The sequence below is a fragment of the Marmota flaviventris genome, chromosome 14 (genome assembly GCF_047511675.1).
Source record: "Marmota flaviventris isolate mMarFla1 chromosome 14, mMarFla1.hap1, whole genome shotgun sequence".
In the NCBI taxonomy this organism is placed as follows: Eukaryota; Metazoa; Chordata; class Mammalia; order Rodentia; family Sciuridae; genus Marmota; species Marmota flaviventris.
In genome coordinates this window covers 86,865,902-86,919,445 of record NC_092511.1, presented here as the reverse complement: position 1 = coordinate 86,919,445, position 53,544 = coordinate 86,865,902, and the positions used below count along the sequence as shown (strand labels likewise).

Below are 53,544 nucleotides of genomic sequence, written 5' to 3'. Positions count from 1 at the left end.
TAGAGGTGAATGAGAACACAGATACAATGTATCAAAATCTCTGGGACACTATAAAGGCAGTACTAAGAGGAAAGTTCATTGCATGGAGTTTGTTCCCTAAAAAAAGAAAAAGTTAACAAATAAATGACTTAACATTACACCTCAAAGCCCTAGAAAAAGAACAAATCAACAGCAAAAGCAGTAAAGACAGGAAATAATTAAAATTAGAGCTGAAATCAATGAAATCAAAACAAAAGAAACAATTGACAAAACAAAAAGTTGGTTCTTTGAAAAAAATTAATAAAATTGACAAACCCTTAGCCATGCTAAGGAAGATAAGGAGAGAGAAAACTCAAATTACTAACATACATGATGAAAAAGGAAATATCACAACAGACACTACAGAAATACAAAAGATAATTAGAAATTATTTTGAAAACTTGTACTCCAATAAAATAAAAAATATCAAAGTCATTGACAAAATTCTAGAGTCATATTATTTGCCCAAATTTAATCAGGATGATATACATAATTTAAACAGATCAATTTCAAGCAATGAAATAGAAGATGCCATCAGAAGCCTATCAACCAAGAAAAGCCCAGGACCAGATGAATTCACAGCCAAGTTCTACAAGATCATTAAAGAACTAACAACAATACTCTTCAATTTATTTCAGGAAGTAGAAAAAGAGGAAGCACTTCCAAACTCATTCTATGAGGCCAATATCACCCTGATTCCAAAACCAGGCAAAGACACATCAAAAAAAGAAAATTTCAGACCAATATCCCTAATGAACATAGATGCAAAAATTCTCAATAAAATTCTGGCAAATTGAACATAAAAACATATCAAAAAAGACAGTACACCAGATCAAGTGGGGTTTATTCCAGGGATGCAAGCTTGATTCAACATAAGAAAATCAATAAATGTAATTTATCACATCAATAGACTTAAAGATAAGAACCATATGATCATCTCAATAGATGCAGAAAAAGCATTTGACAAAATACAGCACCCTTTCATGTTCAAAAAACTAGAGAAACTAGGGATAACAGGAACATATCTTAACATTGTAAAAGCTATCCATTCTAAGCCCAAGGCCAACATCATTCTAAATGTAGAAAAATTGAAGGCATTCCCTCTAAAAACTGCAACAAGACAGGGATGGCCTCTTTCACCATTTCTACTTAACATAGTTCTTGAAACACTGGCCAGAGCAATTAGACAGATGAAAGAAATTAAAGGGACACTAATAGGAAAAGAAGGACTCAAATTAACACTATTTGCCAATGATATGATTCTATACCTAGAAGACCCAAAGGATTTCACCAGAAAACTTCTAGAACTAGTAAATGAATTCAGAAAAGTAGCAGGATACAAAGTCAAAACCCATAAATCAAAGGCATATCTGTATATCAGTGACAAATCCTCTGAAATGGAAATGAGGAAAAATACCCCATTTGCAATAACCTCAAAAAAAAAAAAGTACTTGGGAATCAACCTAACGAAAGAGGTGAAAGACCTCTACAATGAAAACTACAAAATGTTAAAGAAAGAAATTAAAGAAGACCTTAAAAGATGGAAAGATCTCCCTTGTTCTTGGATAGGCAGAATTAATATTGTCAAAATGACCATACAACCAAAAGCATTACACAGATTTAATGAAATTCCAAACAATATCCCAATGACATTCCTCATAGAAGTAGAAAAAACAGTAATGAAATTCATTTGGAAAAATAAGAGACACAGAATAGCTAAAGCAATCCTTAGCAAGAAGAGTGAAGCAGGTGGCATCTCTATACCAGAACTTAAACTACACTACAGAGCAATAGTAACAAAAACAGCATGGTATTGGCACCAAAACAGATTGGTAGACCAATGGTACAGAATAGAGGACACAGAAGGCTGGGGTTGTAGCTCAGTGGTAGAGCACTCGCCTTGCACCTGCGAGACCCTGGGTTCGGTCCGCAACACCACATAAAAATATACGAATAAAATAAAGGTATTGTGTTCAACTACAACTAAAAAATAAATATTAAAAAAAGAATAGAGGACACAGAGACTAACCCACATAATTAAAGCTATCTTATATTAGACAAAGGTGCCAAAAACATACATTGGAGAAAAGATAACTTCTTCAACAAATGGTGCTGGGAAAACTGGAAATCCATATGCAACAAAATGAAATTAGACCCCTATCTCTAACTATGCACAAAATTCAAATCAAAGTGGATCAAAGACTTAGGAATAAAACCAGAGGTACCTTATGCCTAATAGAAGAAAAAGTAGGCCCAAATCTCCACCATAATGGATTAGGCCCCTACTTCCTTAATGAGAGTCCTATAGCACAAGAATTAAAATCAAGAATTAATAAGTAGGATGGATTCAAATTAAAAAGCTTCTCAGCACAAGAAACAATCAGTGAAGTGAATAGAGAGCCTACAACTTGGGAGCAAATTTTTACCACTTACACATTAGATAGAGCACTAATCTGTAGGGTATATAAAGAACTCAAAAAGCTAAGCACCAAAAAACAAATAAATCAATAAATGGGCCAAGGAACTGAACAGACACTTATCAGATGGTGATATACAATCAATCGATAAATATATAAAAAAAATGTTCAACATCTCTAGCAATTACAGAAATGCAAATCAAAACTACTCTAAGATTTCATCTCACTCCAGTCAGAATGGCAGCTATCAAGAATATAAACAACAATAAATGTCGACGAGGATGTGAAGAAAAAGGCACATTCATACATTGCTGGTAGAACTGCAAAATGGTGCAGCCAATATGGAAAGCAGTATAGAGATTTTTTTAGAAAACTGAGAATGGAACCACCATTTGACCCAGCTATTCCTCTCCTTGGTCTATAACCAAAGGGCTTAAAAATAGCTTACTACAGGGACACGGCCACATCAATGTTTATAGCAGCTCAATTCACAATAGCTAAACTGTGGAACCACCTAGATGCCCTTCAATAGATGAATGGACAAAGAAAATGTGGTATATATACACAATGGAAAATTATACATCAATAAAAGAGAATAAAATCATGGTATTTGCAGGTAAATGGATGGAGTTGGAGAATATAATGCTATGTGAAGTTAGCCAATCCCCCAAAAACCAAATGCTAAATATTTTCTCTGATACAAGGAGGCTGATTCATAATGGGTTTGGGAGGGGGAGCATGGGAGGATTAGATGAACTCTAGATGGGGCAGAGGTGTGGGAGGAAAGGGAGGGGGCATGGAGGTAGAAAAGACAGTGGAATGAGATGGACATCATTACCCTAAGTACATGTATGAATACATGAATTGGTGTGAATATACTTTGTAAACAACCAGAGATATGAAAAATTGTGCTCTGTATATGTACTATGAATTGTAATGCATTCTGCTGTCATAAATAACAAATTAGAATAAAAAATTAAAAAATAAATAAAAAATAAAACCTAAATAGAATACTGCCCACTTGGGCTGGGGTTGTGGCTCAGTGGTAGAGCACTCACCTACCATGTGTGTGGCACTGGTTTTGATTCTCAGCACTGCATATAAATAAACAAAATATTCATCAACAACTAATTAAAAAAAAACAAAAAGAATATTGCCCACTTTACTTCCCATTGGCCATTTTAAAGTTTGAACCTGTGGTGAGAGTTGTCATGGTGATATCCTTAGTGGTGGGAGTTGTCTTGGTGATGGGATTTATTTTGTAAATGGGGACAGGACTCCTGTCCTTGTCTTGTCCTCCAGCAGCTTATTTTTATTTTTTAGTTGCAGACGGACAGAATGCCTTTATTTGTTTATTTTTATATGGTGCTGAGGATCAAAACCAGTGCCTCACGCATGCTAGGCAAGTGCTCTGCCACTGAGTTACAGCCCCAGCCCTCCACCAGCTTCTTTTTAATACCCTGTCTCCACCATCTTGGTATCCCTGAATTCCTATCTACCAGACTTACAAGAAAAGGGATTAAGGTATTTTCCCAAGACCTCCCATCTAATAAGTGATGGAGCTGATACTAGAACGTGAACAGTCAGACTCTGTCCTGTATTTGATCAGATAATTGGTAGGACAATTTTTAACGCGGAAATTCCAGGACTCGCTGATTTATCATTTCCAACAGCCAGGCACTAAATCTCTCACCTGCATGGCTGCACAAATTCAATGTCATAGGGGCCTAACTTACTTTTTTTTTCTTTAAATTCATCTTTTATTTCTTCAATATTTTCTTGCTTATATCTTTTTTCTCACATTTTTATTGGTACATTTTAGTTGTACATAATGGTGGTATTTGTTATTACATATTCATACATGCACACAATATAACTATAATTTGGCCAATATCACTCCCCTACACTTCCCCCATTTCTCCCCTAGCCCTAACTTAATTTTGTCATTGCCTAGTACCTGTCAATTCCTCCAAAATACTCACCTCCTGTCCCAGTGGAAAGTATACCTGGGCAAAAGAAACACAATGTGAGGCATATTTAATTTGAAATTTTCTATGAGCCATGTTGAAAAGGTGAGATGCATTTTAATATGATACTTTATTTGGCCAATGGTTCCAAAATATTATTTCAGTATGTAATGAATATAGAAGTTAAGATATTTTACAATCTTCTTTTCCATACTAAGTTTGTGTATCTTAGACTTACAGCACATCTCAGTCTAAATTAGCCACATTTCAAGTGTTCAACAGCTAGTGCTACCATATTAGGACAGTTCTAGATGATGACTATTCACATGAGTCTTTGATACCCTAAGGCATAGGGTTTTGTTGTTTTTTTTTTTCATATTTACATAGGGGATTTGAAATTGTACAGGTCATCCAGCTCCAGGCTCTCTGGAAATGTTTGTGAGTGCTTAAAGCCTTAGACCTCAATTCAAACTCTACTCTGCTCTTCACCAGCTATTTGACTTTAAGCACCTAACAACCTCTCTGGGCCTTTATTTCATTATCTACAAAAAAGAGAATGCTGTTATCTATTTTTGGTGTTTTGTGAGAGCAAAATTCAATGTTCCATACGGAGCACCTCTCATGTGCCTGTCACTATATCATTCAACATATGGTAACTCTGCATTACCATTATTGCTTCTGCTAAGCTGTTCAGTTATGCTGGACTCTCTGTGAAAGGGTCAGGCCACAGAGAGCCATCACTTGGAGAGGAGAAGAGGAAGTGCCTTCCGTACTCCTGTGTACCAGCAGTCCCCTGACCACAGGGTTGAAAATGGCCAAAACTCATGAATAAATGTGGCCTTATTTGGAAATAGAGTCTCTGCAGGTGGCATAAAACTGAGGTCATATTGGATTAGGGTGAGTCATAGTTGTAATGATTGGCATCCTTAAAGGAAGGCCACATAAATACACAGGGGACATACAGAGAAGGCCATGTTAGGGTAGATGTGGCTACAAGCCAATGAATCTAGGAAGAGGCAAAGAAGGTTTCTTCCCCAGAGCCTTTAGGATGATGGTCCTGCTGACCACATGATTAGAGGTCCTGCCTCTAAAACTGTGAGAGGACACCTTTCTATTGTTTTAAACCACTCAGTTTGAGGTCATTTGTTTGGTAGCCTTAGGAAACTAATACACTGCTGTATCTCAGCTCTCTTTTTTGGATGGATGAACAGACTGTTCATCCGTTTTCTGTCTTAGATATCTTTGGAACTCCAGGACTTGGCAGAGGACTTGGCACATCTCAGGTGCTCTTAAATGTTTGTGGACTGGGAAAGATGGGAGAAAGCCCATGGGGAAAACCAAACCTAGTATCTTGGTCCATGTTGTGCTACTATAACAGAATACCATGGACTGGGTAATTTAATGTCCATCTTTATCCCTTTTGATTAACTTTGGCTTGAAGTCTATTTGATATGAGTATGGAAACCCCTGCTTGCTTCCGCAGTCCATATGAGTGGTATGATTTTTCCTAACCTTTCACTTTCAATCTGTGTATGTCTTTTCTTATCAGATGAGTCTCCTGGAGGCAGCATATTGTTGGGTCTTTTTTTTTAAATCCAATCTGCTAGCCTATGTCTTTTGATTGGTGAGTTTAAGCCATTAACATTTGGGGTTACTATTGAGACATGGTTTGTATTTCCAGCCATTTTTGTTTATTCTTGGTGTTTAACTTGACTTGGTTTTCCTCTTTGATTAGTTTTTCCTTTAGTGTACTACCTCTCTCTGCTGATTTTCATTGTTGTTTTTCATTTCCTCTTCATAAAATATTTTGCCAAGGATGTTTTGTAGTGATGGTTTTCTAGCTATAAATTCTTTTAACTTTTGTTTATTGTGGAAGGTTTTAATTTCATCTTCAAATCTTAAGCTTAATTTTTCTGGATACAAGATTCTTGGTTGGCACCCATTATCTTTCAGAGCTTGATATATGTTGTTCCAGGATCTTCTAGCTTTCAGGGTCTGTGTTGAAAAATCTGCGGTTGTCCTAATTGGTTTTCCTCTATATGTAATCTGATTCCTTTCTCTTATAGCTTTTAAAATTCTCTCCTTATTCGGTATGTTGGGCATTTTCATTATAATGTGCCTTGGTGTGGATCTGTTGTGATTTTGTACATTCAGTGTCCTGTAGGCTTCTTGAATTTGGATTTCCAATTCAGTCTTCATGTTTGGAAAGTTTTCTGATATTATTTTATTGATAGATTATTCATTCCTTTGGTTTGGACCTCTATGCCTTCCTCTATCCCCATAAGTCTTAAATTTGGTCTTTTTACGCTATCCATATTTCTTAAATGTTCTGCTTGTGGTTTCTTATCATTTTTGCTGTGTGATCTATGTTCTTTTCAAGATGATATATTTTATCTTCTTTGCCTGATGTCCTATCTTCTAAGTAGTCTACTCTGTTGGTAATGCTTTCATTTGAGTTTTTAATTTGGTTTATTATTTCTTTTATTTCTAGAATTTCTGCTTTTTTTTTAGAATCTCTATCTCCATATTGAGGTGATCTTTTGCTTCTTAGATTTGTTTATATAGCTCATTGTCGAAGTGATCTTTCACTACCTGCATTTGTTCTTTTATATCTTCTTTGAGATCACAGAACATTTTAACCATGTATATTCTAAAATCTTTCTCTGTCATTTTTTCTGCTGTAGCTGCCAATTCTTCTAATGATATGTTTTCTTGATTTGTTTGGGGCACTTTCTTCCCTTGTCTTTTCATGTTGCTCATGTGTCTTCCTTTCCAGCTCTGTGGATCTGGTGTGTTATTGTTTTTTACCCTACAGATTTATAGTGTTCTTGTAGGGTTCTAAGATCCCTCCTTCGTGGGGAAGGACAATGTTAACAATATCAATAATATATCACTTATGAACAAATTGTTGTTATTAAGACATTTACAGTTTAGTCTCAATGTCCAGAAATATTGAATTCAATCATTATTTAAAATATAACCAGTAGTTTCGTAAAAAGATTTACATTTTCTGGCGGTGTACAATGAACTGGGGGTCGGGTGTACGATGATATGCTGAGAGGGACAGATGTGAGGGTATAGAGTTAATATATCTTAGGAAATGTGAAGGAAAAATCTAATGAAGAGGGTTAGTAGCAGGGGAATAGACAGGAAATAATTTAGGGTAGACAAGTACATGGAAAGACAGTAGAGTACATAAAACAAACACACATATGTATGTAGAAAAATACAGGATGTAAAAATAGTAAAATTTGGAGAGTGAAAGAAGAAAGAGGAAAAAAAGGGAAAGAAAGAGAAGAAAAAGAAAAAAGGGCTTATGCAGCTTCTCTATATTATATTATTCAGGTGACTCAGTCCTCATGCAAAGTTCTTGGTTTCACATATGTTGTGGATGTGAAGGCCAGAGGATAGAAGGGTAGAAGAGAAAGAAGAAGAAGAAGAAAATACTCTTAGAGATCCATTTCTTTCCTGCTTCTCTTCTCATCCAGTAGGTGGGGTTGTCTGTTTTATGCTGGTGTTTCTGCCCTCAGGATGGTGTAGGTAACCAGGGTGAGAAGACTGGGCCTGGTGTAGAGCATCTGGTAGTGGGGAGTGCCGCCCACCAGTCTCAGAGGGAAGTTGCACCTCAAGGGTCTCTTTTTGTGACCACTCATCTGACTTGAGCCCCTGGTATCGTCTCCCTTTCTTGCCTGGAGATTTCCCAGATCCTGGTCTCTCTATTATGCTCTAGACTTTAGTCCCCCGCCTTTCTTACTTATCAGATCCCAACTTCGACCTCTTACCCCCAGGCTCACACCAGGTGGGTGGTCACAATGCAGTCCTGTCCAACTGAGAGCTGTTTTTGTGCAGGTGGTCACTGTGCCGAGTTATCGCTGCTGCTGGTGGGGGAGTTGGAAACCAAGTACCTGCTCAGATGGAGATCATATCTGAGAGCCACGCCCACCAAAAATGGCAAGAAAAGTTTTCCAAGATGGCTTTCCAAGATGGTCTGCTTCCAGTGCCAGGGTGTCTGGTGAGGTGGGGGGAGCAGGGCGACAGCCTTGTGCTGTGGGTAGGTAACAGCCAAGTGATTTGCGTGGGAGCAGAGCGCAGCCTGGAGTTGTGCAGAGGTACTGATAGGTGATTTTGCTAAGCTGTGGGTGAGGTAGAACTGCGGGCTTTGGGTCCAGAGTCTGGAGACTTACTTGAGCGCAGAGACTCTGATTTCTGTGCAGGTGGTCGCAGCGCTGGTGATTTCTGTGAAAATTGGCCATATAGGGGTCCTCTCATACTCTCTGAGATGTTGTATTCCGTCTAGGTGAGGTCTTGTGGAGAAGCTGCCTGTCTGCTTTCCTGGTTCCATGCCACACAGCAGCCAGAAACAGGACCTCCTCTATTCTACCATCTTTGATCTCTGGACTGGGTAATTTAAACTAATTAGAAATTTATTGGCTAACAGTTGTGGAGACAAAAAAGCGCAACCAAGATTCAGCATCTGGCAAAGGCCTTTTTGTTGAATCATGACAGAAGCCAAGAAGATGAGAAAGGGCAAGAGGGGACCAAGCTGAGCCCTTGTTGGGGTACCAGTACCACCCATGAGATTGTGGCCCTCAAGACCTAATCATCTCTTAAGGGCCCAACTTTTTTTTTTAAGGGCCCTGCACATATGAGCACAAGCTTTGCCCCTGAGCTACACCCTCAGCCTTCTACCTCCTAATAATGCTCCCCTGGCAATTAAATTCCAGCATGAATTTGGAGGAGATAAACATTCAAACCATAGCACCAACTGTGATAGACATAGAAGGATGTCATTCCATCCCTGATGCTTCTCACAGAAAGCAATTTCTATGGGCCAGCGGCAATGGGCAAGTTAGGAGAATTCCGTGGGTGATTGTGCTGGAGAGTAGCCCATGAAACTCTGATTGGGGTCTGAATGTTAGACACAGAGGGAAAGACAGAGGCAGAAAGAACCACAGAGAGAGAGAGAGAGACAGCAGTAGGCAGAAGCCATGAGGCTAGAGGAGCCATGAGAGGGGGAATGGACAGGAGAGGAGAAAGCAAGCAGAAAAGCCAGCGGCTGTTAGAAATGGAAGGTTTCAATACAGAGAAGGAGGCCTCCTGAGTCCCAGGGAAGACAGAAGGTCTCCAAGGAACATTCCAGTTCTTCCTGCCACTGCCCAGCATCTGTGGAGGTGGCTTCCTGTGCTTTCTCATTTCCTTTAGGACTCTTTACAAGAAATCACCAAACCTGAGGTAGCCTGGGCATTTCCCCAACTGCAGGCCTAAATGTATTTAAATTTAATTAGACTACTTCTAGGCAGTTTTATTTTTACTTTATAGACAAGAAAACGGCAAGTCATATTAGCGCATATTATTGTTTGGTTTTGATATGGGGGATTGAGCCCAGGGGTACTTAACCACTTAGCCCCCCTGCCTTTAAAAAATTTGAGATAGGGTCTCGGTAAGTTACTTAAGGCTTCACTAAGTTACTGAGGTTGGCCTCAAACTTGTGATCCTCCTGCCTCAGCCTCCTAAGCCTCTGGGATTGCACGCATGCACCACCGTGCCTAGCTACATTAGTGGGTTTAAACTTGTGTTTCTCTCTCTTTCTCTCTCATTGTTTTACCCTCTCCCTTAGGTTAGCTAAAAGCGTAGACAGGACAGAGAACATGGCAACAGGAGGGATACATTTTGATGGAGCAAGGTACTTGTTGATGTGAGAAATTATCAGAGGACTGCTAGTGTGTGAGTGGAGGCCTCAGGGCAAGTGTCTCCCAGGCATTGGAGCAAGACTGCTCAGCTGCACTTAGGGATGAATGAAACATCATGGACTGCAAACCACCTGCCACAGAGGTCAAGGATGAAGTCAGAGTAACAACAGCCTTTTACAAATGCTCTGCTCTTTTCAACCTTGTATTGTCTCCCTGCTCATCCTAGAAAGGAGGGTGACAGAAGCAACTCTTAGGGTTCTGTTTACCTGACACTCTGTAACCAGTGTTGCTCATCAGGCTCTAAGACACTTAAAACTGTTTTCCCTTCTGTGATATTTCAAATCAGATGTCCCAGGCAGCTTCACCACATAAGGAGGCAGCAGATGCTCTGAGACCGCATAAGCTCTGAGTTCTTCCCAGATGAATTGAATTGCGTGATTCCAGAGTCCTGCATGTCTGTGGTTTGAGGTACATCAATTATCAAGAGATAAGTCACATGTCCATGAGCCAAGTGGGAAACACATGACAGAGGTAGTCTTTCATCTGAGGAGGATGGCAAGGCTTCCCTGCGAGACTGACGGAAGGTCCCCCTCTCCACAGGACAACCAACCCACTAAGTAAGGATGGTGGAAACAAGCTGAGAGAAATCTTGAAAAACAGGCTTCCCAAGGGCGGGAGCAGCCTGCCCAGGGGTTTCTCTTCAACACATACAAACTTAGAGACCTGATTTCTTCCCAGAATGTGGAAGCAGAATTAAATGAGTGCTATCAAAAATGATTGTCATTTTTGTAAGTTGATTTCTCATTTTCTTTTTCCCTCTAAACTCTTACAGCAGAAAAGAATGGAATCACAGCCCCTTTTTGTTTTCTTGCCAAGAAATTATGCTCTTAGGACAGGATTCAATTCAGGTTAATCAAGCTTTATTTTACTTATCTTTATGTGGTGCTGAGGATTGAACCCAGGGCCTCGCATGTGCTAGGCGAGTGCTCTACTGCTGAGCCACAACCCCAGCCCCCCCCACTTGAAATCATCTTTAAATTCCTTGTAATATCTGACACATGTCACCCTATGTGAGTAGTTGGGATGCAGCTCAAGGTGTGTCTGTCATTCCCGTGACTCTGCTGAGGCAGGAGGGTGGCAAGTTTGAGGTCAGTTTCAGCAACTTAGTGAGACACTGTCTAAAAATAAATTTTAAAAGGGGTTGGGGATATATCTCTGTTGTAGAGCCCCCTGGGTTCAATCCCCAGCAACCCCCTACCCCCAAAAAAGTTGTTATGCTGTTATCATTTAGGGAATTTAAAAAAGGTCTGTACACGTTCAGTACAGATGCAACACTTGTGGGTCTAACTACAGGACCATGTTATTTAGCCCATTAGAGCCAACATCTTATCATTTCAGTATACAATAAATATTAAAACATTGTTATTGAAATTTTTCACCTTCCTTTTCTTTCATACCGTCTTCAAAGTCTATTGGACATTTTAGACCTAGCAGCATCTCTCAGAATTACCATGTTTAAGGATATTGTTGGGCAGATAAGGCTGGTGCCCACTGCACAGGACAGCATAGCTCCAAACACTCAGTGTGTGTCAGGAGGCTTGTGCAACAATGTCCAAAATAGCATTATCCATAGAAGCAAAATTTACAACAGTCCAAATGTCCATCATCAGGAGAATTAATAAACCGTGTCACATATAAAATGGAATTCCAGACAGCGGTGAAAACAAACACAGTACAGCTGTTTCTCAAAAACAATATTAGAAGGAAGAAACAACTTATGAAATAAACATATGGAAAATGATTTCATTTATGTAGAGTTCAAAAATAGGCTCAACCAAATGATTTCCAATCTATGTATATATACATGACTGGGAAAGTAAGAAGCCCAAAGATTGGTTAACTACTACAGTCCAGTCTAGGGCCCCCTGGTGGTGGTGGAGAGGAAGAACTCAGGGAATTTCTCTGATGGCAGTTAAGGTCTGTTTCCTAACCTGAGAGATGGGCAGAGAGGTGTTGGTTTTATTATTCTTTAAGAATTTATATTTAAATATGAACAGTGCACATTAAAATGTGTTTATCAGGCCTCTTGTGGAAAAATTGGTAAAGCAAAGGAATATTAAATGCATATGTATTCATATGTAGAAAATATCTCTGTAAAAAAATCGTATTCAAAAGAATTGATAAAATTGATTGCCTCTGAGGAGAGGAGCCAAGCATCTAGAGAACAGGAATGTTCGAACAATACTCATGAATATATTTCCTAATGAGTCAATTTCTGTGATATCATTGTTTGGACCCCATCCCTGGCCCAGAGTTGAGGGCCCAGGCAATCAATATATAAAGTCGGCTAGGGGTGTAGCTCAGTGGTTGAGCACTTGCCTAGCATGTACAAGGCCCTGGGTGTGATCCATATAACAGCAAATAATTAATTAGTTAATTAATTAAGACTTCCAGGGGCTGCACTTTGGGAACCACCACTATAGCCTCATTTCTTCACAAATACTCATTATATCCTTATTATATGCAGATCACTCTTCTTCCATCATAAAAAATAAGTAAAATAAATAAGGAAATTGTGGCAGCTAAGAGGTTTTAGAAATTCTCTTCTGAATGCTTCTGTTGGAAATGAAGAACACTCATCAACTCAAATTGTTCTGAGGACTAAGAAATAACCCATAGCAACATGGATGAACCTTAAAAACATTATTGCTTAGAGACAGAAGTTAGTCACAAAAGATTTCTTATTGTGTGGTTTTTACTAAAATTCTGGAATAGGCAAATCCATGGAGACAGAAAGTAGATCAGTACTTGCTAGAGACTGGGGAGTAATATTGAAGAAATGGTAATGTGTACTGGATTTCTTTTGGGGGGTGTTGAAAATGTTCCAAAATTAGATGTGGGTAGTGGTTGCACAACTCTGAATATATTAAAAACCCACCAAATCATACACTTTAAGTGGGTAAATTGTATGGTTTTTAAAAGATGGCTCAATAAAGAGGTGAAAAAAAAAGAAGAAAATAACAACAGGTGCAACAGTACAAATTGGAGCCCCATAGCCTGCTGTTATTATTTTTGTTAGTAGTAACAGTAGGATCTCTATGACATCATTATTATCCATAATTATTCTGATGTAATTACTTTTCAAGCCCACCTCCCAAAGTAAGTAATATAGATAGCCACACCATTGTATATCCATCGCCAGTGCACGTCTTATTTGGTGACATCGACAGTCTTGTATCAAAAGGTCAGGTCAGTGTTTTCTCTCCTCAAACTTGGCTGCACGTCTGTAACTTCTTCAACCAATAGAAAGCAGCAGAAATGACACTGAATATCTTCCAAGGCTGGATCATGAAAGGTAATGCAGCTTCTTCTGCACTTATCTCTTGAGATACTTCCTTTGGAACTCAGCCACCATGTTGTGAGGAATCTCAGGCCGCATGTCGGCATTTCAGTAAACAGCCCTAGCTGAGTCCTCAGGCTGGAGCCAACAGCCTGCATCAGCTACCAGATTTATGAGTGACCTCTGCATCCAGCCTCAAGTCATCCAGCTGAGGCCGTAGACATCCCGAAACAGAGACAAGACATCTCTGTGCTACAGACAGAGTGAGAAAGTAGTAGTATGGTGAATTTGTTTTATTGCTATAGACAATTAATATATGTCCATTTTTAACCATATGTTCATGGCAGGGATTGTAACTTAGTTACATTTGCATTTCCATCACCAGGCCTTAATGTCTGACTCAATAACAAAATGAATAAGTGATTTAGCGCCACCCACCCCCCTTCTTCCCAGCTGCCATGAGCTGAGCAGCTTTGCCCTACCACATGCTTTTGCCATGATGTTCTGCCTCACTTCAGTCCAAAGCAATGGAACCAGAGGACTGGGACCTCGAAATCTTTCTATGCTGGTCTCCATTGTGAGGATGGCACTGTACACCAGATAGGTGTTCATGCCCAGCACATCATGGTGATAGTTCACTACTTTGAAATTGTACAATGACCAATATATAACCAGGATCAAGAGGTTCCTTGGGGAAGATCCACCCTATGAAGTTGGAGTGAGACTTCATAAGATGTCATAAGAAACTCTACTGGATGTTAACACAACCCACCCTGTAAATGCAAAGACTAAAATTCATGAGTAGAACAGGAACATCATTTTGACTCATAGGTTGAGTACTTTTAATTTTTTAAAAAAGGCTTTTGTACGCAGCCTGGTAACATGTCTCACCTTTGGCCTTGGCTAGGGCTCACCCCCTTCAACAAAGCCCCAAAGAGGAGTCACTATACTTACCTTGAAAAGGCTATTGAAATCCATAACTGACTTCCTTACCAGTGTGTTTTCGAGAGGGGAAAAGGTGTGATTCATGCAGTCCAGGGAGAGAAACAAAGAATGTCCACGTGCTTCACTTTATTCACTCAAATCACTCAATACAATTTCACTCTATAGGGTCTTAATTAAGAAAACAACAATCCTTCATGCTAGGCACTGCAATAGACATAATTAATTCAGAGAAAACAATTCTAGATTCATTCTAAGCACTGCAAACACACTTAATCATGACAGGCTAATGACAGACATTCCCTCTGTATGCTAAGTTCAAAGGTCAGATCTCAAGCCTTAGGCTTTAAGTCCAACAGATGCACATTCACTTAGACCACAGTGATCAGGTCAGGAACCAAGGCAAGTTTCTCCTGGGGTGGAGTTGATGACCAGTTGAGGACAAGGTTGTAGGGAGAAGTTGCGACCAGGGTCAAGATGTGGCTGTAGAGTTTGAGAGCGGTGAGGAAAATGCTGAGGATCAGGCAATGATGAAAAGTGTTTGGGATGTCAGTCCAGGTCCTCATCAGGCTCTCAGCATGAGGGCATCATTGTCAGGTGGCTGAATGTCTGTTCATTTGTTCTATTATTTATACCAAATTTGGGGGTTTTAACCCCCCTTTCAATCCTCATCAGCTGCCAGCGGATCTCTCAGTGACATCATTTAGCCTGGGGTTAAAACATCTGGTCTGGTGGTCCCCACCCTGATCTTTTTGCCTTTAACTCTTATCAGGCCAGGACCACCAAAAGTTTATCAGGGTGGAGAGAAGTGACTTGTTTGTGCCTGAGGGCCATACTGGAGGGCTCCTCTAGGCATGCCTGGTGAGATTAAAAGTTTCAAACTTGAGTTTTTAAAATGAAGTTGCTTAGGCTCAGGCCTAAGGCCATCCTCACATGTGTTCAAGGTGGGACAGTGCGTGGGTATGTGCCCCTTTTTAATAGTGGAAGAACTTTGGTACACGTATACTCTAGCCAATCTCCAGCAAGAGGACTTGCTGCTGATGTTAATTTTGAGGCTGTTCAGTTTGGCTTCTCTCTATCTATTAACTGCCCATTTTGAGCAAAATGAAAGTGCTTTTATAAAGCTTGGAGGGAAAAAAGCTCTTGTATAGTAATCTTTTTTCTATTTTAACATTGTGGTCATTTGTAATTTGATATCAATATTTTCTTAACCTTCCTAACTGTTTCATTATTACCCCATGAAAGCTTTTCTTAATGTCACATTGAGTACATTTTAATTGCCTTCTATTTTTGAAACCCAACGTAATTAGTTGGGATCTATTGTTCTTGCTACTGTATGGCATGTAATCTGCCTGGATTTATTTCAACTCTTGACCAAAGTTTCATAAGAAACAGTACAAGATTTGGGGCAGAGAGTGGGAAGGGAGGATATTTTATGGAGAGCTACTTTCTAAAGACTTATCTGTAAGCTTGAACTAAGGAGTATAGCTTTAACTATCTGGACTCTAACAGTTTTGCTTTAAAACTGTTGAAGTGTTTCTTAGCAATGAAAAAGAAGATCTTGCTAAAATTAAAATAAGGAACATTTGACTTTTAAAAAATTCATTTCTTATGTGGACCTATTCTAAAAAAACTGTGGCGATGCTTCTTGAGACAGCAGGTGGTTAAGTAGCCTTCTGATGTAATACTTCAAAATAAGATGTCAAGTCAAATAGTGTGAAGCCCTTAACTGGATTTGTGATTTTGAACTATGATCCTCTCTGAGAATAAATGATTTATTTGCATATCTCTTTTTCAAACACTGAAGATTCTAGAGCAATCTTTAATGGGCACATGAATTGCCTGAGGATGGTGTCAAAATGCAGCTGTGATCCAGGAGGGCTAGGCTGGGGTCCAAGATCCTGTATTTGGTTGGGTGATACTGGTGCTCAGGTGTGCAGTGGATTACGTGTTGACAGTCAGATCTATGCCTTGCTGTTGCTTTGTAAGACACCTTCATTTTAAACCCCTCTGGTATTCCACTTCTATCCACACGGGCACAATCATTTGTACTGTGATCCCTACCAAATAAGAAAGCATGTCTATAAAGTGTCACGTAGTTGTGCTAGAAAGCATGTAGGTCATGAGCAGCAGCTGGGCAGGAAGAAGAAGGTGGTATCAAGGGGGAAATATATGCTGATGGAGAAGCAGAGACATAGGACAAAGAGCCCTGGCACCCTTGATGTCTCCCTGATAAGCCCTGCCTGACTTACCCCTCACCAGATGGTCAGCATTGATCAAGGACTTTGCTCTTATTAGTTCTTGGCTCCCATTGGCGTGTGAGGGGAGAACAAGATGCCATCTTCTGCTTTTCAGATCAGAGACAGTCAAACTCATTCCCATGGGATTGTTATTATTTTTCAGTGCTGGGGATGAAATCCAGGACCTCGCGCATGCGAAGCAAGTGTTCTGCCACTGACTACACTCCCAGCACCCATCTTTTGTTCTCAGAGGTTTGCTTTGTTTCCAACATAAAAGACATCCCATTATTTGTGTGCCTGTAAATATATTCTGGGTTCTTTTCAACAGGAAGAACAAATCCTTCTTTTGAGTTAACCAGAGCTTTTAGGCTTTGGGGAGAAACAACACAAGATGGTGCATGATTATGTTCTCAGATGCAGAGGTGAAGGCATCCCTGATGACAGTGTCTCTGCTGTTTTCTGGGACAATGGCAATTCAGGGAGGAACAAGCATGGTTCTTTGCTGGGCTCATCAGATGGGCACATTTGGGCCCAGTGTGTCCAGCACAGGGCTAGGGAGCCTCTAACAGTCTGAGGAACTGTGATGCTCAGTTTTCCTTGTTGAGGATCTCACACTCTGGAGGGCCCAGATTCTTAAAGACCTTTTACTCATGTAGCCACACAAAAGTCTCTCTCTGCTCATCACATGATGGAAGTCAATTGGTTCCAAGGTGAAGTGGTCATAGAGAATGAACTTTATTGTAGTCAGCCAACTAATCAGAGTATCCTCATCCTAAAAAGTCATCTGTACCGGGAAGCTGACTGAGGAGTGGTTTATGTAGAGATGGGTGATTGCAGGGTAGTTGCTTTCTCTCGGTAGAGGTTTGTGACCAAGTGACACACATTGGATCTGAATCTCCTAGTCACTACTCGTTTCCAGTTCTGAAATCTCAAGAACAGAGATCATCATTTCCTCAGTCTATTATTGTCAGTGATTAGCTTGTCTAAGCGCAGCTCCTGACACGATACACACTGGACAGGTTAAAGGGGTAGCTGCCCCAAGGCCCTCTTGCTGGTCAACAAACTCATGGTAATGAAAGAAAACATTTTACCTGATTATTGTGAAACACAAGGGCCATGTGAAGTTAGGTAGGAACCTGGAGTCAGTGCTTGGCTTTACCCAGGATGTTAAGAGCACCCTGACTTGTCGAGCACTTGCTTAGTATGCAGGAGATTCTGGGTTCAATCCCCAATACTGAAAAAAAAATCCCTCTTTCATTTCCCTAGCACAAGAAATATAAATATATTATTGGGACACAGGAATTTTCTATTAGGTCTGTGCTAGAAACCCTAGACTCAGGCCATAAACTGAGGTATACCTCTGGAATTCGGGTTACTTTGATCTGGCCCTGTTTTCAGTTACATGAGGCTGATGTCAGACAGCCTGGGGAAGGGATTAGAAAGGGCTGCAGGTGGTAAATGGATGGCGTTGGAGAAGATAATGCTAAGTGAAGTTAGCCAATCCCCCCAAAACAAATACCAAATGTTTTCTCTGATATAAGGAGGCTGACTCATAGTAGGGTAGGGAGGGGGAGCATGGGAGGAATAGAAGAACTCTAGATAGGGCAGAGGGGTGGGAGGGGAAGGGAGGGGGCAGGGGGTTAGCAAGGATGGTGGAATGTGATAGACATCATTATCCAAAGTACATGTATGAAGACAGGAATTGGTGTGAACATACTTTATATACAAACAGATATGAAAAATTGTGCTGTATATGTGTAATGCGTTCTGCTGCCTTTATTTTTTAAAAAAATCAATAAAAAATAAAAGAAAAAGAAAAAAAGAGAAAGGGCTGCAGGGGAGGCAGACAAGAGGAGGAAATGGGATGGAGGCTGGATGGGCTGACTCAGAGAGTAGAGGGGTCCCTTGACCCCATCTAGCCAGTTAAGCCCAAAGGGTGAGGAATCAGGATTTTGAATAATCCTGAAAAGCAGAAGGAGGCTGTGGAGCAGCTCTCCAGGTAGCTGTATAAAACCACCACATCTACATTCTATTTGTCTCAGGTGATCCTGGAGAATTTGTATGACAATAATTCTCCAACTTGGCTACACATTAGAATTCCCCGGGAATGATCCCTGGGATTGAAAAAAGCCCCTGTACCTAGGCCAGACCTCAGACTCTAGACTCTCTGGGGGTGGGCTTCCAGCAGTTTTAAAGCTCTCCAGGTGGTCCAATGTGCAGCCTCTGGTGCAAGGGAATTCAAGGATATTTTTAACATGAAAAGGGAACAGCATCCACTCTGGTTTTGTTTGCTTGTGTTGTGTTCAGATCTGGAATGTCCTCTCCAAAAGCTTGTCTGTTGAAAGCATGGTCCCCAGTGCAGCACGGTTCAGAGGTGGGGCTTTTAGGCAATGATTGGATCATGAAGGCTCGGACATAATCGGTGGATTAATCCACTGATAGCTGAATGGACTACTAGGAGGCAGGACCTAGTGGAGGAAGGACCCTACTGGGGGCGTGTCCTGGAAGGGCTTATCTTCTCCCTCTCCTCTTTTTTCCCTCTCTCTCTTCCTCTCCCCTTTTCCCCCCCTTTCCCTATCTTCTAGCCAGCTGCCATGAACTGAAGAGTTTTTCTCTGCCATGCCCTTGCACCATGGTGCTACTGCCTTGGCACCAGCTGACCAGGGACTGAAACCTCTGAAACCATGAGCCAAGGTAAACATTTCCGTCTCTAAAAGGTTCTTGTCAGGTATTTTGGTCACAGTGATGTAAATCTGACTAATATAGCTTGTTTTTGCAGTAGTGGGGATTGAGCCCGGGGATTTGGGCATGCTAACAAGCACTCTATCACTCTACCACATGCCCAGCCCTTTTAAAAGTTTTATTTTGAAGTAGGGTCTCCATAAGGTGTCCAGGGTCACCTTGAATTTGTAATCCTCCTGCCTCAGCCTCCTGAGTAGCTTGGATTACGGACAAGCACCACTGTGCCCGGCTCAGCTAACTGTCTTTTGATAGAGGAGTCTCCAGGGCTCCTGCAGACTAGTCCCCCCATTCTTCATAGAATCTAGACCTCCTGCTTTCCCACCCGCCCTCAATCCCAGCCCTAAAAGACCTGAGTCCTGGGGGTGTCTTTTTCTGTTTTTATGGTACTGGGGATTGAATCCAGGTGTGCTTTCCCATTGAGTTACACTCCTAGCCCTTACTTACTTACTTTATTTACTTATCTATTTATTTATACTTTGAGATACGGTCTTGCTAAGTTGCTTAAGGCCTTGCTAAATTGCTGAGGCTGGTCTCAAACTTGTGATCCTCCTGCCTCAGCCTCCTGAGTTGCTGGCATTACAGTCATGTGGTGCCTGGCTGATTGTTGTTGTTGTTTTTAATTCTTGGCATTTTGACAGAGAACACTGTCTGCGTTTAAAATGGATTTGAAACTGTCCACTTTGGTTTCAATCACTGAGAACAGATTAAGTCCTTTCCAGGGACCAATAGCAGGAAACACTTTAAAAAGGAGCAGTAAAAAAGGATCAAGCTGGGTACTGGGGTTATGGCTCAGAGGTAAAGCGCTTACCTAGCACACGAGAGGCACTGGGTTCAATCCTCAGCACCACATGAAAATAAAATAAAGATACTGTGTCCACCTATAACTAAAAAATAAATATTACAGAAGGATCAGACTAAAGAAAATTGAATCTAAAGAGTTAAAATAAGGTGGTACTGGCACATGTGAGGATAGATAGTTAATGGGTAAGCATGAACACTCCACAAATAGACCGGAAATATGGGGATTTAGTGTGAGATAATGTGATTTCCAATCAGTAGGAGAAACATGGACTATATTATAAGTGATGTTGGGACAACGAGGTAGCCATTCAGGAAAAATGAAGTTGGACCATGCTGTGGTTTAAATGTGCACCTCCAAAATTCAGGTGTTAGCAATATGATAGTAACATTAAGCCATTAAGAGGTAAGTAGGCCATCAGGGATGCTCCCTCGTGAATGGGATTAAAGCCAGCAGAAAAGAGGCTTCACGCAAGGACCACCACTGTGGTGCCATCTTGGAAGCAGAGAGCAACTCTTACCAGATAACTGAACCTGCCTGTGCCTGAGTCTTAGACTTCCTAACCCCTGGGACTATGAGGAATAAGTCTGTGTTCTTTATAAATGACAGTCTGGACTGGGGGATGTATCTCAGTGGTAGAGCACATGCTTAGCAAGTGTGAGGGTGTTTAGTATATGTGAAGTCCTGGGTTCAATTCCCAGCAGAAAACCCAAAACATAAATTACCTGGCCTGAGTTATTCTGTTTTAGGTGCGCAGATTTACACAGATTAGTACCTCACACTATAACTAGGACAAATTCTAGCTAGATGAAAAATTTTAGTATAAGAAATGAACCCCCCAAAATAGTTTTTCAGTATGTAGAAAATGATTTTAACATTTTAAAAACCAAGTAAAATCCAGATAAAATAACAAAACTCCTATTAGAGAAGGCTATGCTATTGAACATATAAAAAATTCCAGCAAATATTAAGTAAATAGAAAAAAATGGGCAAAGAATATGAACAGATTCCAGAGAAGAAATGCCAAAGACTCATAAATATAGTAAAAGATGTTCATCCTCATTCATAATATGAAAAATGAAATTAAAACTAAACTAGGGGCTGGAGCTGCAGCTCAGAGGTAGAGTGCTTGCCTAAAATGTGCAAGACCCTAGGTTGGATCCCCAGAATGGCAAAAACAAACAGCAAACAAAACTAAAGTAAGATAACACTTTTTACCAACATCATATTGGTAAAAAAAAAAAATTAAAAATTCATTCTACATTTAGGCTATGGGAAAATAAACACATATTGCTGGTAAGAATGAAATGTATGAAGAATAATTTATCATTATCTTTCAAAATGATGAAAACCTTAGATATATAATAAAATACTATTCCTCAATCAAAAGTAGTGTAGTACTAATTAGTTATACATGACAGTAGAATGCATTTTGATACATCATATATAATGGAGTTTAATTTCTCATTCTTCTGGTTGTGTATGACTTAGAATAACACCAGTCATATAGTTATATATATACATAGGGTAATAATGTCTGATTCATTCCTACCCTTCTTACCCCCATCCCCCCTCCCCTCCCATCTACCTAATCTAAAGTAACTCTATTCTAGCTCCCCTGCCATTGTGCATTAGCATCTGCATATCAGAGAAAGCATTCAGATTTTGGTTTTTTAAGATTGGGCTTTGTCAGACACTGAAAAAAAAAAAGAAGCTACTTTGGGAAATTTGATAGCAAATTAATAAGTGATATGTATAACTAAAAATAGCATCAATAAATTTATTATACATTTTTCATGGTTTCAGAGATCTCAGACCATGGACAGGCTGGGTCCATTGCTCTGGGCCCACAGTGAGGCAGAACACCATGGTGGAAGGGCAGCAAAAAAAAAAAGAAAGAAAGTAGTGAAGTACTGACATGTGCTAGCATGTGGATGAGACTTATGAGTACTATAATAAGTGCAAGAGGCCAGTCACAAAAGACCTCCTGTTGTATGAGTCGAAGTAGGATATCCAGGACTGGGGACGTAGCTCCAAAATAGAGCACTTGCCTATCATGCTCTTGGTTCAACCCCAGAACTATAAATAAATAATAAAGGAATGTCCAGAGTGAGCAAATCTATAGGGATGGAAATCAGATTAGTGGTTGCTAAGTCTGTAAGATTGAGGGAGAATGAAGAATGACTGGTAATGGGCAGAGGGTTTCTTCTGGGCTGATGCATGCTTTGGTTTTAGATAGTGGAAATAGTTACACACATTACTGAACATACAATGAGAGACTGAATGTATAAAAGGACAATGGCAAAACCACATGTGAGACTAGACCCACAATTTGAAGCAACCAGCCTAGGACACAGCCCATCATTTAAGCAACAGAGCCAGCCTGCTCTGTATAAGCTGGACTCGTAAGAAGTCAGACCATCCCTCTCTATTACCCAGTAGGTTCTTTTCCTGCTTGATACTGCTCTCCATGACCAAACAGTTCTGAGAGCAGGCAGGGAACTTATCCCGTGGAGAAGGGGAACTTGTGTTCTGAAGGCGTCTTCCTGAACAGGACTGGGTTTGGAATTTCAACGAGGACTGGGTTATGAGGGCTTGTGGCATGCATGCTATCATCAGGGTACTTCATGGAGAAAGGAGATTCCCAGGAGTCAGGGTGCCACCTCTTTTCTTTGCTAATTTGGGCATAATCAAGTCAATACTACAGTTTTGGTAGATGTGTTTGTAGCATTATAAAGAGTCCAAGATCATCTGTAATGTCAACATAGCCCCCAAACCAGATCAAGCCAGTCTGGAGTTCCTTTAGGCAGGTGATAACTCAGTGCTGACAGTTGGAAGCATGTAGTTATCAGCATTCCTCCTCAACCGTCCCAAGCAAGCACCACCTGTAAGCAAACAGAGCTGACAGGATAACAGGCTGTCAGTAAAACAGGTTCAGACCAGTGACATCTCTAGTAACAGGTCTGGGAAGAAAATAATAACCCCTCTCACAACTGGTCCTAAACAGCTGGGAATAGATTAGTAACTGATAGCTGCCCTAATGTTCCCAGCTGCTTCCAATTCAGGACCAATAAGAGAAAGGTGAACATGCCCTCCTACCCAATCGATAGGACATCTCTTTTCTGGTTAGACCCCTGTTATGGTTTGGATATGAAGTGTTCCCCAGAAGCTCCTGAGTTAATACAGGAATGTTTGGAGGTGAAGTGATTGGATTGTAACCTAATCAGTCCATCCTAATTTGAATGGACTAACTGGGCAGGTGGGGCATGGCTGGAGCCATGGTCACTGGTTGTGAGCCCTGGATGGGTGCGTCTTTCCTGCGGTCCCTTCCCCTTTCTCTCTCTGCTTCCTGCCTGCCATGAGTGAAGCAGTGCTCCTCCATGTTGCCCTTCCACCATGGTGTTCTGCCTCACTGTGGGCCCAGAGCAATGGACCCAGCCTGTCCATGGTCTGAGATCTCTGAAACCATGAGCTCCAAATAACATTTTTCTCCTCTAAGTTCTTACGTTACATTACATTGTGGTGTAATTTAAGAATATTATTATTAAGTTGAAGAATATTGGTAGAAGGTTACCCAAGACTGTCCCTGGAGGAGGTCCCGAGAGATCCTGGAGAGGGGAACTCAAATCAGGACTAGTGGGGTTCTTGATGAGCATCACATAAGTGAATTTAAGGGCATGTCAATTAGAGCACAGACAGATTTATTGAGGAAAGCAGAGACACATTCAAGGGAGAATGTGGGAGAAGTAGCAACCCCGTGGTCTGGCTGTTAATGTTTACAGAGAGCCAGTAGCTAGAGTCAGGTGGACTCACCTAATCTTGGCCTGTCCTCCCTGCCCTTGGCATTGCCCCCCATCTCTTTGTGTTTTGCAGACAAGGATCCCTCACTTTGCTTGTTTTCCATTCCCATGGTCCATGGGCACCTTCCACATTTCAGTGGTTCCTGGCTGTTTTTCTTTGGAGTTCAAAGTCAGTCTCAGCAACTTCATGAGATCCTGTCTCAAAATAAAAAAAATAGAAGGGCCTGGGGTGTGGCTTAGTGGTTAAGCATCCCTGGTTCAATTCCCAGTACCAGAAAGAAAAAAAAAATCCTGGCCTTGTGGCTTAAACTGGGACCTACATACAATAGGGCTGAAGGACTTTGGTGCTTGGGCTGCTTTAGCTGCTGAAAAAACACAGGGCAGGGTAGAAGAAAGCACATGCTAACTCCAAGGGGCAATCAACATGCCTGCATGCTGGGCCGAGTAGAATCTGACCCAAGAGTTAAGGTAGCAAAGGGAACAGACATAAGATGAAGACAGAGATCATATTCTAGTCCCCATCAGATATCTGCAGGCCCCAGTGCACAGCGGGTGTGTTTGGTAGCAATGGCATTCAAGTCCCTGAAAAGTAACCTGAGCAACCATGTCATCATAACCCACGCATCAGAGGTGTTATTTGCAGCAAAACTACTTAGGGAAACACACAAGTATTGCGCAGCCGTGAGACCTCCCAAATGAGTGATTTTTAAGTTGACTACACATGAGTGAAGCTAGAGGGTTTATTTGACTTAGCTTCCCCTTCCCCGTAACAATTTCATCTTATGCAAACATTCTGCTTCTGGCTTTCTCAGGTCCCAAGATGGGTCTTGCTGCAAATAGCACAAGGGTAAAGAAGCAGCACGCCCTACTACAAAGGATCGTGGCTTATGGAGCCCAGGGGTGTCTTTCATTGTCCTTGCCTTTTGTTCAACCCTTGTGGTTCCCACCTGTCTCAGGTTCAGTGTAAACGATTTATGCTTTCCCTTCCCCCAATCTTTTTTTTTTTTTTCTTTTTTGGTACCAGGGATGGAACCCAGGGTTGCTTTATCACTGAGCCACATCCCCAGCCCTTTTATATATATATATTTATTTATTTATTTTGAGACAGGGTCTTGCTAAGATGCTTAGGGTCTCCCTAAGTTGCTGAGGCTGGCCTTGAACTTTCGATCTTCCTGCCTCAGCCTCCTGAGCCACTGGCATTACAGGCTTGGGCCACCACACTGGGCTCCTTCCCCCAGTTTTTTGTATAAAAATGCACTTGGCTTTGGGCCTGCTGATATTTTTCCAAATGTATCTGGTTCTGCTGCTGGCAGGTGTGGACCCAGAACCTGGTCCTTTCTGGTTAACATCTGTAATGGCTCAATAAACCCTTCTATTTCACAGATCCCTGTCTTGAGTGTTTCAGTTTCACAACTATTAATCTGCTTCTAGAATGGGAAATAAAATCCATTGAGAGCTTTGAGCTAGAGTGTAATTTTGACACAGGCATACCAGGACGATGGTCACCCTGATACCTCACCAAACACATACACGTACTTACGTGTTCCAGTCATCTAAATATGTATATGTGCCACTCAGGGGAAAATGAAACCTAAAAGGATAGGCTTTAAAATGGAACAGATCTGGGTTTGGATTACGGTCCTATCAAGTTCCTGTCGATCAACAGCTCTGGTCTGATCAGCACTTCTCTTATCTGTTCAATCGAATAAAAATGCCCATCTGGTCAACATTAATGTGAGTTCAGTACCTCATAAATGGTCTCGCCTCTTGCCTGCAGATTTTTATTTATTTCATTTTTAGAGAAATGAGCTAATTGTGTCCTGAGCTAATTATCCATATACCAGCTAGACAAGGAGCGTTTGGGAACAAGGACTGTACCTTTTCATCTTGAGTTTACAGTTCCTGGCGAGTAGAAGTTCAATAGGAGCTAATTGCTGACTAATTAATACCCTTGTTCTCTTACTAACCCCTAGCTGTGCAGCACCTCCCCAGAGCTCCTGTTGTGACATCATGGTGCTCCTGGGTGGCCTTCCTTTCTTGGGATGAGAAACACCACCTGCAGGAACAGGAGTGACTCCCACTTACTGGGTACCTGTGTCCATGGTGAGAGCAGCAGGAGGTCACCTTAGTGCTGTGATCTCAGGACTTTATTCGCCTTACTGTTTCCCTGTGGGCTTGCACTAGGGCCTCACATTCGATTTTCCTTTTGCCTGTGATCTGTACATCTGCAAAGGAGATGCTTTTGTGAAATCTTCTCCATCCTTTTCTTGGTGGGAATCCATTAACTGCATTCAGCCTTGAGAGTAGGACTTGGAAGGCAGAGGGTGGGGAGTCCAAGAAGGAAGTGGCCCCAGGGGAGGTCAAGGGCATCCATGGTCATGGGGTGGGAGTGGCTGACACAGAATGTGGGTACTGACACTATCAGGTGCATGCCCTGCCCCATCCCTTGAGCACAGAGTGGTTGTCTCTCCTCTTCTGAGTGGACTGCTGTCTCCAAGCATTCTCTAATTTGATAGTTCTATGGACAGAGACTCTTGTATCTTCATGGGGTACTGGACACATAGGAGTTGCTTCAAAAAAATTATTTAGGGACAGACCGAAGATGAAGTGATGAGAGCTGCTCTAGAATGCCACTCTGTAAAGGGCTGATATTGGTCAGTTGACAGAATGGGACATCAATTCCTTGTATAGCATACAACCCTCAGATTCAGTAATTTACCAAGTGCACAGTGATACTACCTCCAGTGGCCTGGCTCTATTGGTGATTGAAGTGACCCCCAAAAGGGAAGACTTTAGCTAAGATCTGGATACTCTGGGTGGGAAGCTGGGGAGCTGGGGTGTAGGAGGTTTTGTTGTCCAGCAAAGGAGAGGAGAAGGTGACCTTAGATGTGAGACATCCCAGGGTTAGGATGACAATGCAAAGTTTGCAAGTGACTTTCTCAAAACTATTTCACCTTTCATATGCCTTTCTGCTCATTAAAAGTTTTCAGTTAAATTTGAATCTGATTTTTATCCAAAAAGTCAGTTGGTCTGCCAGATAAAATACAGGAAGTCCAGTTAAGTTTGAATTTCAGATAAATAATAAATAATTTTTAGTGTCAATATGTTCCACATATTACATGGAACTTACGCTAAAACATTTATTGTTGGGTCTGAGGGTGTAACTCAGTGGTAGAGGTTTGCTTAGCAAAGATGAGGCCCTGGGTTCAACACCCAGCATCAAAAAACATTATAAACAATAATATGGAATTCACACTTAAACTGAGTTTTCCATGCTTGTATTTGCTTAACTTGGCAGTGATATCATATGAGGTATAAGATTAATTTCACAGAGATCCACAGGAGCGCTAATATCTGTGGAAATAGTGCTAAAGAGACACGGCCCATTATTTACCACACACCCACACATTCACCAGATGACAAAATGCAGGTAACAACTCTTCATTTAATGTGGTTCATGCAATTTTGATGATCTTTTGGTCAAGTCAGAATTGCAGTTGCAAACCCCATTGGATGACATTATTTGCATAATAGTGGAGATCTCATGGATGATAATAAACTTGGGTTTCACCTGAAGTTCTAGAAGCCATGTCTCTTGAGGTACTTGGCTCGTGCAAGGACATCATTGCAGAAGTCACAGCCCAGGTCCTGGCTGCTTCTGACAAAGCCAGGGCCCCCACTGTAGGCACAGAGTCCACCTGAAATTCATGTGATAAGTTAATCCTGCCCCAACAGTCCCTCATTATTTCTGGATACCCAATAGAAAACTTTCATTATCTTTCCTCACTGCCTCTCAGGAGCAACTGTGGTTTAGGGGAATCTGGTGTGATGTCACATCTGTCCCTATAGATTCCATGCTATGAAGTGACTGACCGATGGTGGAATATACATACCTCTCAGGTACTGGTCGGGGGTCCAGGTAGGAAATCGCCTCTGGATTTCTTTGATTCTAGAAGTCAGAACCCCAGTTATCTGGGAAACCTGGGATTCAGTGATCCAGGATGAGGGAGCATAAAGATTTGGGTCCTAGAGGGAGGGGGGCAGAGGAAAGACAAAGTAAGCCAGGTGGGAGGGTGACAGTGACACGTGCTCAGTGCTGCTCTTTCTTCTCCCTTCTATCTTTCTTGTTCCATCTGTTGTTATGGTTTAAATGTGTCTTTCTGTGACTGAGGTTACAGCCCCTGTAACCTAATCATGGTGGATTAATCATTTGAAAGGACTACTTCACTGGGTGGTGATGACAGGCTGGAAGAGGTAGGTCACTAGTTGGCTTTGGGGCTTATATTTTGCTGCTAGAGAGCAGAACTCTCTCTCTCTCTCTCTCTCTCTCTCTCTCTCTCTCTCTCTCTCTCTCTCTCTCTCTCTCTGCCTTCTGGCTGTTTTGTCCTGAGCTGCTTTCTCTGCACACCCTTCCACCATCATGTTCTGTCTCACCTTGGGCCAAGAGCTATGGAATTGGCGGGCCATGGATCGCATCTCTGAAACCATGAACCAAACAACCTTTTCCTCCTCTCAGTTGTTCTTGTCAGTTATATTGGTCACAGCGACGCAAAAGCCGATTGAAACACCTGCGGGGAACCAAAACCACCTTCCAGCTCCCTGGGGGATTAGATAGCAGAGCAACTCAGACTTACTAGGATGGCTACTGTCAGAAACTCAAAAGACAACTGTTGCTGAGGATGTGGAGAAACTGGAATCTTTGTGCACTTCTGATGGGAATGCAAAGCGGTGCGACCAACCATGGAAAACAGTATGGAGATTCTTCAACAAATAAATAAGTAAATAAGACTAGAAGTGCAATATGATCTAGCAATTCCACTTGTGGGTATTTTTCAAAAAGAATTGAAAACAGAATCTCAAAGAGATATCAGTACTCCCATGTTCATAGCAGAGTTCCCCACAATAGCCAAGAGATAGAACCAACCGAAATGTCCTTGACGGGTGAATAGACAGAGAAAATGTGTTATATGTAATGTGGTTCAACCTTGAAAAGCAAAACAATCCTTAACACAGACTATATAGATGATCCTTGAGGACCTTATACTAAGTGAAATAAGCCAGTCACAGAAAGACAAATTCCACATAATTCCACTTCCATGAAGTATCTAAAGTAGTCAAATTCACAGACACAAAGAACAGAACAGTGGTGACCAGGTGGTAGAGCAAAGGGAGGTGGGGAATTGAGTTGCTAGTTAATATCTATGAAATTTTACTTGTGCAGTAAAATTTTTTCTAGAAATCTGACATATAGCACTGTGCATATAATCATCAATATTGTAATTGTATTGTTGGGTATTTTAAGTAAGAGCTATTAAGTAGATAGATCTCATGATAAATATTCATACCAATCAATCAATCAATCAATCAAGCTGCAGGGTTTGGACTAAGGGAGGGGCAGGCAGTCACTTCACCATCGCTTCAGTGCCATGGTGACAGGGCCAGTGGGAAGCCAGAGATGGCTGGTTGTGGAAGAAGCAGTGTGGTGTACTCCTGCAGTTGACATGCAAACCTCCAAATAAGCCAGGAAGGGCTTTCTGCTGTGTTGCAGTTCTCCTTGCAGACAACCAGAACATCTAAAGGTACTTCTAACCTTTCCTGTACTCCTTTGGTTCCCTCCTCCACATAGGATTCACCATATTTAGGAGAAATGTCCCAATTTGGGGGATTCTTACTTTCTCTTCAAAGGATATAGATTTGCCCTTTTCCCAAGAACCATATTTTACAAAAGAGTCAAGAAGGGCAGTGGAAACGAGGCCATCCCCAACATCTTGAGACATCCTTGGTCCCACTGGGGCGTTTTCCAGTGTGATTTTGTAGCACAAACTCCCGTGAGAGAGTCCATTTCCTCACTTGTTAAGGATGGATCGCATGCACCACTTCTCATGGAAGTGGGATTGTGTGGAATTTGTCTTTCTGTGACTGGCTTATTTCACTTAGTACAATGTCCTCAAAGATCATCTATATGGTCTGGTTAAGGATTACAGGATGGGTCCCCATTCAGTTCTTCAAAAGTACTTTCAAATACTTCACCTTGAGATGAAGTTTGTAATTTCATTCCAAGGACTCATGGAAACCAATTTAAACATCATTGAGCAGTAAATTTTCCTAAAATCTTTTTTAAATGACTGCATCAACTCTTGGGTTTCTCAAAATAACGATGGTCTGAGATGCAACAAGAAAAAGCAGGCCTCACTCTCAACCTGGCCTCCACCGATTTCCTAAAATGGTTAATCCATGGGGTGGGGCGCAGATAGGACATGTTCCCTGGAAGTCTCTCTCTGACACTGGCAGAATAAGTGAAAAAATAAAACTCCATCTTCAGAACTAGGAATTATGTAGAAAGAGGACAGGGAAAAGGAATTTAATATTTGTTAAGAATCTACTCAATATCAGATACTTTTACACATGACTTCATTGAATCTTCATAGTAATTCTACAAGAATGGCATTTTAGGGCCAGGCATGAGGCTTTGTGGTGGAGTGCTCGCTTAGCATCATGGGCTTGATCCCCAGAACTAACACCCCCAAAATGGAATTTTATAGATGGGGAAACTGAGGCTTAGGCTTATTCAAGTTCATATAGCTAGAAAATAATGTAGCAAAGATGCCACCTGTGATTTTTCTCCTGGACTAATGCATTATTAGAAATCCAGAATAGGGTGCCTCAAATTATTTACTTTGAAAAGAAATTGTAGATGGCAGAGAATCTGCCTGAAGGTGCTGCTCCTGCCTCCCAGGGCAGAGCTGTGGCCCTCACAGACACGCAGCACCGTTCTTTCTGGATTCTATAGAGGGGTGCCCTTGGAATTGTGCCTCTAAGAGGAATGGCCACCGATGACATTAACTGATGGAGAGTTACCTGCACCACCCTGACTCCATCTTCCATGTTGCCCATGTTGCCTGTGTTGCCCACGTTGACCAGAAAGTTGCCCCCTTGGGACTGCCTGGACAAGACACCAGCGATCACTGCAGGATCCACACAGTACCTCTGGCCAACGGTTCGCATCATGGGTTGATATCTCACAAGATAGGGCATGTCTATTTCGGCCAGCCTTTCAGAAGCACGAACTCCTAAAGCACACACAAAGGAAGGGGGCAGCTTGGTGTGTCTGACACTGAAATGGGGTCTCAAGAAACAGGGAGAGAGAAAGCAGGCTGCATGGATCGGGTGGCGCTTGAGGCTGAGAAGCCCAAGTGTTGGTCTTACATCCCTAGTGATCACTCTCTGACCTGAGATTAGGACTCTCTTCTTGTGAGCTTAAGTCACTGTCTCATGCATTTTGTAAGACAGGCATCCTCTGTGGCCACCAGTGACCCCCAGAAAGGCACTCAGGGGCTGATCTGATGCTCCAGGACAATTCTGGGGACATGAGAACCATTGGTCCTGTCCTAAACATGCCAGACAGGGTTACACAGTAAAATGCGCTGCCTGTCCATCATTTCCAACAGGCCTATGATGTGAAGGAAAAATTCCCCTAAACTCTTCAATGAGTTCTGGGAGTTGTCTTCCACAGGTTTGCTCACAATGGCTCATCTTTTCACTCCTGAGTGACGCCAAGAAATTATGTAAATTTGTTTTTTTTTTTTTTTGTGTGTGTGTGTGTGTGTGGTTCTAGGGATTGAACCAAGGGCCTCGTGCATTCTAGAAAAGCAATCTACCACTGAGCTACATCCCCTTTTTATTTCTTACTTTGAGATAGAATTGCTAAGTTGCTGAGGCTGGCCTCAAACTTGTGATCCTCCCACCTCAGCTTCCTGAGTAGCTGGGTTTACAGGTGTGCATGGCCATTCCTAGCTTCAAATCATTGAAGCTTAAACCTTTAACAAAATGCTGGAGAAAATGAAAACTGATCCTAATTTACCTAGCTAGCCTTACCTTGTTAGCAATTTTTTTATTTTAAAAGCACTCTCATCCCATTATATGGACCAGAGTTTACAACCCTGTAAAGCAAAGACTGTGATCTTGACCCTCAACAGAGGCTCAGAGAAGTTAAGGGACTTCTTTAAGACACACAGCCTGTCATAATAAGGGGTGGAGATAGGGAAAAATGGAAGTACCTTGGATTAGACAAAGGGGAATGAAGGGAAGAGATGGGAAATGGGAATAAGAAAGACAGTAGAATGATTCAGACATTATTATCCTATGTACATGTATGATTACATGACCAATGTAATTCTAATGTATGTATAATATGTCAAAATAAATTCATCTATCATGTATAACTAGTAAGAACAAATACAATTTTTTTTTTTTAAAAGATAGAGCTGGGCTTGGTGGTTCTCACCTGTAATACTAGAGACTTAGGAGGCTGAGGCAGGGGGATTGCAAATTTGAAGCCAGCTGGGGTAACTTAACAAGATCCTGTCTCAAAATAAAAAGTAAAAAGGGCTAGGAATGTAGCTCAGTTGTAGAGCACCCTGGGTTCAATTGCCAATACTGGGGGAGAAAAAAAATTTTAAAAAGCAGAGCCAGAACTTTAACAGTCCTTGGCCTCCCGACCCAGGGCTTTTTCCACCACTCCCTAGCATGGGGCTGTGGGAAATGAGCCACGAGGGTATCGCAAGGATGAGAGTGGACCCAGAGGTTATGCGTACCACAGTAGTTCAGGCCATGACGTCTTCCAACCCCACAGGATGCTCCTGGAGTGTCCAGGGTTCGGATGTTTCCGTAACATCCCCAATTGCTGCTTTCAGATAAGTCTATGGATGGAGAGAAGTTGAACCTAAGACATTGACCTAGAATAGTTCTTATCATCCTCCTATGAATGGGATGGCAACCAGTTTTTTTTAAAGGTCATAATAAAACCAATAAGAACAAGAGCTTCACTCTGCAGTTGAAAATCTTTTGGAATTTAATTCACAGTATACTAAGGAATTATCACAGACATGGCTTTGCTGCTGAATTCTCACCTCTTCTCCTGCAGACATGAGGAATTCCTGGGAAAAGCAGATCAGAGACTATCTGTACCCTGGTCCTCTCTTACCACCTCTATGAACTCAGCACTTCTCCCTCAAATACTCCTAACTCGTCAGCCTGGTGGCATATTTATGCTTGGTCTTGAGAAACGTGAATAAAGCCTGCATCTCCCAGGAATTGCCACCAAAACCCAAGGCAGGGCACGTCCACAGCCTGGGACTGGGGTCTGCTTCACCTTCTCGCAGTCCATTCTAGGTGGGGCCTAAGGTTGCAAAGGCGGCATACGCAGGTGAGGCTGAGGACCAGGGCTGTGCGTGGGGTTTCCTCTTCCTGCTCCTTCTCTTTCTCTACCTCCCACTGCCATCGTAGCCATCACTGAAAGCAAGGTGTTGTTTTGGACACTATTGAGATTTCTCAAGGACCATTGAAGAGAAGGACATTTCTTCTCTTCACACCAGGGAAAGAGTGAATGAGTATTTTTTTGTTTTGTTCTTTTGAATTTATCATTTTTTATTATGGTAAAATATATATGACATGAATTTATCACTTAACCATTTTAAAGTATATAATTCAGTGATATTAAATATAGTTATGATGTACAACCATCACCACCAACCATCTCCTTGAATTTTTTCATTTTGTAAAATGGAGACTCTTACCATTAAACAGTTGAGTCCCTATTCCCTGCTTCCACCGCTCCTCACAACCACTATTCCACTGTCTCTCTCTATGATTTGCCTATGTTATGTAACTGGAATCATCAAGTATTTGTCTTTTTCTGTCTGGCTTATTTCACTTAGCACAATATCCTCAAAGTTCATTCATTTTATACCATATGTCAAAATTTTCTTCCTTTTTTAAGGCTAAATAATAATCCATTGTATGGACATACCACATTTGCTTACCCATGCATCTGTTAGACACATGGGTTGCTTCCATTTGAGCTACTGTTAAAAAGACTGCTATGAACATAGGGTACGAATATCTTTTTAGTACTTTGCTTTGAATTCTTTTTGGTATATACCCAGAAGTGGAATTTATGGATTGTATGGTGACTTCATTTTTAAAGTTTTGGGGAAGCACCATTCTTTTTTCTAGCCCTTATGCACTTTAGCATTTCTACCAACAGTGTACAAGGATTCTAATTTCCTCACATTATCATCTCCATTTGTGAGAGTAGCTAGTGGATGAGAATTTCTAATATGTAATCAGCCCTCTTTATCTGTGGTCTCTGCATCCATGGATTCAACCAATGGCAGATCAAAAATATTTACGGAAAAAAATGTACCAAAATGTACAAACCTTCTGTTCCTTTCACTACTCCCTAAACAATACATCACAACAGCTATTTACATAGCATTTCCATTGTATTAGGTACCATCATCTAGAGACGATTTAAAGTAGACAAGAGGGTGCACGTGGATTCTATGCAAACACTATGCCACTCTACATAATGGAATTGGCATCCGAGGATTTTTGGTGTCCTGGGATCCATCCTTCTTCCCCTGCAGATACTGAGGAACAACTATAAATTTACAATTCCCTGCAGGAGGTGGGTGCAGGAGCCAGTAACCAGATACCTTCAGCGGATAGGAAATTGCTCCTTGAGAAAATCTTCTCATCCTTGCATCCTATGTGAACCTCTCACTAGCATATTTCTTAAAATGTATTTTATTCTTTGATGAAAGTAGATTATATCACCAAATATTAATGATTTTCAGGTATGTGCAGTGTGTCTATTGTGCACCTCTTATGTGTTCTGTATATTAATATAAATGCATTTTTAATTTCTTTGTCTTTACTGACAGCTTCATGAGATTGACATCTGAAAATACTAGTATTTTGGGTAAATACTTCTACCTTAGAGACTGGGGATGAGTTATCTGAAAGAAATGTGGAAATGAAAAGACCTTGTCTTTTGTGAGTATACTAAAAATTAAATAAGCTGATATGTTCTTTTTAGCTTTTTAATCAGTGCACATTTATCTTTATGATAGGTGACAAATTGACAAATACCCTTAATATTGCACTAGTCTGTCACTCAATGCTGCCTTCCATGAAGATTTCTCCCTAAACACATTACATTCCCAATGCTTGGCACTTTGTAGGAATTCTTAAAATATTTGTTGAATTAATGTAAGACCCCATCAGAGACATTTTTTCAATTTAGAACCAGGAAAAGTCTTGCTTTTCCTAAGGAACCATTTACTCCTTTAACTTGTTAAAAAACAAATACTTTCACTTGTTAAAAAAAAAATCCCAGCTGCAAGAAACTTTAGGTCAAAGCTAAAATTCAATTGAAGTGACTCTGTCAGCCTCAGTGGCTGCTAGTTTGGTCACATCTTGATTCCTTTAGTACTAGTTTTCTATTTGAATTATATCGGACTTACTATTGCAACTACCTCAATCTTTTTATGGAACTATATGGTCTATAAACAAGTTCAATAAATACTATTGATGAAGCAGTTTTTATAGTAGACAATGAGCAGGTGTATATTTACACTTGGTGTATAATTACAAGACTTTAATCCTGTTGTAAACTATCTGCTTTATAGCCCATCCCAAATTCTGGAACATTCAGGGGAGAGACTGCTGGTCAATGACTGTGCCTAACTTCAGGATTTATTGGACATCTTAGGAGAAAATAATTTCCACCTCAATTTCAAGTATGAAAGTAGCATCATTTTCTTATGTTTCTCCATCCCACCTCCAAGGTCATTTGGGAAAAATGAAACACACTCACCAGTCAAGGCCAAGAGGCCCAGCAACAGCCACAATGCAGACATGTCAAGGGTCTGGCTCTACAGCTCCTGAAATCAAAATTAGCTTGGAGATGAGAAAACAGCAATCGCTGTCAACAACATGTAATGCTTCTATGGGAGGAAGATGAATGGAACGAGTTCACTCATCTCCAAAGAAGGAAAGTTAATGATTTGGGTCACAGTTAAAAATCAAGAGTGGGACAAATGCTCCACCTATCCTTTAATTAGCTTAAAAAATGGGAAGACTTCTGCTTGGTCTACAGGAACTCAATATAGCATCCAGACACTGGATACTAATTATTTTAAGACGCCAAGATGCTTTGGTTCTCAATACCGAGAACATGGTAACTGGGTTCAAGACTCAGAAAAGCAAATATTTGATGCACCTGTCTTATCCCAAGAGCCTCTTCATTATCAAACTATAATGTGAAAAGGAGAAGTTCATATTGGTCATTTCTCTGAATCTGGATTCTTTTCTCTCAGTTGGAGGAAAGGTCACACTTCTTCAGGGCCTTGGAATGGCTACTGAGTCTTAGGATGAAGGAAGGAGCCTGAGGGCATTCCAACTCCTCAGCCCGAGTCTGGGAATCCAGATGCCTTTGATCACTTTGAACCATGTTCCCCAATATCCCTCTGTAAAACTCCTGGGCTGAAGCCGCAGAGAATGGAGAGACAAGTTCCCAGGAAAGTGGGTCATGGGCAGGGGTCCTAGGATCCACTCATGAGGGGCTTGCTCAACAGGCCATCTGACAACTGGCTGCCATGGAGATCATGTTCCCATGCTTTCTCTCTTATTCCAGCCATTCCGCCCGTTACTACCACAGCCCCTGCCCCTACTAGCTACCAAACTAATGCATAAAAGCCACCAAGAACAGTTGACCCCAGGGAATGCTGGAGGAACCAGCTCCCTGCCCCCAAAACTTCCACTTCCCCCATCTCCATCATCAGCAGAGCCTGGTGACTTGCCATTTTGAATTATTACCATCATTATGTGTAGGAGCCTGAGTATAAACCTGGCACATAGCACTTTCTCTCTCTCTCTCACTGAGTACAGCCCCAGCCCTCTTTTGTTCTAAAGTTATTCTTACAGGCAGTTTCTTCCAAATACCTAAGAGGTGCCATCTCCAGATGGAGAGGCATTAAGGAATTCATCTGAGTTCCATCTTCTTAAACTAACGGAGCAAGTGGCCCTCTGATGAGGCCACACTTTGTTTTTCTTCCCTATGACTTTGTGATGGTCTGTCTGGTTTTGCTTAGTTAAACAGAAAACGTCATGCACAATTGCCCAAAAAAGGTACAGGAACTTGAAATATTAACTGGGTCTGCAGGAACTCTCGGATTTAACAACTCAACGAGAATCATTTATTTTAGCACCCCTGAGCCCCCAGCCCTGAATGAGAGAGGACAATCAATTCCAGGAAAAAGGAATGGAGAAAGAACAGCATGAGACCAGAAAACTCTCAGGGTCTCATGAAAATCTGTCTTGACAGAGGCAACTCACAGCTTTATGGAAAGGACCTAGAAAAAAGCACTGCTCCCATTCAAATGCCAAACCTGGAGTATTTCACTCTTTTTCTGTTTTCCAAGAAAGAAATATACTTGCTCTTGGAAACCCAAGTGGAAAGACTTAGCTTTTATAAGTGCTTCTCCATTTTCCAAGCATGGAATTAAATATCTGTGTTGAGCAAGCACTTGGTTGAATCTAAGTAAATACCTGTGCCATGTACTTAGTAACATAGAGTTACTTTGTGGTTGCCTTTGAAACCAGATCTTCAAAGTAATTTTTCCCCATTATATCAGGGAAGAGCAAAAAGTGACAATGAGCTTCTCATATGGATGGACAAAGTGTTCCATCCATAAACAGCAGGTCGAAGCAACTCAAACTCTGTGGCTCAACTTTATAGGCCAGAAAGTACTCTATGTTTAGAAGGGATGGTGGAGGCATCCCTAGGGTGTGCTCAAGGAGTGTCCATTGGTCACTGGGACTAATATGTTAATATCCCTATGGCTCACTGCACTCAAAGCCATCATAAAAAGGTTAGGCTAAGACATACTGAGTCTCAATGCCCAGAACAATATCTATAATGGCAAAGTGGTTACAAATAGCAAAGTGGTGTGACAAGCTGAAGCCACAGGCCACCCTGTAAACTGGTAACCGGAGAATCTCTCAGAGTCTAGTTCAAGTTCCTGCTGCCTCGCCAAGATATCTTTTTCTGTATTCTTTCCCCTGAGCACTTTGTGTGTGTGTGTGGGGCGGGGGGCACTTGCCGGGGATGGAACCCAGGGCACTCTACCATTGAGCTACATCTCCAGTCCTTTTATTTATTTATTTTTTGAGACAGGGTCTCCCTAAGTTACCCAGGCTGGTTCTCAAACTTGTGATCCTCCTGCCTCAGCTTGCGGAGTCACTGGGACTACAGGCGTGCACCATGCCACTGGGCACTTTGTAATTCCCAAAGCCTTGTTCAGATTTATAAGGGATAAGGATAATTTCTTCCGCAGTTCAATTGTTTCCCTAGACAAGGTGGAAACATGGCCTTTTGGTCCTTGTAGTTCTCTCACCTCAGAACCCCCATTCCTTTTCTATGAACGTCCTCCATCTTTACCTAAACTTTGAATAAGAGCATCCCAGGTGGTTTGGGCCTTCCAACCAGCTTGGAAATGTGCTCTGTTAGCACCCTGACATGCTGAGAGGTGAAGGTGGCCCTGCCCAGCGTGGCCCCATATGATCCTGGAAGAGCTGAGAACCACCCCAGGCATCCACATTAGGCATCCTCCTCCACCAAGTTACGTTGTGGCCCTTGGTGAGTTTCTGGAGCATCTCTCCACTGATGCTCCATGTGGGCCCGTGGACCTTTCCAGGGGCCTCCCGTCTGAGTCACACTTCTCTGGCTGTCCTGTGTCTCCCGCCTCCTCACACCACAGCAACACCCCAGTCTTGCACAGTGCTTTGCACCAACAGTCCTCAAATTAAAATGATGGTACCAATGACAGTCACGAATATAAAATGCTTCTGCCACTGTGATTGTTTTTCTTAAGAAAAAAAAAAAACTAACCTTTTAGAATGAAATTTAAGGCCATGACATGACAGCTCATTTTAAACTGTCTTGTTTTTTTTTAATTGCCTTTTCCATGATCTAAAAATGTGTATTTCCTGAATTTGAGTTATAAGCCCAGAAAAACTCAAGAAAGTTTGGTTGATTCACTTGCTTCCCTGTGAGCAAATCCTTTTCCTGCTGAGGAGACTGTGCACCTCTCTGCCTACTTTTCCCTCTGAATTTGGGGTTCCTGGAGCTGAGAACTCCAGGAAGGCTCTTCTCCTTGAGTTGGGCTTGCCTAGGAATATCCCCTTCTGAACAAAGATCAAATCAAGAGACCTGACCTGTGTTCCATGCACACACTCTGGAAGCTTATCTCTCTTTTTTACTCTAATAGCTAAGACATAAGCTGTTAGATAAGTTGACTTAGTTTTTTCACAGCTTTCAGAGAAAAGCAGACTCTGTTGTAGACCCGACATGTCTACAGCATGTGGGATAGCCTAACATTGGCAAGACTGAAGCACAAGAGCAAGGAAGAGATTTACCATCCTGCAAAACACAAACACCTTCATCCTCTGGTTTTGCATTAACAAAGAAGACATCCATTGGATCTAACACTACTACTATTAAATGCACACAAGATTTTGTTCTTCCATTCTTTGTTTTGCACATGCACACAAATCCAAAAGAAACTGTATATTAATAGAAATCTAAGTCAGATGAGGTGGCATACACCTGTAATTCCAGCTACTCGGGAGACTGAGGCAGGATGATCAAAAGTTCAAGGCCAGCCTGGGCAACTTAGCAAGACCCTGTTTTAAAATTAAAAAGGTCTGGGGATGAAGCACTTGCCTAGCATGCATGAGGCCCTGGATTTAGTTACCAGTACTGGGGAAAAAAAAAGATCTAAATTTTTGCAAGTATTGTAATGAATAGGAAAAAGAATGTCCTATCATAAATATAGGTTTCAAAACTTGTTTTTTCTTGCAAGTTCCAAAAGTGTCATTTGATCCAACCTTTCTAATCCTCTCAGCAGCAGAATCACAATCATTATCAATCAACCTCCCTATACTAGATTCTTTTTTTTACCCTAACTTAGCCCGGCACAAGTTCCACACCTGTTTATACTCACCTGTCTTCAGTTAGCTCTTGTGCTTAGAAGCAGTGAGTCTACTGTGCTTTATATACAGTCCCTGTCCTGCTTCCTCTTTTTAAAAGTGTTGACCTCATCCTATTATAATATTTATGGCTAAGTCTCATAAATTTTAGTAATAATCATAATAATTACAAATACTTTGAACTTATTTGCTTAAGCCTTTTATTTAAGAGTGTCTTGGCATTTTGCAAACATTAACCAATTAGTTCCTTACGACACCTCAGAAGCCAGATCCTAATTGTGGGTTCACGTTGATACTTTCAGGTCCAACATTCAACTTCATTCTCACCAGTTTCTGGGAATGGGACTATGTACAACAACAAAAAAAAAAAAAAAAGCAAGAAAATTAGTAGTGGAGAAAGAGAACGGGGAGGGGGAGGAAGGAAGGAATTGAAGTTAGAGTGTCAGGAACTCTCACTCTTTGTCTGCTTCTAGATCAGGGTCACCGATTCAACATCCCAGCTCAGATGTCAGATATTAGGATTTTGTAGTTACCACCCACGAGTAAGATGGTAAGGCCACCAAAACACAGAGTACCATGAGCAAGGATCCAGACTTGGATACCCAGGGGGAGGGGAGTGTAAGAATTCTGGGCTCCCCTTTAGTGTTTGCAGAGTTGGGGTTAAAAAAAATAGAGAAATAAGGTACCACATTAAAAATCCCTACCTCCCCAAAATGGAACCCTTTCGGTTTATCTCACACATTCCAACAATTAAAATTTATTATAATGTGAGAAAATTGGGAGATGCCCTGGCCCCAGCTACAGAGGCAATGTGTCATCAGCACTGAGGGCCATGTTAGCATCCTGGAAATGTCTCCCTGGTCAACAGCCAGCACATTGCCTGGCAACAGTTCTGCAGAAGTGATGCCCACCTATGTCTTCAGGTTCTCTCCGATCTCAGTCAGTCCCTTATGGGCAACTTTCCTTTCAAAGACCTCGTATATACTTACAAATCCTGTCCCAGACAAAGGGAGGAGGACCCTAGACACCAGTGGGGGAGGCAGGGAAAGGATTGGAAAGAAAGTTCAGTTGGTCCCAGAGGCAGGTGCCTGAGGAAGCTGAGGCAGGCAGATCGCTTGAGCCTGGGAGTTCGAGTCCAGTGTAGGCTGCACCTGGATTTAAGTGAGACCACATTGAAATAGCTCGAGACTTCCCATGCTCCAGGACTGGCTGAGCAGTGAATGCCACCCCCTCCACCATCCCCAGGCCTGTGTGAGACTCAGTTTGACTTGGTTTCTCAGAGGAACTCTCAGTCTTCTTACTCTCACCTTAAGGCCAGGTTCTTCATGACATCTGCCCAAGGGAGCACAAATTTAGTCACTGAAAGAAAGGCCCCAAAACTTAAAATATGGAGTTTAATAGACAATTGGGCTCCCAAAAGGCAATTATTCTACATGTCAAAAACCTAACAATTCACTTTGCCCATCTCTCTCTCCAAAGCGTCAGGGATTTCTCTTCTAAAATGTCTCTTAAACAGCCAACATTCCCCCATCTCTTGGTCCCTCTTGGCATTTGCTGTTACTCCAATAATGGAATAAATATCGCACAATTCTGCTGCATTCAGGTGGAAAGCATTTATTGAGGCTTTACAATCTTTAGCAAATGGCTCCCTGCCCCTCACTCCTTACTTCATCACCTGAGTTGACAGACAGGGAGGCAGCCTCCTTGGGAACTGAGGGTTAGGCTCCCATGGACGTTGCCCCAGCAACATTTGGCTCTTCAGTGTGGGTGCTCTACCTCTGAGCTACATCCCCAGCCCTTTCTTATTTATTTATTTTTAAATTATGAGACAGCATCTCGCTGAGTTGCTTGGGCTGGCCTCAAACATGCCATCCTTCTATTTCAGAGTTCTTAGCAGCTGGGTTACAGGGATGTACCACTGTGCCACACGCTCAGACAATCCCTTCTAGGCAGGTCCTTCCTGGATTCTTGTTCCTCAGTCTCACACTCTACTCTGTTTGACCTTCCAACATCTTCAGTCCCAAGGGGAGCTGCCATGTTTGGTTGCCATCCAAGTCCCTGAAAAATGGCTTCATGTGGACACTGCCTCTCTCTGATGACTTCCAACCACTCCTGGGTCCCCCAACCCTAACAATCCCAGTGGCCTAACGGGGCATTCTTCATATAGCTTCCTGGATACTTTTTAGGAAAAAAGAATGGTTTTATAAAATGTCTTTGGCTGCTGATCGGATTGGAAGTGAGCAAGAAATAAGGGAGATTTTGTAGAAGACCAGAAAGGATATGATGGTTGTACTAGGATACTCCAGAGAGAGTAGACCTGTTGGCAATCTATGTTAGAAATGCAGTTGGGCCCTGGGGGTATATCTCAGTGGCAGAGCACTTGCCTAGCTGTGTGTGGTCTTGGGTTCCATCCCAACACTACAAAGTAAAAGAATTGACAGGCCTTAGTGTAAGACTGGAGGCCAAGGATGAGGGAGTGAACAAGCACTGAGAGAACGGTCCTGGGTCTGAAATGCTGGAGGTGCAGTAGATTAATGCAAGATTAAGAATTAAATTTTAGCTGGGCTCGTGGCACATGCCTCGGGAGGCTGAGGCAGGAGGATCACGAGTTCAAAGCCAGCCTCAGCAATGGCAAGGTGCTAAGCAACTCAGTGAGACCCTGTCTCTAAATAAAATAAAAAATAGAGCTGAGGAGGACATGGCTCAGTGGTCGAGTGCCCTGAGTTCAATCCCTGGTACCCCCGCTCCTTCTAAAAAAGAAATTTTAGACATTGGACTTCTGCAGCATGCTTTTTCTCAGGAATTGCCCCCATTTTCAAGCCTCTTACAATATAGGTGAGTGACATGAGGGTAACCCCTGTTTAACATGACCCTGTCTCTTTAGCCACAGTCTCTGTGCCAAGGATGGGATAATGACCTTAGATGGTCCCAGAACCAGCACAGAACCAAATTTTTGAACTGATACATGAATCTTTTATTTGTTGGAAGTTGAGTTATCAGAAATCTATGGCCCAAAGGCCCCTGCCTGTTTTGCAAATAAACTTTTATTGAAACACAGCCAGGGCCAATCATTTATATATTGCTTATGACTTTGAGAAAAAGCTTACCAATCCTGGATCTGCAATCTCCATTTGTCCTGAGGAACAAAAACAACAACAAAGCAGCTAAAGAGAAAGATACGATAGCTGCTCATGAAGAATTAGGAGCAAGGAATTGAGGAGAGTGCTGACTCACGTGAAGACAAAGTTCCAACCGTGTTCCTATCCTCAAGTTCAATTGAGACGCTCTCGTTGTTTTACACTAAATACCTCTTTTTGTTTAAACTGGTTTGAGTTGGGATAATACTATTTGCAACCAAAGGACACTATCATTTATTTTACCCACTTATTTGTTTATCCCTCATTCATTTATTCAGACATTTTATGGACTGTTCATTCTGTGTCAGGCATGATGCTGGGGATGGCTGATATAGTGCTGAATGGGATAAGCATGGTCCTTGCCTGGGTGAAGCTTATATTCCAATACAAGAAGCTAGGTTTCAGGTGCTACGCTATATCCCGGGACAGGAGTCACAATGGCAGCTGCAGCTCCAAAATGAGGTCTGGATTGAAGACTACTATAAATTTGGGAGTCATTGCTCTATAGAGGGATTTAAAGATAACAGACTGAAGGTATTGTCTAGGGAGAAAATGTCAAGTGAGACCAAAAGTGTGTTTGTGACCAATCCCTGAGAAACTCCAGGGATTTAAAGGTTGGGTAAAGAAAGAAAAAAGATTTTGTAAAGGAGACTGAATGAAAGAGCATAGAGGAGGAAAAAAATCCAGTAGCATAGAAAATCATGGAAGTCATGTTAGGAGATTTTTGAAGGAGTTAATTGTACGTTTGTCAAATGGTGTTGAGAAGAGTAGATGAGCTTGAGAAGAGCTCATTGTATTTATCTGCATGAGGTCATTAGTTAAGAACCATTTTCATTTAGATGCATAAGAATTTGTTTTTCTAGTTGGGCATGGTGGTACAGGCTTGTAATTCCAGCTACTTGGGAGGCTGAGACAGGAGGATCTCAAGTTCAAGGCAAGCATGGAAATTTAGTGAGACCCTGTCTCCAGATAAAAAAAAAAAATAAGTAAAAAGAACTGAGAGTGTAGCTCAGTGGTAGAATACCCATGGGTTCAATCCTTAGTACTGGGGGAAGGTGGGGGGAGAACAGGATTTGTTTTGTTACAAGAAACTAATAACTTGATTCAAACGGACTTAAAGAACATTTCTTAACTCATAGAACAGTTCAGAGGTTAGGATGGCTTGGTTCAGTGGCTCATTGATGTCATCAGGCACCTGGAACCCTTTTGTCTCCCCATTCTGCTTTCTTGAGTGATAGCTCAGGGCCCTCCCTTCCCCAACTCTCCATCCAGGATGGCTGCCAATGGCTCCCAGGGTTCACACTCCCTCATTCAAATCTGAGAGAGACAGAGGGCATTTCTTAGCAACTTCCAGAAAAGTGAGAATGTTCCCCCGCCCACAACCAACAAATCTTTCTTCATGTCTTATTGGCTGCAAATGAATCATGTGTCCATCCCTTATTGGTTATAAAGAACGAATATAACTAGAGGTAGGGAATGTGATGTTATGATCCGCTAAGTCTTGGTTTACAGGCAAGACAAGAATGGAGTCCAAGATGTAGTCAGATCCCTAAACCACCGAATGGATAGAGATAAGCCAAAGAAAAGCAGGTTAGTTGCAGAGGTAAGAGGAATAGATACCAAAGAAGCAATCAATGAACATTGCTGAGGATCAGGAGTCAGGTGGGAAAGAGTAAATAGTGGATGGTGGGAGGTGGTGGAAACAACATGTGGAGACACTCTCTCAGGATGTCTGGCTGAAAGAGGAAAGAGATAAGGTGGACTGGACAGACATGGGAAGGCACACATTTTGATGACTTTTACAAAAGGTGTTACTAGAGCATCTCTGAACACTGAAGTAGAAACTCCACAGCAGAGTTTGAAAGACACTTAGGAAATTAGAAACAGAAACAAAATGAGAGGGCATGTGGCCCTGAGTGCCAGAAGGGTCTGGCTTTTCCTGGAGAAGGGGCAGCATGACTATGAATACTGACTTTGAAATCTGAGAGATCTGGGTGACCTTGAGCAAGTTTTATGTCTTTGAGCCTGTTTCCTTGGCTTTTAAAATAGGGAGATGCTCTTATTCTCACGTTGTGAGAATTAAATGAAATGATGTTTGTAAATGACTCGATGGTATTTTTAGCTTCTTCAGACCTCCCCTCTCCCCCTTCCAACCCTGATCCACTCTACCAACTCATTTTAAGTCAGTGATAAACATCTGGTTAAGTGTTGAGTTGTCTTTTGGACCCAATAAAGGATAGGGAGAGGGAGAAAAGACCATATAAATTTATATTTGCAAAACTTTACATCTAATAGTCTCCAAGTTCAACAAAGTTCAACAAAGTCCTTATGGAGTTCTTGGAGGTGGCAATTAAACCTATCCTGCTGACAAGGACATTGGCTACCCAGAAATGAATGCTGTCAGTAGCGTCCTCGTCCCAGATAAAGGGAGGACTAAGAAGTCAATAATTTTCAGTCATTTTTGACAGCTTTACTAGGTACTGGGCAGTTCTGGCCATGGATGCCAGGCTGCAGGCAGAAGAAAGAGATCAGAAGAAGAGGGCTACAAATGAGCCCTTACTGTTGGCTTTGGACACCACTGACTTGCTATGTTTTATTGTGGAAATCATTGAACTTCTTGCATAAATAGTTTTTCTTTTGGTGAGACAAGGAAAAAAAACAACCATAAAACCAAACCAAATGAAACCAGACCTCCTTCCTCCTAAGCTCTCTGGGACAGGATGAATTGTTCTAAATAAGGGCATTTGGGAATATGATTTTTTTTATATTTTTTTAAAGAGAGAGAGAATTATCTTTAATATTTATTTTTTTAGTTTTCGGCGGACACAACATCTTTGTTTGTATGTGGTGCTGAGGATCGAACCCGGGCTGCACGCATGCCAGGCGAGTGCGCTACCGCTTGAGCCACATCCCCAGCCTGGAATGTGATCTTTTTGAGTTGTGACCTTTCTGAGGTGTGCTGCTGGCACTAGTGCCACCTTGAGATGCTCTGTCAACTCTGCTCGCAGGAAGCTTCAGCTGCCGCAGACCTGCATTTTTTCCTCTATTGCACACGCTGTGCTCCTGGTGGATTTTCACAGGAGTGGGCTGCACGAGGCAGTGCTGTGCTGCGCTCTGCTAACATCTCCTGGGGAAATGAGCCAGCTCTTCTTTCCTTCCCTGAACCTGTTCTTACATGCAGATTTGAGACACAGTGTGCAAGTGCTTACTTACAGCCAGTACTCAGCAGATACTAGGTATGCCATGCACTTGCTCCCTTGGCAGGGACACTCAAGAGGGCCTTCCTGTGCCCATGTCTTAGAAAGATCTGGCCAGTGCTTTCTGAGAGCAAAGGAAGGAATTGTTCTGACCTGATATGCACCTGAAGAAAATTTGAATTCAATTGAAGAGACCACAGAAACTTTCTGGTTGCCCTTCACCACTGATGAGCAAAACATCAGAAACAATAACATCTACACTATTATTTTCACAACTTGAACACTGAATTTATGGTGATTTTCCCCCTGTTCTTTTCGCATCTCTTCAGAAACAAAAGTCTACATGTAGTCAAGTGTTCTCATTGCAAAAGACCACATTTCTCCATTTTCATTAAAATCAAGGTAATTGAAATTTTAGCATAAGAAACACTAGACTACTGAACATCATCAGCTGGAAAGGGTACGTGTCTAGACGGACTGCTGGCTACTGCAAAGGTCTTCAAAAATCTTTCTGCTCTTCTTGGGGGAGTAGAAAGGAAAGCCTCCTGCTACAGAGTGTTGGTTTTTCTTTACAGTCAAATCCCAGTTTACTGGCAGGTTTTACCATGTCTTTTTGCTTGTTTGCTTTTTGCCTTTCATCTTTGGCTAGGCACATCCCTAAATTGTGCAAATCCCCTTGGTGTTAAGAGCAATGATTACAAATGTGTACTTACATTAATTTAGACACGCAAGCATATATCTTCCACTGGCTCTTCTCTTGAGCCTAAAATGCAATTTCCCAGGAATATACTTTTCAATAGTCAAAAAAACTTAAGGGCTGGGGTTGTGGCTCCACGGTAGAGCGCTCGCCTAGCACATGCGAGGCCCTGGGTTCGATCCTCAGCACCACATAAAAATAAATAAACAAAATAAAGGTATTGTGTATGACCAAAAAATAAATATTAAAAAAACTTAAATTACATGGACCCCAAATCACCTTTGACTGAAAGCATTGGGGAGAACAGCTATGAATGGTGGCTAGCTCTTTAATTTATTATAAATTTTTTCTAGTTTATATGCAGAAAAAGAATAATTGGACATTTGAGTATGACCCTGATGTGGATACTGTGTGTATATGTCCAATATGGTGTCTTCTTTCAATAAACATGAAATAAAAAATAGACCCATATGAAAAAAAAATATAATACAAAAGCAGGACAAATCATAAACAAAAGTTCAAAGTGGATATAAAAAACAGTGCCAGAAAGCAAGATACATCTTCCAAAATATTCTATATGTCCTTCCTACAAGTGTTTGTTTACTACCTACAGAGTTCCAAGCACTGAACTATACACCAGGGATAAAAGTCAAGTAAGACACACCTTCTGTCCTCAAGAAACTCCCTGCCAGGTAGTGAGTGGGGATTCACTGACATTTTCTTATTTTATGTTGGGCAAAGGAGCCAACATCAAACCCTCCATGTACAAATCATAAAATTCCTTAGAATCCATCAGCCAGCCAGCAACAAACTGAGGAGGTAACGCTATGTAAAGTTCTTTATTGTCCACAGACGTGGAAGTGTGAGCCATATCCAGGAACCAATAAAACCATCATAGATGCCGTGACTCAGGTAGTTTGTCTAAAATACCTCAAATATGGGAATCTGCCCAGGGGTTCACCCAATCCTACCTCACAGTTGTTGATGAATTCTCAGGTCACAAAGCACTTTCACATATGTGACTGTAACACCCTATGGCATAGGGCAGGGCAGGCATAATAATCACTCACATTTTACAGATGAGGAAACCATGACATTCAATCATGAAACAACTTTTTCAAGTTAACAAACCAGCCAATAGTCAGGTGAGGTAGATTGGTTTGCCTTCAATCATACACCCTGTAACTCTCCAGAGAACATAGAGTTCCTCCCTTAAATTTAATGGGATCTCTGGGGAGTACTATAGTTTGGGAACCAGTATCAATCAAGGCCACACAGAGCTAGTTATTATATGAGAGCCAATGACTCTGCTAGTCAGTTTTCTGTTGTTATCACAAAAGACCCCAGAAAATCAACTTAAAAGTAAATAGGTTTTACTTTGGTTCATGGTTTCACAAGTTTCAATCCATGGTCACTCAACTCCATTGTTTCTGGGCTTGTGCTCAGGCAGATCATCCTGACAGGGAGCAGGGATAGAGCAAAGCTGATCGCCTCATGGTGGCTGGGAAGGGGAGAGTGACAGAGAGAGAGAGAGAGAGAATGCGAGGGGAAGGGGATGGAGACAAAATATACCTTTAAAGGACATTCCCCCAAGTACCTAGTTCTCCCAACTAGGCCATCAAGAAACTAAGGCTCCCAAAATTTCTACTGCTTCCCAATAGCCCATAATGGATTAATCCATTCATGTCACAACCCCTGTGATCCAATTACTTCCCCAAAGCCCCACCTCTGACCACTGCTGAATTGGGGACCAAGCCTTCAACACATGAGCTTTGGGAGATATTTAAGATCCAAACCATAACAGGCCCACTACAGCTACATGAAGTGTTGTCCTCAGGCTGGGGCAAGCCATAGACCTAATGCAACAGGGAAAGGAGCCGTGGGTCCCACACTTTGGGTATTGCATTCAAGAGAGGAGACTGAATGTTCTGAACTTTACAGCCTCTGTGGAATTGTGCAGAGCTCCTGGGACTCCTAACCAAAATAAAATCGTGATGGAAGCCCAGGTCACAGAGTCACTGATACTAGGTCTTTTCAGAAGGGTCTTGTGGTGCTGGATAGTGGCCCTGGAAGTTCTGAGGTGGGGACTCACATCCTAGTAAGATGTGTTGCCTTGGGAAGCAAAGACTTGAGTCTTGAATGTTCCTCACCAACAGGCCATAACTCCAAGCCACGTGGGACCTGTAGCAGCGGCCACTTTACGAAGGGAACAGGAATCCCCGGAGTCTTTAGGTGCTCCCAAGACTGGCTAGGGCTTCCTACCCATCAGGCACTCCTCAAAGTAAGACAGCCTTTAGACTCTAATAATTTTCCTTTCCTTAATTGGTGTCTTGATCCACCTCTGGTGGATGAAGGCTAAGGCCTGGAGTAGTCCCATGAATTCTGGGGAAGTGGATGCTACACACCTGTTTTCCTAAGTCTGAAACACTTGCCAGGGACCACATTTGCTGTTGGTCTACTTTGCAATTAGCCAAAGGGTTAAGGTGTCCTCTGGTCTTTTAGGAGCCAGCAGGGTAGGGCATTTTCTTACCTGTTTGCTTCATAAGGAGCATTATAGGTATTTTTACCCCATAATTTTGAGGATCAGTATCTTTGTTGTGTCAAAGGCACAGGCAACAGCAGTAGCAGAATCATATAAGGGTCGGAATTAGTCAGATTTCTCTAGGGAAACAGGACAAATTGGATGTGTGTGTGTAATATATATATATATATATATATATATATATATATATATATATATAGAGAGAGAGAGAGAGAGAGAGAGAGAGAGAGAGAGGGAGAGAGAGAGATTTTCTTATTATTATTTTGAAGCATGTTTAATCCAGTTTAATCTAGTTTTTATTTTATTTTATTTTTTTGGTCCCAGGGAGGCTGAGGCCCAGGGATTGAACTCAGGGGTACTCAACCACCGAACCATATCCCCAGCCCTATTTTGTATTTTATTCAGAGACAGGGTCTCACTGAATTGCTTAGTGTCTTGCCTTTGCTGAGGTTAGCTTTGAACTTGCGATCCTCCTGCCTCAGCCTCCCCAGCTGCTGGGATTACAGGCCTGTGCCACCATGCCTTGCTATTTTATTTTATTTTTTATATGATGGGTCTCACAATATTGCCCAGGCTAGCCTGGATCCTCCTGCCTCAGCCTCCCGAATAGCTGAGATTATAGGCATGTGCCACTGTGCCCAGCTCTAAAATTTATTTTAAGGAATTGGTCACATGATTCTGAAAGACGGAAAGTCCAAAATCTGCACACTAGAGCCCCAGGAAGATCCAATGTTGCAATTCAAGTCTGAAGACCTACTAGCAGAATGGTGTCGTACTCAGGGGAGGTTCTGTTCAGGCCTTCAGTTGAGAAAACAAGGCTCTTCCCATATTATGGGGAGAATTCGCTTTACTGAGTCTACTGATTTAAATATTAATCTCATTCACGAATACTCTCAAAAATATCTTCAATAATGTTTGACCATAGGCCAGTCAAGTAGGCATACAAAATTAACTGTCATGGGGTCCTCATGACACATCTGCTCTTAAGAGCACAGACCTGAGATGGTGACTGCTCTTTCTCACCTGAGTGACTAGCCAGTGTCCCATATATTGTAGCAGTTCCCCTTGCTCATTCTATAGAAAGGGGGCCAATACCTGGTTGAGACATACAACAAGCCATCACAGGGTTATTCCCCTGAACCTAGCTCAGTCATGTCTGATACTAAAATTAGGCCATGAGATTCCATACGGGACACATACATATGTCCAGAATAGGACACTTGACACAGAGCCACTATAAGGAGAGATCCAACCCAGCATTCCCTCACATTGATCAAGACTTCCAATTTAGTGTGTTTGGACCTATCACAGAGGCTGTGCAGGACTTAACAAATTCAGCACGGTTCACAGTGTGTTGTCGAGCCGTCCACACTCTGTGTGCAGTGGTCAGTCCCAGTGAGGAGGCTGAGGCAGAGGGAAGAATGGTCTCAAAGCAGTGTGGCCTCAGCCTGGGTCATCCTGTCCACAAAGCTAATTTCCTATGGTCGCTCTGCAGAAGCAGATGGAACCCCTCTCTCAAGGAGTAGGGTGTCAAGCTGATGACACTCCATGACAGATAGTTTTTGTTGTTCCTTTTAGATACACATGACAGTAGAGTGTATTTTGACATACACACATGGAGCATAACTTATTCTAATTAGGATCCCATTCTTGTGGTTGTACATGATGTGGCATTTCATTGGCCATGTATTCATATATGAACTAGGAAAATTATGTCCAACTCATTCTACTGTCTTTCCTATTCCCATCTCCCCTTCCTTCCTTTCATTCCCCTTTGTCTAATCCACTGCACTTCTGTTCTTCTCTCCACCATCCCCTCATTATGTGTTAGCATCCACTTATCAGAGAGAACATTCAACTTTTGGTTTTTTTGGGACTGGCTTATTTCACTTAGCGTGATAATATCTAGTTTCACCCATTTTACCAGCAAATGCCATAATTTCATTCTTATTTAGGGCTGAGTAATATTCCATTATGTATTTTTACCACATTTTCGTTATCTATTCATCTGTTGAAAGTCACTTAGATTGGTTCCATAGTTTAGTTATTGTTAATTGAGCTGCTATAAACATTGATGTCATGCCAGAGAATTTTGAGAAAGTTAACTACTCACAAAAGAAACTTCTTGGGTAGAACTGAGTGGCCACAGCAGTTCTGGGCTAGCAGCAGGAGAGAATGCCTCCGACTTTTACAGTGACCAGGTGGTGGAATTGGGGAAAGTTCTCACATGCCAGGTGGAGGTTTGTGAGGGTATGAGGGTATATATTTCCTACAAGTACCAAAGATGGGAAAAGGAAAGTCCATTATATTTACTTTTTTTTTTTTTTTTTTTTGCCTGTGAGGATCAAACTATTTAAATATTTATCTGGGAATGTGACTCAGTAATAGAGCACTTGCCTAGAATGCACAAGGCCCTGGGTTTGATCCTCATTATTATCCATCATTATTACTGAGTCACATTCCCAGATAAATATTTAAATAGTTATATAATTCTTACAAACAGCATATATTTTTATTTACCTTGTTCTTCCTTCCTTCCTTTTTCCACATCAATACCACTTCCTAAAAGGTATTGTTGAGCTTATTTTCTCACTTGATTTCATCTTGCTAGGATCCACTCACATAGCATATTCTAGGCATGAAAGACACAGTGACAGACCTGGTCACTGCCCTGCATCGTTTATGCATGGCCCTGAGGTCCTGTTGCCAGTCATCTTGCCAAGCCTCACACCCGTGTGCTCTCCAGAGACGACCGCTCACCCCCTTCCACTCTCAAGGATGGAAGTTGCAGAGCCGTGGCTGCTGGGTGTTGGATAAAGATTACAGAAAAGCACAAGGGTGGTTCTGAAACGTTGAGTAGTGTTGAGGTTTTGGTTATTTGGAAAAGGCTGGGGTTTCTCAAGAAGGCCTGGACAATCTACAATCCTTCAATGAAAGCTTCCCAAAATTGGTAATGGTGCTTTACAGTAATGGTGCTTTACTGGGAAATGAAACCACAATGTGGCTGATTTTATGACCTGAATCCCTAACAAAAATCAGGGATGTCCCTTTAAAGGAGTAAGAATAAATAAATAATTGTGTCTTTCTTAAAAAAATATTTTTAGTTGTAGTTGGACACAGTTTCTTTCTTTCTTTCTTCTTTTCTTTCGGTGCTGAGAATCAAACCCAGTGTCTCACACATGCAGGCAAGCACTCTACCACTGAGCCACAACCTCAGGCCCTGTGTTTTCTTTTGAATGCACAAAAGGTTAGTTCACCTCTGTATTGGCTTATAATCATGCAATATAACTTGCCCCATTGATACGAAAGATCATTTTAAAGTACCTGGTTTTGAACTCTTGAGCTACTTCTTGAGGATTCCTGTATCAGGACTCCTCAGGCCACTTCTTGAATGGAGACGGTAAATACCTAACACACAGATTTTTGCCTCTTCATCTTTTTTTTTTTTTTTTTTAAACAGGGAGAGAGAGAGAGAGAGAGAGAGAGAGAGAGAGAGAGAGAGAATTTTAATATTTATTTATTTTTTTAGTTTTCGGCGGACACAACATCTTTGTTTGTATGTGGTACTGAGGATCGAACCCGGGCCACACGCATGCCTGGCGAGCGCACTACCGCTTGAGCCACATCCCCAGCCCCTTTGCCTCTTCATCTAAAATCCAAATGCTCTTAGCCTCTGTCTTCCAGAGGCCTAGTATCGCAGAAGTTAGGATTCAGGTAGAACTGGGATCCAATCCTTGCTTCACTCTTGATTCTCACGTGACTTGAGGCAAATTTCTGAGTCTGCTAAAATAAAATAAAATGAGTTCCTCTATGAAATGGGAATAAGAACAATACCCATTTCTTAGGGCTGTCACAAGGATTATTTGCAACCAGATATTTGTATAATATTATCACAATATTAGCACAGTAAACATCACAATAGCTGGTGTGCAAGTGTGAGTTGTTAACTGATATGTAAATAACAAAATCAGCAACAGCAGGTCACAGTGGTGCCTCTTTGGTCACAGCCAAAGGGGAGGCTGAGACAGAGGGATCACTTGAGCCCAGGAGTTTGAGGCCAGCCTGGGCAACACAGTGAGACCCCATCATGAAAGAAAAAATTAAATGAAAGAAAAACAAATGGCTAGTACATAGCATAAACACGTAGGACTGTGCCAGGCACATGTTTAAAAGATTGCTTTA

General features: G+C 41.7%; 1 protein-coding gene and 1 long non-coding RNA gene across 2 annotated transcripts; one reads left to right on the top strand and one right to left on the bottom strand.

Annotated features, from left to right (window-relative positions):
* Positions 1–19,198: 19,198 nt before the first annotated feature.
* Positions 19,199–36,628, top strand: LOC114104516 (uncharacterized). Its single transcript, XR_003584855.3, has 3 exons — positions 19,199–19,308; positions 34,680–34,791; positions 35,427–36,628. It is a non-coding gene; the product is annotated as an uncharacterized lncRNA (long non-coding RNA).
* Lyg1 (lysozyme g1) lies at positions 27,535–35,657 on the bottom strand. The gene is made up of 5 exons (XM_027950662.1): positions 35,615–35,657; positions 32,550–32,654; positions 30,814–31,025; positions 27,849–27,981; positions 27,535–27,653 (listed from the first exon to the last, which is right to left on the bottom strand). The coding sequence occupies exons 1-5, from the start codon at positions 35,655–35,657 to the stop codon at positions 27,535–27,537; spliced, it is 612 nt and encodes a 203-aa protein (XP_027806463.1).
* Positions 36,629–53,544: the final 16,916 nt, after the last annotated feature.

What these genes read in the sequence shown, in the direction of transcription:
- Lyg1 (XM_027950662.1), bottom strand. Translation starts at nt 35,657, where the DNA reads ATGTCTGCATTGTGGCTGTTGCTGGGCCTCTTGGCCTTGACTG. An exon ending in GGGCCTCTTGGCCTTGACTG is followed by an intron (nt 32,655 to 35,614) that starts GTGAGTGTGTTT and finishes CTCCATCCATAG; the next exon opens with ACTTATCTGAAAGCAGCAAT. An exon ending in TCATGGCCTGAACTACTGTG is followed by an intron (nt 31,026 to 32,549) that starts GTACGCATAACC and finishes TGTGTGCTTTAG; the next exon opens with GAGTTCGTGCTTCTGAAAGG.